Genomic DNA, 60,948 nt, shown 5'->3' on the forward strand with positions numbered 1-60,948 from the left:
GTCTCCATTTGTTCCAGAACTGATGCCTAAAAGAGAAGGCACTTTCACGGTCTGCTGAGGGGGAGAGGGGGAGGATAAAAGCAAAACAACACCCCGCCCTTGGTGACCAAGAACTGATCCTTTAGCTGTTGAAACTCTTTCTGAAGAGCCTCAGTTGCTGTTAGAACAAATACTAATTGTTCTCAGCTAGGGGCTGGCTATATATAGCCTGAACAGGCCATTCTGCTGTGAAATATCAATCTGATAAAACTGGGAATGACTTCAGGTGCTCAGGGCTACTCAGGTCTCTAAGTTTTCCTAAGACTTACTGCCACCCCAGTAGGAGCAGACACCCCTCTGCTGAGACAGCATGTCTGGCCACATGTGCCCTCCTGAACTGCTGCAACACAACTGAGAGTAGGTTTGCACAAGCTGTGGCTGAAGGCACTGAGGTTTTCGGTGCTGTACATAACACTTTGCCCTAGACACGTCTCTGCTCACAGAACCTCATAGTTTAAATACTGAAGACCAACAAACATCCCAGGGGGGATCTGCTCCAATGGGTAATTGCCCTTATTGTTAAAAATTAACAACAAAACAATAATCGTAGACAGCTGGGCCTTTCGTGACTTTTATAGCAACATTCCCACAGCTCCACAAGAGACCTTGTTTGGGATTCACAAATAAATTTTCACCCCAAATCAGGATAAATCTTTAGTCAACCATTTCAAATACCTTCCCAAGAGGGAATGGACACTTCCCATGTGGCTCACCATGGCATATCTTCCTGGCATGCACATCTCTGGCAGCAGGGCTGGGGGCTTCAATTCTTGTAGGAGCCAATCTCCAACAGTTCTTGTACCCCCAGAGCTGCTGCATCCCTCATTTTCTTTGTGTTTCAACTCACAGCATTTCCTGGCCTTGACACTGACAGAGACTTGTGAGCCTTTGGTCAACCCCTCCTTCCAAAAGATCATCTGGTAGCAGATGGCCCAAGGCAAAGGGAGGCTCAAGGGGAAGCCTAAGCATACAAAAAGCTGCAGCCAGTTCATCTTCAAGGAGGCAGGCAGGGGTGACCAGGAAATGGACTAAAACTGAGTAGAGAAACAACCCCAGCTCCTGCAAGCCAGGCTGATACCTAGGAGAAGATGGGAGGGCTGGAGGGAGGTTAGTCAGCTGTGATGGTCTGCATCCTACAAAGCCAAAAAAGCACCACTGGCTTGGAATGCTGCGAGTGCCAAACCTGAAATGGTCTTGAGACTGTTATTTGAAGGCAGACCTCAGCTGCATCCTGCTTGTCTCAGGCTTGGGTGTCTCCTTCTTCTACCACTCATAACAATTTGTATTTCTGTGTGCCAGGAAGTGCTAACCAAGACTGAGGGTGTGGGCTTGCAAAGCCTCCTGCAGCTCCCCTAGATGCTGTGGCTGATGTCTGACACTCCACAGCCTGACATGAAACCACAGCAGGGTGATGCAAACCATCACAAAGACCCTGTCAGGACCAGCAGGAACAGCCAGTGCTCAATTCCTGCCCTGAGAATCAGAAACTTCGTAGTCCAGACCAAGAAACATCCCTGGGGAATCTGCTCCACTGATTAATCAACATCACACTTAAAAATTAATAACAAAATAATAATAGTAGGCAGCTGTTCTTTTCCTGCCTTTTATAGTAACGTTCCCACAGCACAATGAGGGACATTGTTTTGGGTTCACGAACAGCTTCTGGGACATTTGCACATCTTTATCTCTTTTTCCATGGCTTACCTCTCACCTGCTTCACCAGCCTGCAATAAATCTAACTGTCTGGCAGAAAAGTACATGGGCTTGCATGGCAAGGTTTTGGTCCAACAGAGCCAATGTCAGCTGGCTCCAAGATGGACCCACGGCTGGCCAAGGCTGAGCCCATCCACAATGGTGGCAGCACCTCTGGGATAAGGGATTTAGGAAGGGAAAGGAAAGAAGTTACTGCACAACAGCAGTTGCTGCCAGAGAGAGGAATGAGAGGAACAGACACCCAGCTCAGTGAAGAAGGAGGGGCAGGAGGTGCTCCAGGCGCTGGAGCTGAGATTCCCCTGCAGCCCATGAGGAAGACCATGGTGAGGCAGTGGTGCCCCTGAGGCCATGGAGGAGGGAGGGAAATTCAGGAGTGGAGTGCCTGGGAAAGAAGTGAGGGGTGGGAGGAAGGTGTTTTAAGAGTTTGGTTTTCATTTTCTCATTACCCCACATTGATTTGATTGGCAATAAATTAAATTAATTTCCCCAAGTCAAGTTGAGCGGCTCTGGTGGGCACCTGGCGGCCAGCCAGAGTTGGACCACCACACAGACACATGAAGCAAGCTTGGTCCTAGCTTGGGTGAAGATTAGCATTCCTTCCCATTCTGGATATGGAAAGAGCTGCTCAAACCAGGCTCATAGCAACCTTTTAGACGTCGCACTCAGAGTTATGTAAAATATTTTTCCTGCTTTGGTAGCTGGCAAACTTTGTTTTATAAGACAAATGGAATTTATTAATGCAAAATATTTATCAAGTCTTTTTACTTTTTTCCCCAAGGGACTAGAGAGGTTGACCAGGAGTCTTTCATCTTTGTTGGCTTCTGAATGTTAAAAATGCAGCTGATTTAGAGTAAAACCACAAGTCAGAGTCTGTTTCATTTCTATGCAACCCCTTTTCCTGCAAGTGATGGCAAGTTTTCCCTTTGACAAAGGTACCACCTTCCTGCTGTGATGGCAGGGAGTGCTCCTGAAATGTATTCTCAAAGGCTTGGGTGAACTCCATGCTCCAGATGAACAGAGGTAACAGGCAGCATGCAGGATCCTCTGTGCTCAGCTTGCCCCAGTGGGAAAACAAGATATTCCATGCCTTCAAGGCCTCACAACATGGAGAAGGGTCCAGGTAAGGTGATAACACACCGAAGAAAGAAGTGAAGCAGTGGGAAAGGGCAGGAAACAAAGTAGCCTGATTACCATGTACAATCACTCTCTACCCTTTGAGAGCAAAACAGTAACACAACCAGCAGCTCTATCACCATTTCTTATGCCTCTGATTCTCCAAGTGAGCAATGGGAAATGACTTATCAGTGATTAAGGTATATATTGTAAAACCATCGTCTTCACCTGCTAAGCACTGGTGCAGTAATAATAGTCCAAACCAAAGTAATGGCCAGGCTGCAGATGGGCTCAGATAAAAAGCCTGTTTTTAGGGCTATGAATCTTCCATATCTCTTTGATTGTTACCGTCTTCTATCTTTTCCTTGGACTGTTTTGTTCTTTATTTTGACAGGTACCAGCATAGTCTTCACCTGAGGTCCCCAAGGAGCACGACAACATACACAGACAGCATTTCTGTCAGAGGTGGACCTACTTTGGAACAAGCATCTCCTGCTTGCTACAGGAACTTGCATTTCTTTGTTTCATATTCCTCATGCAAAAAGAAAAATACATCTTCAGCTGACTAAGGTTAAAAATTAATTGTTTAATGCCTAGATTATTTATTTGTTCCTCTTCTTTCCTTGCACGACTTGGGTCTGGTTTTCATTTAAGGATTTTTTTAATGCTCCCTTTACAGATTTGCCTTTTAATCTCAAATCTAATCCATCATAGTAATAGTAGGGACAGTTTCAAATGCATAGTAAGGACAGTTTCAAATGCAACCACTTGAATGGAAACAGACATGACTGATGGAGCCCAAGATCCTATCTTCGAGCAACCAACTTGCCCTCACAGCTGGGATACTGGAGACAATCCTTCCTTGCATCAGAACTCCTTCCTTCAAAGGTGAGGCCCAGTAGTGGGTGGCAACTTGGAAGAAGCATATTCAGTGAGAAAGGCAAGTGCCCTCTTGGCCCATCACTTAGCATCAAGTATTTTTACTTGGAGGAATCAGGTTCTCTCTGCACACTTGCAGAGAGCTGAAGCTGTTCCAGAATTGCCTGAAGGGCAGAGCAAAGCTGTGACTTGCAGGACATTTGTCTCAGGGTGGGGACAGACTGCAAAATAAAACTCTCCTCTTACAATGGGAGGTTTAATCAAAGAAATGGAGAAAGGTCACAGAGCAAATTCCTGAAACTAAACTCATGGGTTATAAATAAATATTCCTCAGTGTGAGCAGAGGTCCCTCCAATAACACGCACTGTTCATTCCAGGCTGCAGTGTGATGCATTCAGGCTCTCTGGCCCCACAACTCAATTCCTCTGGAGCACCTTCCCTGCATCCCACACGGAACTCTTTCCATGAAGAGGAGGTAGGACTGAGCACAGGCAGGGGAATCCAACACCCCAACCTGAACACAAAGGCTTGCTCCCAGGGTGTGTCCAACAGATGATTGAAGGCCAGGAGAGCAAGTCAGGGGCAAGGCTCTCCAAATGCTTATGCAAGATTGTCGGCAGTGAAGCCAAAGGGAGGTGTGTAACCTCACACTGATTGATGAATGCCGACTGTCCTAGGGTAAGGCTTCCTGTAGGGAGACATTGAGGTTTTCAGAGGTGCTGCTCTGGCTTCTCACTGCTTTCTTTGCTTTGTAAATTCCAGATGCCAGAGCAGAGCTGCTCTTTGCCTGGGGCAGAGGGAGAGAAGCAGCCCAGTCTGAAGCTCTAATCTCTGGGTCCTGCCCGGCTGCAGGCACCACCTCCAGGGCTGCTCCTGCGCCCGGATAAGCACTGGGGAGGAAACAAAAGGGGAGCATGACAGCCTCATTCACTTGCTAATAGGCTACTGGAAGAAAGACATCAAATCTACAATTACCATGCAAGGACACAGTCCAGCTTGCTAAGAACAGAGGAAAAGCAAGAATGGCAAAGGAGGAGAGGAAATGGATTAGGTTTTCCACAAGCACCCCGAAATCCACGCTTCCTACTCAACAGGAGCCCGGGAGGTTGAGCAGGGCTGTGACACCAAACTGTTGAACACGAATCAAGCACTATTTTTTGGCTCTGGTTAGAAAAATCCTTTCTTGCAGAGCTGCCATAGTTCATGTGCTTAGAGCAACAGTGTACAAAAAGAAGGGTTGGGGTTTTTTGGGAAGGAAGGTGGAAAAAAAAAAGAGCACAAACCCTGCACTGGGAAAGCCACACCGATGAGCTTGTTAACATTTGAAGAGACTGCTTGGCATGATTCCTTACACAGATTCCTGCCAAGAATTTGCAAGAGGAAAGTATATTTAGCAATCCAAGGCATGCCAAAGCCTTGACAAGAGAAAAAAAAAAACCTTTTTGAATATGTGGAATAGCAATTAGACATTTTCTAAGCAGCCATTTTCAAAATGCATCCAGGCATCTAATAAGGGCACCTGAGGCATATCCACAACTCCGCCACACTCCATGGCTCAAAAGACATCCGCTGAGATCAAATACTCGGAGGAAGGATGTGTTACCGATGGCAACTGCCCACTTCCAGAGCACTGGGGCCAGCTTCAAGCAGGCACCTCAATCAGTTGGAAATACACAATCTCATGCCACTGCAAATCATTTTGTAGCATCCTTTAAGGAACCATTTCTCCAAGGAAAGCTGGGAGCCCTGCTGCATAGCTGGGTAGCAGAGTGATGTCACTCACCCACTTCATCCATAGGAGCTGGGCCAGCTCTGCGATGCAATTTTTCCCCAAGTGGAGCTGCTGAAAATCCAGGTAGGATGAGCAGCAGGTGGAAGCTAGGATAATGCATAAAATCAGATGGTGACTTGCAGCCTATTAAAGTGGTGCTCACATCATTCTCTAAATCTGTCTGCTTCTCTTGTTGTCCAGTCTTCTGAGCTGCAGGCAAAGCCAGCAAGTAAACTTCATCCCTAAATCTCCTTTCTTTCTAGGGAGAGACCTAGAAGATAGTCCCAAGACAGGGTCAGTCTGCATCAGGAAGGTGACTAACCTGCATCAGTCACTCTTGTTTCTCACTCTTGTTTTTGAAATGCCATTGAAATCTCCTTGGGATGCAGCATGGAGGAAGGAGCTTAGGAAAGCCATGAGCAACCCTTGGTTGTGCTCAAGGAGGAAAGTAGCTGACCATACATGAACAAAACATTTGATGGTCATGAAAGTTAGAAATCACAATGGAATATGCTCCTTAAAACATGGTGCCCATTGCTTATAACTGCCAAGCTGCGGTTACAGTCAAATTCCTAAGACACCAAGCCAAAAGGGAGCACCTGCACACAGGCTGAGTTCACACCCCCCTTAAGTCAGGACATGCACAAAGGGCTGACCAACTAACCCCTGTGGCTGAGGTTTCTCATTCTGCAAGCCCTAAACCCTCAGTCTTTAATATGGGGCATAACACCAGTGGTGCCCCCAAGGCTTGGCATCATGATCCCCTCCAGACCAAACAGGGTGTTGGTCACCAAGAGGGGGCAGGAAGCACAAAGGGGGGTAAAGCCAAAGCAGTTAGTTTGTTTTGGAAACAAAGAAATACTTAACAGAAATCAGAATGAAGAAAGCTGCCCTGAGCTTGTTCAGTTTTTTATTTCCAAGTTCCTTTGGGCTCATGAAACACCTTTTGGTACCTGAAATGCCATGCTGATTACAGCTACCATCCCCTTAGGTTATATTCTTTATCCTGAAAGAAAAATCCCATGGGACTGACAGATTGCTCTGAGAAAGAGGTCCCCTTCTCACTTGCTCTTCAAAAGTAACCAAGATAAACTAACCTGCACAGCCACATCTACAGAACATTCAGTCAGATTGAAAGTCCCAGTTTCCATCAAACCCTTCTCCAATTCCCAGAGCTGTTGTAATCCAGATGGGTCTGGCATTGCCATAAGCTCACACCTTCCAGGACAGGTATCAGCTCTCTGCTGCTACAGCATCTAAGACAACTCTATCCAAGCTCCTGACTAAGGTTCAACAGCAAATGTACTGAAAGCAGTAAGCAATATTGTTTAGAATTCCTGTTTTCACCCTAGATTCCCAGAGGAAACACCAAAATTGGAGGATCGCCGGGCTGAATCACATAATTGTCAATACAAATTTCTCCTAGTATATACACAGCATTTGGACTGAGCACTGACACAAATTCAGCTTTGCTAGAGGTGACAAATGACTACAAAATCCTCATGTCCAACCTGCCCATTCCTATTTTAACCTCCTGATGTCTTCTGTCACAGACAATCGAAAAGAGTGCCATGTTGTGTTTTGTGGGGGAGCAGGAGCCGCTGAGCTGAGCAGCTGTGGCCGGAGCCCAGGCGCGCGGAGCCGCTGCCGGGCGGGATGCAGCGGAGCCGAGCCGGGGGATGCAGCGGAGCCGAGCCGGGGGATGCAGCGGAGCCGGGAGATGCAGCAGCCGCGCAGCAGAGCGGCAGTGGCGCCCGCTGGCCGCTCGCAGCATTGCCAGCGCATCCCTCCTGCCCGCCTCACTTCGGGATAGCACCGGCTGCCTCGAAGATTCACCCACACAAAACGCCTCTGCCGAGGAGCACGCCGGGGTACCACGGCACAAGAAGCCCAGGAGATCACGGGCACAGCCCATCCCACGGGATGCAGGTAGGACCGCACTATCCAGGTAAAAAAGATCGTCTCACATCCTTATCTTCTCTTTGTATTTCTACCCTGCCCAGCTTCCCTCCTTTGCAAATATAAATCCAAAGGGTAACTAATAACCTCCTCAGCAGGAATAGGAGTCATCGCAGATAAGATACCTGTGCAGCCATCCTGGGATATCAACACAGCGAAACATATCCTCTGCACCTGTTAATGAATAGCCATTCATACTTCAGAGCAGTTGAGAAAGCTTCATCAGAAACCTGTAGTCTGCATTAATGAAGAAAGCACAGAGGTGTGCAGAGTCATGTCTCACCACCTGGAAGTGTGACCCAAGCACACTGAAGCAAGAATAAAAAGCAATGTGCAGAACCACACTGTCCTGCCCATGACAGAAGCAACATTCCCTCAGGGCAGGGGCTGATCTCTCTGGTGATCAGTAATAGGACCCAAAGGAAGTTGTCAGGGGAGGTTTAAGCTGGATATTAGGGAAAAAAGTTCTTCACCCAGAGAGTGGTTGGGCACTGCAACTGGCTTCCCAGGGAAGTGGTTACACCACCAAGCCAGTTGGGATATGAGGATATGCAGATTGATATGAATGACACCAGATACCTGAATACATGAATTTACTTTAGTAAGGGAAATTTGAAGCAGTGCATTAAAAGGAAAAATGAAAAGTTTGGAAAACAAGTTCAGGGTGACTGAAGTCAAACTTGTGAGCCACGGACTTTTTGCAACTTGGAAAAAAGTTGCTACTTAGGCCCAGCTTTGAATTAATCTTTTGAAGATGTCAGGCTCATTAATGAATCATTATTGCTGTGGCTTATCACTCCCCAAATCCATGTAAAGCTTAATTTGGAGTAAGAATAAGAAACCCCTCTGCTACTTCCTTGCTATTTTCCTCCAGCAGAAAAATTTGTTTCTAAATTTTGTTAATAACCAAAGTTACTAACAAGACTTTTGTTTTCTGACCTGTATTGTTTAGGGATGCGAGATGCAGTCACCAAAAAACGCCCTGACAAAACCAAATTGGAACTCACGAGTCAGACCATAGAAGATGTTCCAGCATCTTGACAGTTTAAATTGATTATTTGGAGGCAATTATTAACTCAAACAGTAGCTTTTTCACCAAGACTGAATGTCCAAAGGACTGGCTTAACATGAAAATTTATTGTTGCAACTCAGTGTGGATTAGGCGACTCAAACATCCAGACATGAGAGCCTGCCAATAGACCAGGGAGCAAAGTGTTCAGGTGGGCCAACCCCGAGATCCGCACACACCAGAACACTCCACAGGCTGTGGTGCACAGCTATCTGTGGCTGGTGCTGAAGGATTAGCCAGCAGCAGAGCACGAGTTGCTTTTACCATTCCAGTCAAATTGCTCTTTTTCTCTCCATCTTGCAGCACACGGCCCAGTCCCTTGAGGAAATGGGAAAAGGCAGAGATGTTTTGTGTGTTCTCTCTTCCCTCTCCTTACATCTGCCCATCCCTCCACTCACAGAGCTCTACTCTATTCCTCGAGGCACAGGTGTGAAGGACATACCAAGATGAGCCAAGCTTCTTCAAGTTATTTAAGCTTTTCTCAGATTCACCTCAGTGCATTCAAGCAACAAAATGTGCAATTAACTAGAAAGCAAAGTGGTTTTTAATGGCTTCACCAGTAACCAGGGCCACTCAAACTACTGGATAGCACCACTAGTGTCTCCATAGTTACAACTATAAATACAGAGCAGTGCACTGGGTTTGCATGGCAAGGTTTGGCAGCGGGAGTGCTACAGGGGCAGCCTCTGGAAGAAGCTGCCAGAAGCTTCCCCCGTGTCTGACAAAACCAATGTCAGCCCACTAAAGCACAGACCCATCACTCGCCAAGGAGCCCATTGGCAGTGATGGTGGTGTCTGGGGTAACAGATTAAAGGAGAAAAAAACCCAAACAGCAATTGCAGGCAGAGAGGGGAGTGAGAGTATGAGAGGAACAGGTCTGCAGGTACCCAGGCCACTGCAGCAGAAACAGGAGATTCTCCAGGCACCTTTGAGAGACTGAAATTTTAAGGGTTAATGATGCAACAATCAGCCTTTCCAAAAGCAGCTGGTGAGGTGCAGGACTTTAAACCAACTTTTATTTAGCCACAAACTGGTTTTGAGCCAGATGAGGGAGAAGGGCATTAAGAAGCAGATCCTGCGAGATGGGAAAATGCTCTTTATCATGCAAATGTCCTCCCTTACACCACTGGCTGAGATGTAAAACCCCTCCTCCCTTTCTCCCCTCCCCTGGAAGGTAGTGGGACATTCACATGCACACATAAGCATGACAGCATTCATGCCTGGCTCAGCGAGGATGATGAGGCAGCTGTCATGGCTTGGTCGTAAACCATCAGACCTCCGAAGCACCCCCAGATCCATTTAGGCCTGGACTGCACATGACCCACAATGTTACATATGACAGTGGAAAACCCCACCTCCTTCAGGGGAGGAACCTGGGGCATTCCTACCATACTGAAGATACTAACCCAATGAACTTTTGTGTTTCAGGGGCTCCCCCACCTCCCACAGACAAAGAGCGTGACCATCACCTCGACTAAGGGACACTGAAGTCACCCACAATCAAGTCTTGTCACTGGATCCGTGGCTGGTGGTAGTTTTCATATTTTACTTTCTTTCCTTTTCCTATATCTTTTTCTCATTATTTGCTTATATATCTATTTTTTACACTTTTATGGTGCTTTCTATAGCTAACCAAAACAGCTACATACCTCCTTTCCACTGCAACCAAATTATTCTAAAATTAATCTGCCATCCCAGTCCTACAGCCCATGGAGGGCTCCATGCTGAAGCAGGGCTGTCCAAAAGAGGCTGTGACACTGCACTGAAGCAGGCCTGTGGCAGGAACTGTGCCCTGAAAAGAGGAGCCCAGGAGCCCATGCTGGAGCAGGTTTGCTGGCAGGACTTGGGATGCCATGAGGGACCCATGCTGGAGCAGAGGAACTGAGAGGAGCCCCCCCCGTGGAAGCTGGAGCAGAGGAGTCAGCATGTGACAGACTCAGCCCCCATTCCTCATCCCCCTGTGCAGCTGCTGGGGAGGGCAAGAAAATCAAGAGTAAATTTGAAGCTGGGAAGAAGGGAGGGTGATTGGAATTAACATTTTGTTTTATTTCCCATTATTCTACTCTGATACAACTGGTAATAAATTAAACTAGTTTCCCAGGTTGGGTTTGATTTGCCCGTGACAGTAGCTGGTGAGGCATCTCTCCCTGCCCTTATCTCAACCCACAGGCCTTTCATTCTGTTTTCTCTCCCTTGTTCAGTAGAGGAAGGCAGTGATGGGGCAGCTTTGGTGGGCACCTGGCACTCAACATACATAACAGACAGGACTTTTTGCAGAAAAGACAAAAATTATTCCACTCCATCATCACCCTTTTATTGATAAAAGGACAGATCTTGACAGTGGAGAAAAAAGGATGTTCCACAAGGAGAGCAGGAAGTAGCTTCTACTGGTCTTTCAGTTCCTTCAGTCTTCTGATGGCAGATTTGACTGTCACTGCAGAGGTGGTACTGGAGGGAGAAGCAGAGTCATTTGCATGTGGCAGAACAACTGTGCTGGTGTAGTTTATTTTTGAGAAAGCACTCATCATTTCAACTGTTATCATCTGACTGCGCTGTCAAAAAGGGTCTAACTCCACTTTGATTTTAATTTTTCCTCACAAAAAAAGCGTAGGCCTGGCTCCACAAAGCACATGGAACTTCAGAAGCTGCATCCCAACCCCAATCTCCCAGTCATGCACTGACCATGAGCACCAACGTGTGGGCTCAGGTCCCTCATGACTGCTACACACGCGTGGGGCAGGAGTGTCTTCTACAGAATTGTGGGGGAAGGAGCAACCAACGGGAGCAACTGCACCCTCACAATAAAGGTTATTATCATTCAATTTTTTTGCTTTTACAACCGAAGGAAAACATGAAAATACCTTTTCTGGGAAAAATCTGGCTTTGCCTATTGCAAAGAATAACAATCAAATTTTAACAGAACAGGCAACTTCCCCCATTACTATCTCAACACAGATCTACTTAATGATTAGTAGATCAAAAAAGGTCAAAAGCTGCAGTATGCCACAGCTATGTGAGAATAAATACTGATTGGAGCTTCTTCATTTCCTTACTTGTAAGTCCAGGCACCACCAGCAACTGTCTTCATGCAGGACCCGCAGTGCCAGATACCCACAGCCTTCCTCTTCATTTTGGTCTGGAACAGAAGAAAAAAGGAAAAAAATTAAGTCACTCTCCATCAGCTGAAAAAGCCAAACAAGAAACTTCAGGCAAGGCCTTCACAGCACTCCTATAAGCCAAGTTTAGACAAGAAAGAGACAGACAATCCTTTTACTCAAATTCTGCAGACACTTCTGAAACACTTTTCCATGCAGATATAAACTGGGCCATTTCTGAAGGCATCACCAAAACTTCAGCTTATTCTGAAGGAGAAAAATAGTAAGGAGCTACCTTGGTTATAACAACTGATATTAGTTTGGTGCTCATGTAACACCACTGTTCCCAGGACTCCCTGGGCAAGCCCAGCTTGCTCAACCCTGACCCACTTCCAACAGCATCTGAAGAGTGAGTGGTGGGTACAGAACTCCCTCCCTCAGGCAGGCATCCCTCACCCTGCAGAGGTGACAACTGGTGACAACAGGTTTGCCCACACCTATGCCTGATTTAGGCAGCTCTGCAGGCAAGACTATGAACATTCTCACTTCATATATGAAAGGCAGTAAGTTAAAAACAAACAAAAACCCAACAACAAAACAAAGCAAGTAAAAACCCCATGATGAAAATATTTTTACATTTCCAGACAGTTTAAAGATTCCTACTCTACAGATAGCAATAAAAATATCTGTGCAAAGCATAAGCTGATGGACCTTTCAAACTGTCAAAAATTAGATTTTACAGGAAATTTTAATTATGTATACACACAGTTAAGATTACTTCCTATTAGAAATTCTTCCCCATCCAGAGTTATACAGCACACAAAAGTAAGCAACTGCCATCAGAAGTTTAAAGTGGGAAAAGAAAGCTCTGTTCCTCTGCCAGGTATGCTGTAAAAAGTTACTGAAGGGCAAAAAAAAGTCCAAGTTAAGCCTTAATTATCAAGATAACAACTGTGACACTTTAATTCTGTCAGGTCTATTTTATTAATTATGTAAAATATATAACATGGCAACATTGCTCACTCTTTTGTATGATGAAATGTAGTAATTTTTTTTTTTCATTTAACTACTACTAAACATTCATGTGAAATGTCTATTCTCTTTTTCAAGGATTCTGACAGCAGCCCAAAGCTCACTGCACATTAATCCCTGTCTTGGAACTAGACACATTTCTCTTCAGTACAAAAATTACTGAAGCATCAAATCCCCTTTCTAGCATCAACAAGAATGTGATTTTTAAAGATTTTTTTGGGGGGGAAGGAGATCTCTCACCTTGCCGCAGAAGGAGCAGGTATACTTGGCATGCTGGCTGATTTCAATCTTCTTCACCATTTTCCTAAGGGATGCACCGTAACGGGTCCCATATTTACCCACGATCCCGACCTTCTTGGTGCGCTTAGCCTGTTGGGAGGCAAACCAGAATGAGCTTCAGCCCTACAGAGACAGCTTTCTCCTCGCTGCTCCCCTCTCCCAGCATGGCAGCAGAGCGCTGAGCGCCTACAGCCAGGCTGCAGCCTGGGAAAACTGAGTATGCACAGGGTCCGGCTGGAAGGGACCACCTGGTCCAGCCTGCCTGCCCAAGCAGGATGGGCCCGGAGCACCTGGCACAGGACTGCATATCCAGACGGTTCCCGAGCATCTCCACTGAGGGACACTCCACACCCTCTCTGCACAGCCCATCCAGGGCTCGATCACTGCACAGCAAAGTTCAACCCCGTGCTCAGGTGGGACTTGCTGCGCATGGGTGTCTGCCCGTTTGTGCTATGGCTTGGCATCACCGAGAGGAGCCTGCCTCCTGCCTCTTGACAGGAGAAGTAATAATATCCGTACGCTATTTTAACTATCTAATTATATATATTTATATAATGAGATCCCCTCTCAATCGCCTCTCCTGACGCTGAACAGGTCCAACTCCCTCAGCCTGTGCTCATGAGAGCTGTTCCAGTCCTCCAACCTCCTCGCTGCCCTCCCCTGGAGCATTGGCGATGAAACGCCACCAGGCTGGCGCTGCCGCAGCCCCGCAGCTCCTGCCGGGCACTCCGGGCCGCCGAGACTGAGCAGAGCCCCGTCCGTCCCGGGGCCGGCCGGCGGTGGCACGGAGCGGGGCAGCCCCTCTGTGCCCCGCGCCCCGGTTGCCATTCCCCTCACCCCGGCTGCCATTCCCCTCACGCAGGCCGCCTCCCTCCGGCCGCCCGAACCGAGCGAGCCGCTGTCGCAGCGCAGCGCGCAGCCGGCTCAGGGAGGCGGCGCATCCCCAGCCCCAGCTCCGCGCTGCCCCGGGCGCGCCCCGCGGGCTCAGCGCGGCGGTCTCGGGGCGGATGGCGGCGGATGGCGGCGGACGGCGGCGGACGGCGGGCGGCCGCCCGGCCTCACTCACCATCTTCCGCCGGCGCCGACGCGGAGAGGGAGCGGTAGTGCGCAGGCGCGGGCGGGCCGGCGCGGGCGGAAGTGACGCTCGGAGAGCCGGGCGGTGCCGGGCCCGCGCGGTCCGGTCTGGCCGCGGCCGCAGCGGGACAGAGCGCGGCCCGCAGGACGGACAGACAGCCGAGCGAGGCGGCTGCGCTGCTGCTCAGAGAGCGTGTGGGGGCTCCCTCACTGCAGACACTGCCATGGCCCTGCTCGAGCAGGGAGGCTGGAGCGGATGAGCAGCGCGGTCCCTTCCAGCCTGACCCATCCTGTGGAACCCGTGTAAGACCCAGGCGGTGCATGGGCACCAGCACCGCCGGAGCTCACATTCCTGGGTTTCCAGCGAGGGCAGTCGCAGCAGAAAAGGAAACTGGGCAGTTCCGTTCACTCACCTCGTTTTTAAAGAGGATAAGCAGCAGTTCCATTCACTCACCTCGTTTTTGAAAAGGATAAGCAGCAGGTCAAAACAGGGACAGAAAACGTGCCCAGAACTGCAGAAAAAGTAAATATAAAAATCAACGAGGATGAATTTTTATCCTAAAACATACCAACCTTAAACCATGAGGTTTCAAGAGTTTTGGCATCAGGTCAGGTCAAGGCAACTTCCTAATTTCCTCGGGGTTAGCCAGTGCTGAAACCACCAGCCCTGAAAGCCCTTATGTGCCGCTTCAGAGGCGATTCCCAGCCCCAAAACGCAGAGGGAAAAATACAGCAGTGCCACCGAGCTGCGATGCTTGTAAGGGGATTAGCAACTCATTAACCTCCATTAAGAAATGTAATCCAGTTAGCCTGAGAGCTTTTCCATGCGCAGAGGCAGCTGCGGTCCATCCCCTCCTGCCAGGAGAGGGCCGGAGCTTCCCAGTCCCCCGGTAACTGCTGCAGGTAATTTTCCTCCATACCCACCCTGGCTGCCTCAAGCAATGACAGCACTCTTCACCTATAGTCTGTTTAGTTAAGAGGGAATCAAGGAATCGAGTGTACCTAGCCACTGCGTAAATTTCCCTGGCTGGGGGCTGTACTTTTAAGAGATGCTCATGGACAGATGTCACGTCCCTTCTTGGCTCTTGCTCTGAGGATTTGAACACCGACATTTTTAATGCCCTCTGCCTTGCCAGGCTCCTCATTCCCTGCTCATCCCTGCAAGTTCTTCTGGGAGCTGGTGGGCCAGAGGAATGTTTGAGATGAGGGCTCAGCAAGGCTTTAGGCAATGGTATTTATATCTCCCTCAGCTGAATCAAAATTTCATTTGATATATCCTACGAATAAATCTGCCCTTTTCAGATCCTCGTCACAATGATGACTCACAGGATACAGCTTTGATACCAACGTATTAGAAAACAGAAAAAAGTAATTTCCTTTGGCTGCCTAGTGACGATATGGTTAAAAAAATATAAATTGTCAGCCAACACATTCAGAGAATCTACTGCTATTCTCTGCTCTGTATCTACAGAGTTCAGGTTTGCTGTGACAGTGCAGCACATGGTCATATCCATCATCCAGCAGGGTCACAGAGAGCTCTGGCAACAACCAAACCCAGCCACCCTGGGTGACAGCCATTCCCAGCACTGCCAAAGTAAACACACATTTATTTCCAAGGGACTGAGAAGATGAAGGACACAGACAGGCCAGCACAGCCAAGCCTTGACAGTCCACCCCCCTGAACTTTTCAGCTCATGAAGTGAGCCTGGGGTACACAGAACACTTAGTTGGAACTGCTCCAGTTTATTGTTGAGGTATTTTAGTCTGTTGTTGCTGTTTTAGCATCCTCCTTGAAAACACACCTTTCTCCAACACAGGTGGGAGCACGGATGCAGGTGTACAAGCAGGCAACCAGCCACAGCAAGATGCTCCAAGCTCCAGTGAGATGGGGTCCTTCCCTTTCCTTCACTGGTTTTAGAAAATGCCAAAAACATACAGCTCTATCATCTTCAGCTGGCAGGTGCAGGAGAACCAGGAGTGCTCCATGTTCCTGAGCTTGCTGTGGGTCTCGCTGGCATCCTGCACACTGCCTTGTAGAGTTCTTCAGCAAGCCTTGGAGATCCTGTCTGAGCCTGCTCCAGCTGCCCAGCCACCTCCTCACCATATAATGATGGACTAATGGTGCCATTGGGGTAAGGCCTGCAGTCTCTCCAGTCCCTTGAAGTAATCACTAACAGCACTTTCCTGCAAAGTTCTATTCCCCTTTTTCATGTAGAAAGGATAAAGTAGATCTCAGGTGTATTTGAAAAACCTCTGTATCTGGGCAGCAAACCAGCTGAGATTTTATATGTCCTAACAAAGGGAAGGTTCACCTGGCATTCCTCTAGCAGGGCTGGGATTTATCAAGATACAAACAAGATGGATCAAGTTAATAAGAAGCAGAATTCTCCAAGGGTACTTTCAGTGTATCTTAGGAAAGTACTGTTTTGAAACAGCTGCAGCTTTACAAATAAGAGACTTCTATAGGAGACAACAATATGGGGACTCAAATAATGCCTTTTGCATTTTTGTTTTTCAGTCAGCAGACAGCAACATTTCTCACCCACTTTGCAAGTAGAAAGATCACTCATCCTACAGATAGATTAAATACTCTGTGTTCAGGATGACAGACATTTTAAAATGTCAAAAAGCGTGTCTTCATCACCTGGCCAGCTGTTGAAGTAAGAGCAGTGATGGTTAATTCAGCCTCAAACCCAGAGATAAAGCATTTCCTCCAGCTGCCCAGCCACAACACCCCTTGCCACTGCTCACACCCCAAAGCACCATCTGCAGGCACGAATGAAATGCAGCACAATTGTACACACAGTCTGTGGGGCATTTCCGTGACCTCACCAGCTGAAAATGGAACAATCAAACCCTTAAATGCAGAAAAAAATACCTAATGTTACCAGGTTGATCTTACAGCACAAACATTTTTCTCCTTTGCCTTGAAAGAGAGGTATTTTTGTCAGTGTCTGGTACCTGCACAGAGGCAAGCACATCACCTCCACAGCACGTTAGCTACTGGCCTCCAGGAGCTAAATGTAAGCCTTCAGTTTGCCACCTTTTGTACAGAATTACAGTGTAAAACACAGCTAACTGGGATATGGAATGCTAAAATAGAGGAAGTACCAAAAGCTTGGTACACAACCTAGAACATTTTTTTTTTATTTAAACAGTTCTGTCCAAAACCAGCTTCTTACAAAACAAGAGCAAAAGTCTGCCTGTGTCCCTTTCTCATCATTCACCTGTAGAAATCAGTCAAGTCTTGAAGAAAACACCCACCCACCCATCTACCCCACCTCCCTGAGAAGTCAGGGTTAATCCCTGGCAGTCAGCACAAGCTTCCCCCTCCACTGATAGAAGCAGCACATGCAATGGAGCAGGTACTAATATTCAGCACGAGGCCAGAGATGAGTGTGCAGAGGCAGACATGTACCTAAAACAGGCAGTGCACATTTACTGGCACACAGCTACATTACTTAGCTCAAGGTGGTAACTTCCTCTTTTCCCTCCTCTTCCCCACCTCCACAAAACATCAAGATCTGTTTGAATCTTTTTTCCTCATGGCCAGAATACCCAGGAGCCAGTCTGTGAGTGACCCAAGTAATGGCCCAATTTGCCAGTGAACAAACTCCTAGAAATACAGACTTTTAGAAACAGAAAACATTGTTAAAAGCACTCTGCAGCTGCTGATGGATTCGTTTTCTCAAGAGTTCTGCCTTGGGGACAGACAACCATTATCTGCTTTTTAAACAAAACAACTGTGGAAGCTGACATGCTGAAACACAGCAGAATGATACTTGCCTATGTCCATTCAGTCATCAGCAAAACCAGGACTGCAAACCCTGCAGGCTGCCAGGTGTGTGCTGCACATCTGTCACACTTGTCAGACTGCCTTCTCATCCTTTTGAGATGAAACATGCCAGAGATACAGAACATTTCAAGTCTTTTATTTTCAAAAAATCAAAAAATAACATGTGATTGCTTTTGGTTTTTCTTTTTTAATAAAAAAAAATAATCTCTAAGCTGCTATTTTTAGCTGTCACCATTTACACTTCCTCAATACGCCGCTTTTTTTTGGGACTCACTGAACATGCCTCTGCTTCTCTGTCTTGCAAGGCACTGCCAGAATCAAACTCACAGCCAGCATCAGCTGCCTCCAAAAACAAGACATCATCAGCATCATCTCTGCTCTCAGAGAAGGTCTTCTGGAAAAGGTCAAAGATTGTCTTCTGCTTTGGATCTGTCTGAGGAAACAGAACAGAACAGGATCTGCATCCACAGTCATGTAAAACACAGTGAGCAAAATCAGAGGACACTCCCCTTACACAGTGCACATGTGTGCATAGATCATACCTCAGATGATACACACGCACATGTATCTCATACATTATACACTCAAAGACATATATATATGACATGGATGCTAACAGGTCTCCTTGCAAGTAGCAGGCTTGGAACTTCTCTGGAGAGTCCAAGCCAAGGCATGGATCCTGGGAGGAGCTGAACAATCTGGTCTGTGGCATTAAAGGCAGAACAGTGTAAGGTCACCTGTGCCAATCTAGATGTACACAGGCCAAAGCCCATTCAGCCTCTCCCAGGGACCACCAATATTCTTTCAGGTCAATTACCTTAGGATAGTAATTAGTTGACTCAGCTGTTTCAGAGAAATTGGTTTCTGAAAGACCAGCTTCACCCAGCACTTTGATCTTCTCCTGAATCATTGGCCTAGGAGTGATAAACAGATATTACTGAAAGGAAAAAATCAAGGACACTGCTTCATTTACTATGTGTAGATTAAAAAAACGATACAGCTGGGAATAAAGATGGCTTTTCTACCAAACTTTTTTGGTTCCTTAACCTGTCCTGCTGTTGGTTATCATCACTGTATGCTGTTTTAAGATATCAATCAATTAAATTAGTAACAATTAGAGGATTTTGGGCTATAAACATTTGGAGAACACATACATCCAATAGAGAAACTAGTTGACTGAGGCAACACCAATGGTGCATTTCAAGGATAACTCCCAGTGTACAGCAGGAGGAAGAATCCATCACTGGCCCAAGAGGCTGAGAGGTCCTGGCCACACCTGCACACTGGACACTAAAAGATGCCAAGGCCACAGCACAATTAATGCATTTACCAAACAGCCTTGTCCTCTTGTTCTTTTTCTTGTCTTTAAAAAGATGCCACTGTCCTTTCGAGAGCCATATTTCTTCCCCATTATGCACTAATGACTGCACAGACAGCATTTCACAAATAAAGGCACAATTACTGTCATTAACTTTCCGTGAAATTTGGGTGATGCATCAGTTTCCAGATCCTTGCATTGTAGGGTTATAATTACTTGCCATCATGATATTCTGGGAACTGCACAAGTTCACTTAGTTCATTCATTCCTTTAAACAAGGTAATAAAGATGTAATTTTGGATTTAAATGAAGCAGCTGGTGGATAATTTCTTGTCATCATTTGCAGGTCAGCTCTCTTGCAGCACTAAAGATTCCTCAGATCCTGCCCACCCCCAGATGTCAGATTCCCCAGCCCTAAGGACCAATGTCCACTGCTAACTCTCACTGAAGCCAAAAAGCCTCATATCATAACGATCCAGAGGTGGGTCAATAGCTTTTAAATCTATTTGAAGGGCTCACCGAAGAGGAAGAGGAAGGCAACAGTGCAGTCCTCCTCCACAGCTCCCTGTCCAAGCACACAGCAGCCAGACTGCTTCTCAGAACTGATCTACAATACACTGAACCATCTCCCATGTCTGCTGACTTCATTTCAGTCTCAGCACTTTACAGGACCTTCCCTAGCACAGGAACATTCTGGGCTGGTATCTAAGACAATTCTTCCTTCTTACACAGAGACTGTGAAGGTTTTAGATGCATCAACTCTCCCAGAATTTTTCTTGAGAGCCCTTTCTTTGTCAGGTAACTACTTTTATTCCTCCTGCTTGTCAGCCACTCAGTCATGTCCACTGCAGCCAGGCCATGTCACCAGCTTGCAGCAGCCCTGGCAGGCATTGATCCTCCCCTCACAGGCCATGGAAATCAGCACTAGCATTAACCCCTCACACCACACATGTAACAAACAGTGGAAACACCTGTCAGGAGAACCAAAGTGTCTTTCTCACTTCTTACCATAAGTAGTCATCTGCTGTGCCTTTAGCCACCAGGTAGTGAACATTAACAGAGCTGGTCTGTCCAATTCGGTGTGCCCGATCTTCTGCTTGGATCAAAATCTTAACATAAAAACATGACAAAAAATGAAAACTGCAACGTCTGAGAAACAGTGTAAGCATCAGAGAACAGAGGATCTCATTTCTTCTGCTTAGCAACTCTTTCTTATCTGGAGCCTGTTAAGACCTGTATTCTCAAACAGAGTAAGCCAAGAAGTAATCTGGTACACCAGGTTCCCAGAAAGCACTGAACAGTTTTCCCAGGTAGAGGGTCAGCACTGATGATGGACCCTTTCAGGTGTTGGCTGGGCAAACCATTAAGAGCTCTGTCAAATAAAGACAGAAGCATGTTTCCCTTTTGTGCCACCTTCCCCTGCCAGCAAGCTGTGTAAACCAGCCTCATGGGTTCCAGCCCAGGCACCTGTGGTTGCAGAGCCAGCAGATATCAGAAAGAGACAAACCCTAGACAAAGTTGCCTGCCCATTATATCTCTTAATCAGCAACATTTCTGCTCTCCAGGGAACATCCCACCCCTGTCCCCTTCAGCACACTCACCCCTGGGTTCCAGAAGAGCTCTGCAAACACCACCAGATCTGCAGCAGACAATGTCAGGCCCATGTTTGCAGCAGTGAGGGAAAGGACAGCCACAGCCTGCTTCTCTGAGAGCTGGAACTTCTGGCACAGAGCCTGCCGCTCAGCTGAGGATGTGGAGCCGTCGATGCGAATGTGCTCGACGTGCTGTGAAAAGGCAGAAGATGCTGTTTCGAGACCTGGTGTCCCCTTTCTTGTATACTCCTTCCATGTTTTAGTGGATCTCATGTCCAGTGATGCCACTGAGCAAAGTCACCAGTGCCACTGTGGCTTATAGTCTGGAATGTTATCTTAAATCATTCTTCACACTGCCCCAGCGTGACCCAGCATGCTTTAGGAGCATCAAAGGAAATCTCACATGAAAAGTTAGACAAACAAGAGAAGTCAAGAGAAATGATTGGCAGGTCTATCAACTCTCCCTACAGTATCTTACGTCAAAAATGTAAGAGCACCACAGAGGTAAAGGCAGGCAGAGATGGTGGGCTTGGGTAGTCTCATTCTCCCTCTGAGGAAAGCCTGGAGAACAACGGCCACACAGGGTAACACAAGAATTCACAAGCTCCAGGGCAGACAGTGGAATTAAAGAACATTAAATACATAAAAGCCATTCAGCTAATACAAAATGCATGCTGTGAGGCATTCACCCTGACAGCTCAGCTCCCTCGGTGAAGGGCACACTCAGAAGCACAGCAAGTAGAAATCATCTCTGTCACTAACTGTCCTGAACTATCTGACCAGCCATAAATCCAGGGGGCTGTTCACCAGCTTTGAAGCTGGAACAGTGATAAAGTTAAGACAAATCAGTCACTTACTTTCTTCTTCAGCTCTGCAACTACTGCATCCAGCATTATCTTGTGATGAGCAAACACCAGGAATTTGTTATTCCCACTTTCCAGTAACTCCAGGATGTACTCTCTACATGAAAAAGGAAAAACACCAAAACACTATAAAATTACATGCTGAGAGAATACAGACTTTGCTCACAACAAATTTTGAAGATATCGCCCCATCTATTCACAAACACCAGGAAACAGGCTAGCATAAAAAGCTGCAGTAAAGTGCAAGCAGCAAGTCAAGTCTTCTACAGATTAAAATACAGAAAGGAAAATTCCCTCAGTTTTTCCTCACCACAGGCAGACAGCTGCCTACATTATACTTGGGTGTCAAAGAAAATCAGTTTATTATATCCTACTTGGAACATGACATCCCAGGCCAATCGACTGAAGATCATCTGTACTTAATTACAATCTCACTCATCCATCTGTATTTCTAACTTCTGCGCAATCACAATACACTAAAGTAATCTGTATGCAGTTTCACTTCCTAGGTTTACTTCACAACAGGGATTGTTTTTATATCAGAAGAAAACACCTCTAAACACACTGATCAGAAGTGTGTTTCTTGCAAGGGTTCCCACTGACAATTTACTCCAGCTTAAATATCTAAATTTGTCAGCTATTTATAGGAGTTATCCACACGTATATAGGTTAATGGCCAATGAGAGGCAACAAGGCTTCTTTTAAGTGACTTAAATGAAAACATCTAGCTTTTCCCATAGACTAGCAGCACAGCTACAGAACCTATTTCTATGTAGTAATTTGTATTACAATCAGGTTAACTGGAGCCTGAAGAAAACCTAGAAGCCCATACAGATGATGTAATTTTTTCTTTGGAACAGCAAAGTTGTTGAGAAGATGAGGAATGCCAAGACCTTTGCTAAAGTCAACACATCTAGGTCAGCTGCAACTGTCACAAAAGACCAAGAAGGATTTCCAGCACTATATTAAGATGGCAGACAACTTTGCAAGGTTCATAATATTCAGATCCCCATTACATGACACTATTATTTTAACAAAGAAATCTGGGAGAGAAGCAGGACTGCTGTATTTTAAAACAAATATCAAAGCAAACATTCAGAGTAGTAAGCAGATGCCAACCACCACATCACAATTATTTTATATCTCATTCCCACATTCTATTTAACAAGTGACAAGTCATTTCAGTGGAAGCAATGGAAGATAAGTCATTAAGGCTAAGACATGGGAAGTGCTGATGATCACAGGACAGTATCATTAGTTACATGCAGCTTGTAGTAACTGATATTTTAAATGCTACTAAGCCCTAGGAAGAAATGGACCACTTCCTACTAGAGAGTCAAATAAACAACACTTTATGGTTTTATATGCAGTTCACACTTTTAACCGAAATAAAAACATGAAAGGCTTGTAACTGTTCACTAACAAAAGGAAGAAACTCTTCTACAGAAACGAATGCTGGGACTATGAAGTGTAGTTCTGTTCCAAGCAAGCAAATTTTGCAGCAAGGTCTGTGACTGTGAAATCACACAATGCACATCAGTTGGTCCTTACATTCAGAGAGCTGTGGAAAGTAAATAATTTTCATATTAATACCATATTACTTACTAGAAAGTTATGCTATGACCTAAAGCAACTCCTTTGCAGTCCCAGCAAAAAGGCTAAGGGCACAGAAAGAAATTACTTCTAGGGAAGAGAGAGTTAAAAGCACACCTGTGGTACAAAAATTATACTACTGAGGTCCCTCATGAGCCCTGTGGAAGAGCCAAGAACTTCAGTAGGAGCTGTGAGATTCCTAAAGCACACTACAACCAAAGCTAAGCCCATCTCATAAGTTTTTTGGTGCAGGATTCCTGCTGCAGCAGAACTTCAGCATTTGTTTTCTCAAATTCTGTTCATGCTTTTAAGTTTCATTATTTCCCTGCTCCTTAAAGTGAAAAAGGGTCCAGATCAGGGAATTTGATCCAAGTCCCAAACACAAAGTCATTTTAAATGGTTCAAATAACAGTTTAGATTTGTATCTGGAATGAAATTAGAGGACATATTCAGCCAAAGAACCCCAAGAGAAGAAAATGTTTAGCACATTGTAATTACAATCAAGTTTTTCTAGGCTGACTTGAGGCTATGCTTCATGTCCCTGCACTGTTATCTCTCAGGCACTGTCTCCCTGTTCTCAGCAGAAAAGCACATTTTACTGGGCAAGAATGAGGCAGTGACACGGAGCTTACACGACTGAGCGGATTTTAGCTTCTGCTGTTCTGCTGAAGTAGACAAGAAGAGCTTCCTTCTCCTGTTGTTTCTGTAGAAGGAAGAGATAAACAAATTTGAGTTTCAAAAATGTCTTTTCTCCTTGCTTACAGATATGGTATTTCTGCAGCTGCCAATAAACACTTTGCTAGGAAAAAATCAGCCTAAAAAAGCAATAGAGGCCTGGGGGGAGTCTCCTACTCGCCATTAGGTACAGCAGATACTCACACAGCCCTGACACCTCCCTCCCTACCTCCCACTCAACTCCCACCAGCTGGATGACAAGTGTATCACAAATGCAGTTGTAGTTGAGAAAGCGTGTCCCAACTAAAATGGCAAGGAAAAACCCCTTAAGTTCTTACAGAACTGTATTAGCAGCCTAGGAGCCTGCAACATGCATTTTCCACCCATACAAGGAAAACAAACAAGAAAAGCAAAAATAAACCCTTTGCATTTTTGGCTACTGCTTTGTTCACAACACAAATAAGTCTGTTTTTGTAGGCTGAACGAGATTACAAGGCTAGACAGGAGAGTAAGTAGCAAGGCAGGAGATATGAAAGACAATTAGAAATTACTAACAAGAGAGAAAAAAAGAGAGGAAATGGTATTTCACACAAAGGGACAAAGTAGACCACTTAGATCAAAAGCAAATCAAGCTGAGCTAGTTTTGACTGTGCTGTACACTCATTTAAAACCATGCCTTTGCATAAGGTGTGGCTCTGACCTTTGGAACTCAGGGTACTGCTTTTTCATGAAAAAGTTTTTTAAAATAAAAGTACCTGAAATAGCCATGGCTCACTGCAAAAACAAGTTTCTGACTTACACTTTCATATCCTTTGGCCATCTTCTTTGCTTCAGCTGCCAGGGCAGCTTTGGTCTTTGCACTAATGCCTTCAGGAGCCACCACAACCATTTTGCGTTGCTTTGCTGGAAGCTGGGAAAGCACATCTGACTTCAGACGTCGGATCATGATGGACTCTTCCAACAAAATTTTCAGTTCAGTTAAATTGGATGATCCAGAGTAGTCCCAGCCCCATGGCATCTGGGAAAGATCAAAGCAGTTATCAGTGTCAAACCTGTAAGAGATTGCTCTGCATACAATCCAAAAGCAGAATAAATTTCCAGGGAAATCTGGACAAGGCAAGAACTTGATGGTCCAGCAGGAGATTTGACAAAAATGGCAATAAGGTAGAAGCATACAAACTAATCCACTCAACATGAAAAGGTTACTTACAAGCTGCCCTTCTTCCTATCTACAAGAGCCCAGGGAGGTGCAGGGAAGAAGACTATGGAGAAAGGTGGCAGGAATCCCTTCTCCAGCCACGTGTCCTGATATTCACTCTCACACAGCAAGGTGTTGCTGCTCTCCACTTGCAGCTTTGAGAAGGCCAAAAGAATTCACTGCAGTTCTCTGCAGGCACATTTATCTCAGCTTTAAGCAGACACACAAAAATATTCTCTACCAGCATGAGGACAAACATCCTTAACCCAGATGCCTTCACAGAGCTGTTACACTTGTCTGACATGCTAGGTCAGAACTGCCTGTTCTCCACTGTGACCTGACTCCTGCTCTGCTTCCTGGCATACTCTGTTTCTGCCATTACTGTGTCTGGCTCAGACTCAAGCAAACCAGAAATAAACTGGGGCCCAAAAGACATTACTCTAAACATTGTCTCTTCAAAGCATCATCACTTCAAAGCTCCTCTGAACAAGCCATTCATTTAGTCCTCCTTGAATCACTCCCCTCTGAAGCTGGCCTATCCTCCAAGATCCTGTGTGCAGGCAATATACACCTGTTCAATTAATCTCAGCTCATCTCTTCTCCTACCAGCAACCCCACAGCCTATCTTTTTTTCTCTGAGAAAGAACAACTGTGCCATCAAAATTGGTACAGTCCCCGAAAGAAGCATCTTTCAAACAACTGTCTTTCAGAGAAGAGACCAATACAGTTTTAATGCTGAAGCGAGGGGAAAAAAAGAAACCTTTCTGCTGCAATTTCACAAACAAATATGGGGAATACAGCTACAGGAATACCAAAGACCAAGATGGGGAGAGAAGTGACATCTTTCTCATAGCTCTAGTTCTAAATAATATTGGCAATGTCCAAAAATACAACCTCTGGTCTTGGAATAACAATCCAAAGTAAGCCACTACATATACCCTCCTGAAATGCATATAATGGAGATGGGAGGAGCCTCAGCGCCTCGATCAGCTACATTGATAAAATAGACTTAACCTTAAATATCCATATTGATTTTGTCTTCCCCAAGAGAAAACTGCTACAACACATAAATAAATGGAAGTAAAAGAGAAAGATTCACTGCATCCTCCATCCTCTCCTAGAATGCATGAGACAAAAAAATAAATCATACTAGCCATAAGGTTAGTCATGCCACTGACTACTGACTGTATTAAGGGGTGGTGCTTGGATGAACAGGGATGAGAACATGCTGTGGGACAGGAAGAGGAGGAATCAAAAAGCTTATAGGCAAGTAAGACCTCTCTGGTATCCAAAAGTGAACATTCCTACTTCAGGCTGAGATAAAACAATCTGCAATCCTATTGCCATATTGTACTGATGTGAACCATTAACTGACTTCAGATTCTGGTACTTATGGCCATCATTAAACTCATCTGATTTAATCTATTCCTACATAATTATGGCACCATCTGATTAGCTACAGTTGGTTCATTAAAGCAGGAAACAATTCAAACCCTTAATACATAGCTAGTTTGAATTCTATAGAATTAAAACTTTGGCTCTGACAAGAGCCCAGTGGTGTAGGGCTAGAGTTAATAAGCCCACCTGGATCTCAGCCAACCCCTCAAAAAACCAACATGGGTATTACTGCTCTGCTTCCCTGAAAGTAAGAGTGCAACACAGATGCATCCCTCAGGTGCATGGAAAGCTAGCTCAAGTCTGCCTGGGTTTGTTAGCTTTAGGCATTCTGCATGAAAGCTGACATTGCTGAGCCATAGTCTTTATGCTCCCTTTCTCAGGCTCCATGGGCCCAGCAGAGCAGATGGACAGAACCAAGAAGGACCCCCCTGGTGCTGTGCCCAGCCTCCAAAGCCCACTGCCCCCACTGCTCAGTGCACTGGAAGGTGAGTAGGAAGGACCAACATGATTAGGCTGCTCAGCAAGGCTGCTGTGGGGCCTGGATATCCCTTGGGCTACCTCTTTCCACTTAAAAGCTCATGTTTTCCCACATTCCACTTCCATAACAAGCAACTATACATATGCTTTGTGTCCACACAGCCAAACTGATTTCAGAAGAGCAGCATCCTTATAAGGCAAAGCACAAGGCACACACAGAGCCCAGACACCATCTACTGTCATGTTAAAAAGCACACACAGGCAGAGTCCCCACAGCATGTTTAAGTTATGTTGCTTATGGTGCTGGAATGATCTGCAAACAAGGAAACATTCTAGCTCTGTGCTGCACCTAGCTAGTTATAAAGAGATAATTACTTTTGGAATTTATAGAACTTACTTTAGTACATCCTATTGTGGAAAAGAAAAGAGAGAAAAAAGAAGGACATTTATTTTGCCAAAATACACATCTGGCTTTGATCCATAATATTCCATAACACATGCTTCCAACTGTGATTTTCTTACCAAAGTGTTACAGCATCTTACATGAGTCAGTAAACTTATTACAGTGTTAGCAGAAGCTGCCAAACTCTTACAAATTCAGAGCATGTGCTCAGATAGAAATTACTTAATATTTGCCAACATCAGCCAATTTGAAAAATGAATTCACAGCATGTATTTTGGGAAACAGTCTTGGGACATCTTGTAAACAACGGGTGACATTTCACTTGCTGCATTTTTAAAAGTACAGATGCTGGGAGGTTGAATTAATACTTATAAACTTCTATAACTTTTGTAATCAGATCTGCCAGATATTTGCAATTTTCTGTCATAAAATCTTGAAACAGAAACCAGTCAGACTTTAGTTTTAAATTGAATGGATCAGGTTTGTCAATTTTTCTTTAATTTATAGTGCAATCGGATTTATTATTAATACCAAAACATTTTTACATAACACCCTTCATCCTTACACATCTTCAAAAGCCTTGCAAAGCCTCTCTGCTTCTGTGCAATTCTACCTCCACTCATAATGCTGCCAATTTTAGGACAGAAAGCAGAATTTATTTGAGTATTGACAGCAGAAGTACCACAAGAGTTCTTCAGAGAGGATGCAACTCCTAACACAGTCTCAGGTTAGAGCTACAGCAACAAATGTGAGGGATACTCTACAGTCATGAAGGAACCAACTACAACCACTTTTTAAATTTTTTCATTGCCAAGTGGATCTGTGGCAACCCATATTCAGCAGTCCCATCTTCTTCTCTAATACCATCTACATCTCTTCATTTCCAGCAGCCCCACTTCTCCAAACATCCAAATTCCTCCTAGGTTCATGCTATCATTTACTGACATTAACTGTAACAAAATGAGCCAGGTGAGCATGGAGAAGACCAACAATGTTTAACTATCTAGGAGAGGCAGGTCAAACATAGAATTAAAATTGTACTAGAAATCCTGACAAGGTTTTGAAGGGAAGCTGATATAGACTGTGACCTCCATGCTGACTTTCACTGAAGGACACACTATTATAACCTGGATCCTGTAAAACAATTTTATTTCTTTTATCCAAGGTCCATCTGCCTCATAATTGAAATGACAGCTACTTGTGCAGAACCTTACCCTTAACAGACTTATCAAACTCCAAACTTACTTAGACTCACATGCTGCAAATCAGCTTTCCTTTTTACTGCAGAAAACCAAGAAGATTAACATGTATTTCTTCATTTCCCTCTAGGAACCATTCTGAAAGGAATGGTCAGAAAGCAATCTTTCAGTTTTAAAGATAATGAAGCTTACCAGAAAATGTGGCCTCTCCCTCCATATGATTCCTACTCTGGATGGAGACCAGGACTGATGCTCTGTGATTCTGCATGCTAATGGCCTTTCTCTAATCAATGCCACCAGCACATGACTACCAAAGCCAATTAAGTGCTCCTCTCACTTGCACACTTGGACATACACAGAACAGCACTACCCTGGCTATGAAAGCAAGTGGGCATTCAGATCTAGGAAAAAGGGGATTCAATAATTTGATATGAGACTGCAGTAAGAATCTTGGTGGAAACTTGGTATATGTTAACTACCCCAAACACAAAAGAAAACAAACACAAAAGCCCTACAAATAGCTGTAACTATTTTTGTGGCATACACTGATGATGTTCAGCTCTTCAGTAAATATTTTTGAACACTGAAATGGTCATCTGGTGTTTCCAACCACTTTGCTGAACATTCTGAATTAGAGCTGTAGGGAGATTTGAGTCCCTCTTTTGTGTCTATGCAACCAGCACAGAAGATCCTAGAGCCTCTGTGTACAAGCTGCAGCAGCAACAACTCTTCTCTTAGCAGTGTGTGTTCCAACACACCAACAGACCTAGGGATGGCAAATCCAAGTACAGGTGAGTTGCCCATACCTTGGCATCAAGGCAGACATTTGCTATCATGGCTGCAAATGCTGGCTTTGTGCAAAGCCAAATTCTTCCAGTGGTTGGACTCAGTAACTCTGTGGAAACAACTGCTGAGCAGCTGGCAGAGGAGTTATTTTCAAAATATGCTGAGGATTGCATCCATTTTCTAAATTAGAAGAGGGTGGAATACAAAGATATAGTCTGTAAGTCTTCCATTTTTTACTTACCTGGAGGTATAAAATCCAAAATCCCAAGCAACGAAGTCCTTTATCAAACAGTGACTAAGACTAGGAAGTAGGTTTTTCTTTTTGCTCTTTTAAATTTTTTTAAAATCAATTAGCCCAAATCTACAGCTGCTTAAAGGCCCCCTTAGTTACTCTGCCCCTTTTAAAAACTTGCGGGGCAAGATCTGATAAGAATAGGCTCTTTTCACCAGTTATAGCCACATTTGCTTGGGGATTTTTTTACCCATTTTTATTTCCTTGGCTTTCAGGGCAAGAAACCCTACTGCCTTCTCAGTAGTCTTCATCTTCACAGGCCCACCACTGCAGCATCTACACTTCCTCAGCTTACGAACTTTCAAAATGTTATTCTGCAGAGAAACTTTCTCAAGAAAAGATGTAATATCGTGCAGAAAGAAGGAGGAAGAAAAAGCCTCCCCATTTTGCCACAAGCCAGTGCTGTGTGCAGAGTGCCACTTGGCCCTTTCCCAGGGCAGTACCTTCCTGGCGTCGCAGTAGCGCAGCCCGAAGGAGTGGAACAGCGGGAAGAAGCTGGGCTGCACGGCGGCGATCTGCGTGTACAGCTCCGCGGGCCGCGACATGGCCGGCGTTCCCGAGAGCAGGATCACTCTCTTGGCAGCCTGGGAAAACCAAGCAGGGCATCGTCACCATACAGCTCACAACACAGCAGAACTTAGGAAGTCACCACAGTCCTGAAAGAAAATCCCAGACACCCCATTCAAGTATCCTAAATGGAAGAGTGCTTCACCTATCGCTGCCTAAAGACATTCAAGCCCAGTACTTCAAACTTCCAGGGACACAGAGTTTCTTAATACCCATCCACATGCTCTAAGAGAAGGGTACATCCATTTTTACTACAGTACTTTCTGAATCACCATTTACCCACTAGCCACATCTTATGCCTGGCTCAGCTTCTCATTTGGCATCAGCTCACCCAGGAAAATGACACACTCTCGCAGGTACATCCCCACCTCCAAAATAAATTCTCTCATAATAAACCTGCCACAGCAAGCCACAAACAGACTGTCTTACTCACAAAAGCAGAAGAGATACAAAGAAGAATGATTTTTTTTCTCACTTTGTTCATTTTTTTAAAATTATACTAGCAAGGAGAAAAAAATGAAGCTGTCTGATGCAGGGCCAGAAGATCTGACAGCCAATGGTGAGTGTAGGCACATCTGGATGGATGCTAGAACTTGAGAGAATAAATACAAATCATGTAAGAAGATTGTAAAATGTGTTGTAGAGGAGACAGGAAGAGGACAGAAAGCCTGCATCCAAAGTAGGTGCTCCCAAGAAGAAGGAGCAAAAATTACACTATAGACATTAAAGTTTCCAAGATACACTTCTACCTTCATACCACCACTATTACCTAATTCTATTATTAGATAAAAGCTATGAATTTCTACTGCTGTAAATTCACATATTGTAGTTAAATTACACGTGCCTTGCAATTTCCTACATGGTTTAATGCAGGTTCATTAAAATAACAAAGAGATTGTTGAGTGACATCTGTACCAACAGCTCATTCACATTTAAATGAAAAAGAAAATTAAATTCTTTTATCATTTCACTGAGATCAACAAGTCATCCAGATCTATTCAGCTGTTTCATCCACTTACCAACCAAATCTGGTGGAAAAAAGAGTTCCGGAAATTAATTCAAGACTCTATCAGCTATTTATATATAGGTTGTGATCAAGGTGGGACTTGCCTTCTCCAATAATCCCTACTAAAACAGATCAGAGGGAAATGTGATCACCACCAGGATCAGACAATTCCCATGAACATTTAAAAAAGCAGAATAGTTACTGAACTAAGTAAGAGGAGAGGTCAAACCTTTGAGCATGTCAGAAGGTGAGAGTTTGCATGAGACAGAGGTGGTGATGCTACTCAAAAGAGGAAGGAGTCACAGAGACCAGAGATACCATATCCCATGAGGAAACTGATCAAGCAGAAATTAGTTCCTTTTTAAAAGTTAAGGTAACACTAGAGGACAACTGAACAGAACCTAGACAATATCTGACACCTAGCAGAAACCTTTGAGGAAGAAATCTGCTAAAAAGCAAGACAAGCAAGTCCCACAAGTGCAAGAAACCTCCAAATTAAACTTGTTCCTCATGGAACAACAGAAGGTAACTGCCAGAATAAGGGAAACATGAAGGCAAAGGAAAAGGAAACATGGGATGACAGACATCTCATGTAAGAAAACTCTGGATCAAGCTAAAGCAAGAACACATTCAAAGCAGACCATGGACATAATAAATGCAACATAAACCCAACAGTGTTGAAAGAATTTTTGCCATTCTCAAGGCTCTTGCTTCTCAGAGGGTGTTCCCTGGGAGCTGCACAAGAAAAGGTTGGAACACTAATTCCCCAGTAGTTAAAACAATTATTGAGGCTCCTTCCCCAGTCCCTAAATAGGTGTCAAAAGAGAGGATGATGAAGTTACAGGTTATTTGAATTCTAAACTTGTCCAGCTGCTGTTTTGCTGTGTGTAACTTATTTCTGAACAGACAGGGTATTCAACTACTCCAAGCTCTTACCAAGAGCTGTGACATGTCTTCTAATTAACCATTTAAAGCAAACTGAAAAGTAAAAAAAAAAAAAAAAAAAATAAAAACAACAACAAAACCAACCACCCAAACATACCCCAAAAGACACTAACTCTACAAGAGCTGTGAAGAACTTCAGAAATTAATTCCAGAAAATTTTATGGAACATAGGTGGTCTAACTCATTATCCCAGAGGTCCCTTTCAGTGTTAAAACCTGTGACAGATGGAGCTCAAGAAAGAACAGAAGGAAAAGAAAAACCCTAGGATGACAAATTTCCAAGTGTTGAAGGCTGACTTAAATTCTGGATGAAAGAAATGGCTTTGATTCTCATTTCTTTTTCTAGTGGCAACTCATTTTGAATAGATGCCAGTAAAGATTTGCTCCTGCAGAGAAGTCTCTACTGATCACTGCTTAATTCTTGTTTCCTGCTGAACCTTCTGTGCTGCCAAGAGTGAGCACGTAGCCTCTTTCTTCAAAGGTCTGTAACAATAATATGGAACAATGCCACAGAAAATAAGATTGCAGGGGCCAGAAAGGACTTTCTAGCAAAATCAGATCCTGTAATCAATTGATACATATTTCCACACAGATGAACTAACATTAGCTGCTCAGTTGCATTTAGGCATGAAGTTCACAGAACTGATGGAGACCTGGTCTGAAGTTCTCATTTACTAAGTAGCCTAAGACAAATGTAGCTTTGTAGCATTACAAAATACACCAGCAAGAATTAATTCCACAGCTGTGAAAACATTTACAAAAGTCACTTCTGAAAGTCAAAGAATAATTTATGAAATTATGGCACTTACTCTAGAGGTCAAGACCCAGCAACCAACGATTGAAAGGGGAGTAGGCGAGGCAGAGGGGTTATGTGACAGACAAATAATTGAACACACAAAGAGCCTCATTAACATACAGTGACTGTCTCTGTGTTAAATGGATTTCCCAGCAGGAGCTCTGCCATATGCTATCAGACTGACATACTTTTTTAAATAAGTGTGGCTAGTTCTGGCTGTACACTTACTCGTGTCCCCAGTTTTTGCTTACTGTGTGATTTTAAACTGCTTATCTTAAGAACAGCTTATCCTGCAAAATGAAAAATCTGAGAAGGACCATAATAAAATAATCACCTGATGAAATAGAAGATGTGGTAAAGGGGAAGAGTAGCAGCTGCTTTCATGAGTTTGTTTCTCTATTTGGGCAAGAGATCGGGCTCCGCATTTCTTAAGATGAAATTATTCCAAAAAAATATAAATACTTTTCCCTATTGTTAACTGACATCTAGACAGACAATGTGTGTCAAACAGCAGTGATAAGCTATGACTGAAGCAAATTAAACTGCCTTCCTATTCCAAGAAGGAAAAAAAAATTTAGAAGGTAAGAGCAGATCTGAAGATGAAGTCCTGAGGGCCCACAGCTTCTTCAGTTTCAAGATGAACCTCCTTCACTCAGCAGGTGACAATAAGGAAAGGTTTACTTATCTAATCCATACAGATTTGTAGCACCTAAAGACAGCTGCTGTTTATTTCCCAACAGAAATAGAAATTTTTGTGTTCCCTCCTCACCTTCTACCTCAGCATGGACCTGTTTCTCTGCACTATTTTTAAGGTGCTCTATGGCAGCAAGCATAAAAGGTTTAGATTCCAGCCACACAGTGTATTTGGACTCCCATAACAAAACCAAAGACCTTTAACCCTGCAAACATCAGAATGTGTATCAGACTATTAAATGGAACAGCAGCTCAATGGGAAGAGTGAAATTAGTAATATTATCCATGTGTTGGAGAGCAGTACTCATAGAGACCACAAAGAGTATAAGAACATTTAATGCCACTGGAATTTTTGATTAGACAGTACCTTTTATTTATCAGTTTCCAGTGCAGTTCTTCACTACTTACTGTAATGCTTCAAAAAAACTCATCAATTTTCCACTGGGACCTTCCCTAGTTTCCATGCTTTGCAGTTCCATGCAATTGCAGAAGAATAAAGACCATGCAGCACCTTGGCTAGTCAAAATAAGTAGAATCCTTTCCACTCTGGTCCCCAAGAGATCCTACTACAGATCAGTGAAAAACTTTTGTTTTGTTTGTTTCTTCTCCATCCACATCCCTGAGGCTTTGCTGGTTTAAGGATATTGGTAGTATGTATACTGCCTCTCCTATGTTTGTCTCTGAGCCAGTCTAATCTTAGAAGAAAAAAACCAAAATGCTTTCAAGAAGTGTAACACTATTGACACTTTCTGCCTCTGAGGGATGCGGATCCAGGGCACAGGGAAAAGCCAGTATTGTCAGTTCGCCTAGGAGAACTTAGTCCCAAACACGAGACTACAGAAAACAGCAAGATGACAAGTAGGTCCTATTACCAATTGACACAGCTTTGAGTTAGGGGGAAGGACATGCCAGGCCTAACGAGGCCTTTTGGTGACTCAACTACAGCCCAACAGTATGAAGCTATTCTCACTTTGATGTGCATGGAAACAAGACACAAAGATCACTTTGAACACAGCAACCTCTAGCCCCTGAGTACGTGAGAGCTGCTGCAGCTGGGGACAAATTTCAGGCAGCTGCTGGCACAGACCTGCTGGTGTGAAAGCTGGCTGACTTTGAAAGCAGCATTTCTGCCACATGACCAAACATCAAAGGACTGTTTTCCACTACAGCTTTCAATCCATTTTTCTCCATAATTCTGCTGGGATGCATACACACTGTGTGCAAACTCTACCACCTCCTTTTACTTAGGCAGACAGAGCAAGTCTGCACACCCACAAGTTTGCACATCCACTGGAACATGAAGGGAGTAAGATATATGGCCTGAACATCTTGCTGCTGCTATTTCACTCTATCTTACTGTTCCTCTCAAAGTTCTGTCCACTAACAGTAAATTTGGCATGTCTATATATTTACTCTAAACTAATGACAACCTGGGGTAAGCCATGAGGCAGTGAGCACAGCCACTGCATACATCCAGCCATTACAAAATTTCTTCCTCTGTCTCAAGCAAAACTTTTCTCAATCTCTGTCAGGGTAGCAGCTAAGCATGTCAGAAAAGATACTGAGTGCTGCACACACAAAATTTGCAGCTTTTGTTAATATTAAAAAGATGTCTAAAAATCCCCAATGGGCAAACTTAGGTGACATGTTTAATACATGGCTTTGGTTGACAATTCCATACCACACTTGCTCTGCAATATATACAAGAGAGCAGGAAAAGATTAACTATGACTGACTGGCTAAAAACACCATTTTGAAAACCTGTCAATATCAGACATAAAAACTAAAATAAGGCTTTAAATGCTGTAACAATGAGCTAAAGATTTGAGAGGTGGAGATTCAGTTTGGCTATCTAACAAGACAAATTAGAAACTAATATCCAAGGTATGTCATCTTTATTATCAATGTACCAATTTAATGCAATTATTGTGCAGTTCTCTATAAACATTTGCAACAACTTATGTATTTCATTTATTATTCAAATGGAGAAGTCGAAAGTGCAGATTCTATCAAGATAAAAAAATTAATTAAGTATGGATAGAACTGACAAACATTTCTGTCTCCAAAACGTTTTAACTTAGATCTGTCCAGTGTCCTTATGGACTCATAAATCTTTGCAGCATGTAAGGGCCAAGGATCACATTTCTTAAGTACGTTTCTTTTTTTTTTTGTCCCTAAAAGTCAGCTCAAGCTTTTATGCTTTAGGACATTGAGATCCTCATAGGAAATACCAGCACCTATGGCAATTTCAGCTAGTTTAAAGTGGTATTATGCTAACAGTTAGAAGTGGCAATGTTCAGAAGGTAGACAAACAAAGCCTACATTAGCTCCAGGGCCTCTGGTTACACCACTGGCACAGCTGCACGCTGTAACCTTAAGGTAGGGACTGGGGTACTAGGAGCAGTTTACCTCTTGAAGACTTGCTTACAGTTACACCTTTTTCTGTTCTCTTCTAAGAGCCCTACTGCTGCTCTGACCTTTTTAACATAAAGAAGGCAAGAATAAGAATATTATCCTCAACAGCATGCCTAGCCACACCTTTTATTCAGTAATTTTGAGGTATCATGTAAAAGAATGAAAATACTCCCATTTCTATCCCACTGGCTACTTACTATAGGTATCACATAGTATCGTTGCTAGATTCAGTATTTAAGTGATGAAAGCTCCTGATGTTTTGGGAGTTCTTTCAAATATAAAAATATTGGCGTGATGTCTTGTGCCAGGAGTGACCACAGCATCACTCACCAGGAGCTGAAGACACACCTGCTAAAGGGGATGGTTTTAGACCAAAATGCCTATGTTGGAAAGCAAGGAGAGAAAAATGGCTATTATAGCAAGTACTTCAGAAATTTTACTCAGCAACCAGGCAAACAGAATTTACCTGAACATCTAACACAAAATATCTGGTACTGTATGCTCATTGCAGGTGAGATAATGCACCATGTTTCATATGAATATGAAACTCTTAATGCTTTCAGAAGACTGAAATACAGTTTCAGAAGCATCAGCTCTCAATTCTTTAAGACCAGTGATGTGACAGCATAAAACTGTAAATTCTCAGGAAGTGCATACAGGCAATTAACCTCTGCTTAACAGCTACCATCTTTCACTCTCGTATCTTGCAGCCTGAAAATAATTTTGACAAGCTGATCCTTACAAAGCTTCAAGTAGCAAAGGATGAGGCTGTTTTTTGAGCATTTTGCTCAAATGAGGGCGAATTTGTTATTTCCCACGATTTTCAGTCATACACCCTAATTACTGTATTTCAAACTGCTCACAGAATTGGACCTCCCACTTGAGCTTCCAAGCATTAAAAGCCTGCAGTGATTTGAAAACCAAGAGAAGACACGAGTCAGGCCTTCAAGGAGAACAACCAAGTTATTCAAGGACAACCATCTTCAGCAAGCCATTAAGAATCTTGTATATCAAAGGTAGTTGCTGTAAAGCCATCACAGATCAAATCTGCTCTTTATACAGTGCTGGTTGATTGCTGAAGAGGAACTGCATCTACCTTCTTCCAATATACAGACTCTGCAGTGTCTAGAAACTACCCCTAACTATAATCTGTATCGGTTAGAGGCTACCAGGGTGAGTTTGAGTCTTTGATCCCAGGACAACAGGCAAACATCAGAATTTACATTTCTCCTGGTATCTTAGAATTGACTACTGCGTCCCTTCTGTGGGCCACTTGTGCCACTAACCTCACATTCTGCCATTTCCCAGTAGCTCTGTACATGTAACCAGCAGGAATGCTCCTACGCCCCAGCCACACAAGTACACTGGCAGCCTGCAGTAACAGTCAAGAACCCTAAAACCAGGGAAGGGCCCTAGGCAATGCCATTCTGACATACAGCAGCAATCTGTGTGCCAAGAAGTAACTGATAATGATTATTTTCATTTAACAAGCTATTTTGACACCACGATATTCTGTCTACTCTCCCTGAATGCATCCAGTAAGTTCTGACATTCCCTTCTCCCTGTCATCCCAGAACTCATCAGTGCCAGAACCACAATTATATCGAACTTTTGAAGTTGTTTTGTTAGGTTCTACCATCTAATATTTGTATGGAAACAAGTGGTAAAGCCAAATTTCAGTCTTGGATCTACACTATGACCTGGATTTCCCCTTACACACCAAAAGAATTCAGCTGCTGGTTCCTAAACCTGGTAAATGGAGCTACACTGCCCTGGGAGCCCGAGGTTAGCAATCAGAGCTTTGGCACCCAGCATACACACCTTGAGTAGAGGCATGGCAGCTCGGCAGCGTGCAGTTTTTGTGTTCTTCAGGAAATGAGATTCATCCTGAAACAAAACAAGCATGAAAGCAAAGTGAGCTCAGATCCATAGTCAAAATGCAGGTCACAGAACAAATTCCCAATATTCTCAGCTATCTAGCATTACAGGCCTTTCATTCAGGATATTTCAGGCATTGGAATAGTCACATCAAATTCTAAACAAAAAGACAGGATGCAGAGTAGCAGGCTTCCTGCACTCAAACCTGCAGCTGCAATCAAATGGAACAAAATCAAACCTTGCAGGCATGAATCATAAATGAACACCAAAAAAAAGTGAGCAGAGGGGGCTGGAGAAGAAGGAGAAACAGGAATATTATTTCCATAACTGATACTCATTTGCCCCTATGTATCTTTTAAATGCAGCAAACATAGGAGACCTATACAGTGCCAGTTCCCTTAATAAGGGGTTAATGCAAATGATAAGGAAAAAAGAAATCTAATTAAGATCCAACTGTTCTGCTGATAGGGCTCACCAGGTGGGTAATAGTCTCCTACTTCAGACATCACCCTCAAATGGGCTTCACTTCTACTGCTATAGTAAGGCAAAATTTAAGGCACAAAAAGCAGTTGGCACCCTCCAAGGGTATATTCTCATCTTTCCATGTGTGTAGAAACAAGCATGCAAAGACAATGTAATGGCTTAGCCTCTCAGGCACAGCCTTCTCCCTCCCAAATAACAAATAAGCTACATTAATTTTTCCAGCCACCAAAAGAAGATGGAAGAAAAAGCAGGAAAGCTCAGCATGCAGAAGGACTACCCTCATCTGTAAAAACCTACCAAGGGTCCAAATTTGAACCTATAAACACACAGAGAGAACTTCTGCCAGTTCAGGGCTGGTTAAAAGTTCCAAGGCCTTGAGCCTATAAAAATAAAAATCTGCATTTCCACCTTGACAGAATGTTTAGTCAGTGTGTGTAGGAGACAAAATATAAAAATGAAAAAGATTAGTTCCCCCATGAGTAGCTTGGTCTCCAAAGAACTCCATCTATTACCACATTCCCATCTGATGCTGAGAAACAGAAAGATTAATATATACCAATTGTCATGATCTTTGGGCAGGTGTGTGTGTGCTGAAAACCAGACTGAGAACATCAAATACTGATAGTAAGCTACATATACACTTTTGCTCTCTATTGATCCAAGCTGGATTTGAAACACTAGATGTTTTGAATTTTTAGTAACTGAAATCCAGAAAAATGCCATTTACTGTGGCTCTATAAAAAGATAAAAACTGGAATTTGAAGTAATTTACAAAAGAAATTATACAAATGATCAAAGAAGGCTTAATGCAGATTGTCAGTGGAACACAAGCTAAGGGAGATTTTTTTGATGCTTTACCCACATACTTGATGTTGAAAGGTTATCTGGTTTACTGGATAAACACTAACACTACCCTGAAGTCCAAGACTTAAGAAGATACAATTCCATGACTACTGTATTGACACACCACATTAAACACTTTTCTCTCCAGCAGGGGACATGACCAAGCACAATGAAATCAGAGAGGCACCATAACCAGTAAAAGTGAAAACACAGCCTTAGGAATCACAAAGGAATTAAACTCTACTAGTTATTTCAAAAGGCTTCAGAGAAACCTCATGCTTGTACTCATGAAGACAGCTGTGATCACAGCCACAATTACAAGATACTTTCGGTCCTAAATAAGGCCCACTTCACACTTCTTTGCTGTACAAAGGCTACCCCATTTGCAGCATACAATTAACTTGAAGATTTTAATGTACCACTTACAACAATAACTACTTGGAATGTGCTCTTAAGTTGCTTGTCCATCCTGCTGAGGAGATCAAAACTGATGATGTTGATCAAGCTTCCTGTTAGGTTGTCTTTCCCACTCACTATGACATTGGTGCTTCCTGGACTCAAGGATGGAAGCCATCTGTGGAATGCCTGGAGGAAGAGGAAAGAAATTCATTGCATTCTGGTGCTTATCTTCTTTGTCAAGATCCCAAAGCACTATGCAGAACATCCTCATGAATATTTAGAACATGGACCCACCCCATCCACCATTAGACGTCACTTTGGAGCACAGTAAGGGTAAGCAGCCCTCCCATGGCAACCTCCCTGGTACTGGGAACATCAAGAACAGAACTCAGGCTACAAGGCAGCATCTACTTTATATAGCAAGGAAAGCTCAAACCCTGTTCCTTCTTACTGGAAAAAAAACCCCAAAAACAAACAAACAAAAGAAAAACAACCAACCCCAGTAATACGCCAAAAAACCAAACAAAAATCTGATCTTTAGTGGAAATGTGCATAACTTCTTGAGAAAGGTACCTGCTATGCTCAGAGGCAGAGAATACTGTGACCACTGCTTACAGGGAAATTTAATTTTCCCACTCAACAGGAAACCTACAGTTGTGAAACACAGACTTCTAAGCAGTAAACATCTGACTATAGCAATGTTTACTCCACGGTGAGGGTGGAGATGAACATCATCATCCAGATGAACAAAACCCTTCCACTACCACCTCTTCTTAAAAAGTCCACCAAAAAAACCCCAAAACCAAAAAAACGAAAACCAAAATGAAAAGATCAAGTTGACAACACACCAGCTGCTCTATGACAGCAGCTGAAATTCATGTGGTAATTGTCATTCAATCAACCTCTTGAAATGCTCCACACACCAGAGCAAGATATCCTCCCCCAAACCCATCTGTTAGCCAGACCACCCACCATTTCCCTTGTAATTCTGTCCCCAGTGACACCAAGCTCTCAGCAACATTTGAGATCTGCTGATGTTGCTCTGCAGAAAACTGTCTGGGCCCATCAGGATCTGGTCCCTACAGAAATGTAACCAAATGGTGATGAGAAATGGCATCTCTGTCTCCAGGAGCTTTGCCTGTTGAAATCCCCCAACCACAATCATTCCTCTCCACTGTTCAGCAATCTCATGCAGCAGCAGGAGCAGTTAAAAGTGAGCTTCTCACATTTCTCAGTATGTGAGAAAGTAACAATGAACTATCCTTCTCCACTCACTGAAAGCACCACCAAATGAGCAAATGTGCAGGCAAGGTTAGATACTACCCAAAAAAGTATGTGCTTGACACCACATCAGAATTTAAGACAAAGGTGGCAGCAAAAGGAAAGTACCTGGAAACTCCTACTGTACAGCCCTCTCCTCTTATAAAGGACATGAGACTAATTTACACCATAAAATTGATCCTGAATTTTTTATGGGGTGCTGACCTTAGTCCATAAGAAGTGCTATGAAACCACGCTGTTAATTATTTAAGTTTCAGTGCTGAACTCTAATGCACGCAGGTGCAACACTTCAGACCCAGGAGTACCTTGTACCTTCCCATGGCACCTTGACTATAAAGTCACCCAGTGGTCTGAGCACAGAAAGTCAAAATACAACACTGATATTGCTAAGATGAAGAAAATTTCTGCTGATTTGGTTCCAGAGACACCACAAAAGCTTGTACCATTACAGTACAACACATCTGTACAAGAATGAACTGAGTAGATTACAGACTATAATAAATTTCACCTTCCGAATTTCTGTGACATATTTTTCTTACGTCCACATCCATCACATACTCAAAAATCAACCAGATCTCTAAAGCAAGTGTCCTAACAAAACATCTCTCACAGGAGCCTCCTGGGCAGCTGGGAGTAGGGTAAGGAAGAAATCAATTACTCAAATGTAGAAAAAAACAAAACAACCAGACAAAAATGCCTCATATTTCTTAAATCTCCTGAAGCAGAACGTAGAAGTTGATTTGCAGTTGCCCAATACTTAAGGAAACCTAGGCCCAAATTGTTCCTGGTAGATATCCCACAGAAGTGATGGATTCAGGTTAGGTGCTGTCCCACAGGTCTATAGACCTTGAGATTTCAAGTATGATGAGCATCACTCCCTTTCTCAGTAAACAACCTTATCTTCTTTTCACCCTGCATTTTGTTGCACTACTGGATAATAAAACTCACACCAAGATGCAATGCCACATTCCAGGAAAAGCTAAACTCCCACCTCCTCCTTCTCTGGAAAGAATTCACTGACCTAAAAGCTCTGGCTCACCTTTTTCTCCCACAGTGAACATTTCACTAGCCTATGGCAACCCAACAGCCTCAGTGTACAAACTACAGCAGTGATTTATTTCAAGACACATTTCTCAGCCATACAAGCTTTCTTGGGCTTTGACCAACATTAATAAGGGACTCAGAGGAGTCAGCAGCATACACTGGACAGGCCAAAAGACATATTATGAGAGACAATGATGATGATAATGGGGCTTTTTGAACAGAACGGAGAATCCCAGCATCTGGGACTCAGTTCCAGCCAAGGAACTGGCAAATACTGCTATGATGGGCTCAAATACCAGACAATTGCTTGAATGTAACTATTATCTTTGACACTGATGACCAAAATGCCCACTTGGAACCAACTGACTTGCAGGAAAGAAGTTAACACAGGGTCAGAGGACACACTTTCTCTAGCTGTCCCTTCTCCCAACAGATCAGCTGGACTACAAAAGGAAAATCAGCCAATAAAAAAAAAAATAAGGCATACACCATACAGTCAGTGCCAAGCATTTTCCCACCATCATCAAGTTTCTAAATCAGTACATTTTTTTGGTTTTTTGCCTTAATACATTTAGAAGTTTAACTTTGGCAAAGCACAGTACAGTCTAACCATCCCACAGGCTCTTCACTGACCCCCTGCACATGGCCAAGCCCACAGTACCTCTGCCCATGTAAACCTCACAGAAGAAGGAGTGACCACCAGCAAGGGCCACTCCTGCTGGTAATAGGCAGCAATGCAGATGGCCTGGATGGTCTTGCCCAGGCCCATGTCATCCGCCAGCAGCAAACGTCCCTTTCTGGAAATTGCAAAACTGGGGAAAACAGAGAGGGAAAGAAGAGTCAAGAAATGGGTTATATCTGACAACCAAGATGAGCACAAGTCATGAGCAAGCCTCTGATGTGGATCACCTGGAAGTGATCTAGGTTCTTCAGTAAACCTGGATTTTCTCCCTTAGTCTTCGTACAAGTGAGAAGCTCCCACAAATCTCTCAAAGCTTGGAAACTCCTTAACAGAGTGGTTCAGCTCAGTTCTTAAGAGATTTTGATTTCATATGAGAAGTAGTCTCAAGACCTTACAATTATTTAAAGCACATTTTTTCCATTATATTACTCACATTGTGTTCCAGAGTTCATTCTAGCTAAGAAATTATTACTAAAAACAATAGTAATTTAAGACCATTAAGCACAGACTGTCCTGGACTGCATATTGAAATCAACAACTATTGATCATATATGATGGGGACAGGGACATTTAAACTTTTATCTGTACATATAATTAGTAATTTTAAATGTTTTAGGGCTTGGATCCCATTTTCTGGTCCCTTCCCATGCATATTTAATATTCAAAAAACAACAACAACAGAAGAGATGCACTTGGGAAAAAAAAAATTACCTTACAAAATAAAAAATCATATGACAAATATGTACATACTGAATCACAAGAGGGAGACCAGAGATGTATCATTTGATCAATTTTTTAGGCTAGCAAAATACTACTTTCCACCTGACTCATGATGAATTCTATCTAGAAATAAAACAGAAGTCACCTAAAAAATAATAATTATTTAAAAAATCCCAAACAAACCATCCTATACCAAACAATCAAAAGCCCAAAGTGGCAGAGTATACTAGACCCAGATTCTAGAGAAATGCAGAGCCCTCCATGGACAAGAAGACAACCTTGGCACCAATAAAAATGACGCAATTCCAGACAAGGACTAGTGCTTAACAGCATGCAAAAAGGACATACTTCACACCTTCCCGCTGAAAGGGCATGAGGCTCGTCACAATTCTGGAGTCCACTCCTGAAAGGTCAGCATCAGGAATGTCTGTCAGTGATGGAGATCTCTGGAGCTGAGCAGCAAAGGTCTTAATTACTGCTTCAGGCAGTGGCTCCACTTCTACAGACACGAGGCTCAGTAACTCTTGCACTGCAAAGAACAGAGCGGTTCATTATCTGAAGGGACAACACACACACAACTTCCATTATGGATCTCAGGACACAACCCTCAACCTTGTCAAAACTATCATCTCCTATCCTGAAACAGCTCACAGAAATCACGGCCTCATGCACAGGTGTTAGCCTGGCCTCTTCCCTAAAGTCTATTTCAGAACCCCATGATGAATCACATCTCCTCCTCTCTTATTTAGACTTGATTATAAAAAACTGCAACTCTGATGCCATCATTCAGAGACGATTGCTACTAATACAGCTGAAGCTGGATTATTCATGCTGAGGGCAGCTTAGGGCACACTTTACTCAGAAATGAAGTACAGATTTGAACAAAAGAGCTCCTGAAGCCTAAAAAGCAGGGGCATCTTTATCTTGACCTTGGGATTCTGTACCTCTGAGGTGCCCACCATGCCAAAACCACCAGAAGTGACCCAAGACAGTTACCTGAAGAATATAATTAATCTTCCATTTTGAAAACTCTCTTCTCCTCCCGTTCCCTGAATTCACACAGTTGCATTCTGCCTCCACTTTAGCACATTGGGTAAGAAAACAGGAAGCACCTCAAGACTCAGAGAAACAGCTCTTGTACACCAGCAGCAGCACTCCAGCAGCCATCCTTCAGGACCTACAGCCCCTCCCTGCTCAGCTGGTGGCCACTAATCTTCTCCTGGACAGAAGCAGCTCACAGGCAGCCACTTCAGTTCCTCAGTACTAGTGCTCCCTCACCCATGAAGCCTCACAGCTTTATTTTCCCAGTTTGACTAAAGGGATCCCCAGCATCCATTATGCCAAGACCTCAGAGCCTTCATCTTTTCATCCCACACATCATAACAATTAGAGCATCTAGCCAATTGTCCTCTTGGATGACCTTATTTTAGTCACTTCCAGCAGCCTCTCTATCCCATCCCCCCAAAAATAAGAGTGTTTCTTTTTAATCCAACAGTTAATTTCTAAGCAAATTAACACCAGTTTTAAATACGCAGTGAGCTGTAAACAGGAGAATTTTTTAAATAAATTTTGTCCAGTGACTATGAAATCAAAGACACTTCTACACTAGAAACACAAATGCAGGTGCACAAATTTTTATTGCAGGAAGCAACTTCTTTTTTTTTTCTTTGGTACTTGGTTTGTATATGAAGTCCAGAAGACCAAAAAAAAAAAAAAAACCTGCTTGGAAAAACAACTAAAATAAGAACTCACTATACCAGCAGTAAATGCACCAGAATTCAATTAGGTATTTTTGTTTCAGTCATCTCCAAGAGGAAAACAGCAGGATGGACCCCTGCCATATAAAGGGGGAAAGCAATTCCAAGAAATATACATATGAAAAGATTTCCATTTGTGGTTGGGCAATGACCAAACTTTTAAAACTCTCTGGTTTAATTTATACTTCTTCAATAGCAGGAACTCTCTCCATCCAAAGAACAGCACAAGCTTGTTATTACACTCACAAACCGAGCTGTGTGTTAGCATAATTGCTACAATTTGCTCACTGATAATTCTGTTGCTATTGTTCTGTACATGAGCTGGGAGAGTGATTAAGATGTATCTGCCACCAGCATGATTCATCCAACAGACAGTTTTTAGTGAAGTGACCTTTATATAAAGATGACTGAGCAACTAGGCAAAGAGACATTAACCTCTACAAACAGTTCCCAGCTAACAGATCTCTCTGCTGGAAATGGCATCCAGCCTAAACTCTCTTTTTTTAATTTTGATGTAGGCAAATGAACAGGCAACAAAGCAAATGCTGCTCCTCTAAAAGGCACGTGCTGGAATCCTCAAATGCCCTCACAAATTACATTCTGCAAGATCCATGGAATTATTTTCCTTTCCTCAAATCTGTGGGATTCTGAATACCTCATGTAATGTGTACAACTCCCAGCCAGCATGACTGATCCTATGACAGACTAGGAGGTGATGTGTCTGCTCACACTGCCTGGCACATGCTACAGGATCAGGCCCTTTGCATGTACAAAAGGCCTTTTGACAAAATTGTGAGCAATCATCAGTGCTCACCAAAATCAGGAATGTCAACATCCCAACCTGCTGTTTCATAACAGTCTCCTCCAAGACACACTCACTTGTTTTCAAGACCTGGCCTTCCTACACAGCCCCACCACATGGCTTTCAGCCCTACAACCATTACTAATGTTATTAAGGCATGTATCATAGAAGCAGGCACTTAATTATTAAACACACTCTGGTATCCCATGGAAGCAGGAGCCCATGCTGGAGAACAAGTACTCTGAGAAACAGCATTCCACCTCTGAAACACTCACACTTGCTAAGGATGTGCAGAGAGCACCTGGCTTATTATTCTTCTGAAACTTACCCCAACCAAATTTCACAGCCACAAACCCTCACATGAGCACTGAAGGAAACACAGCATGCTGACTGGGATGATAAATAATAGTTACAATCTATAGGACTTGTGTAATGCTATTCATCTCAAAGCACTCTATAACCTCAATTAAACATAAAAACCTGAGAAGCAGATGTGCTAGAAGCATGCTGCAGAGATTGGATGATTCTGCAAAGTTGCATCTATTAGGAAAAAAAATACCAAAACACAGTTCTACATTTCAGTTTGGCAAGTCACAGATTCAGCAGGATTATACAGATACATAAAGGCAAAAGGCAATAGACAGAAACTGATGCACAGGAAGTTCTCCTTCACTGGAGAAACACAGCTACTCACTTAGTTTGGGGTAATCCTCCAGCAGGAAGTTCCACTTTCTGGTATTCATATCTGCAATAGTTACAACAAACACTGCCGTAAGTCTCTTAAAAAAAGATTGAATTCTCTGTCCATAAGAACATGTCTATCTGCCTATATCCTCTGCATTTCAAAACTGCTTTAGAACAACTATTACCTTGATCAAAATAAATTCTCCTCTGCTGTCATGTTAAGCAGTTAGTTTGGAGAGGATTTAAAAGTATGACCACACATCTAGAAATGGTGGTTTCACCAGAGCAAGCCAAGATCAGCTCTCCTAATGAACCCATCTGCTCAAGGATTTTGGCAATCACTTATCCTTCACTGCAAGAAGGGATGAAGAATGTGTGCAAAGTTTCTGCTTGTGAACGAACAAACTCTGACTTCAGTCAGTAAAACAATCACTTTCAGTTGTGCCTTTGCACCCTAGAGTCAAAGTGCTCAGGAGGGTACAGGAGGAAACTCATCAATATCCAAAATGGAACACCAATGCCAGACCTATCTGGCAGGCTTATCCCTGGGTAGCATCTCTGTGCAACATCCAGGGAAAGAAGACTGAATTCAGAGTCAGGTGAAGGCACAATGAGGAGGTGGAGCCCTGCCCAAAGAACTAGAGCTCCAAAATTTCTTCTCCATGCTGTCACTGTGCATGTCATGTCATCACTGTGTCTCATTTCCCAAATTACAAGTGGAAAAAAAAATTATATTTACCACAGAAATCTGAATGCCAACATAAAAAGTGTTCTACAGTTACACTTGCCTTGAAAACATTGGTAAAACTCCTGGTAAACTAAATCTGCTCAGGCAGTTGCAGCCACTATACACCACAGTAAAGCAGAAGCAAGAGAACATCCAGTTGCATTTGTTAATAAAGACAAGAACTTTGCAAGGTCTCCATACTGCTGGTAAATTATCAGCACAACCCACCTCATTACCAGTATTTACAGTAAATGTCAATGTAATCATGCTGAGATCTGAACTATCACCTCAGCTAAGAGGCTGAGGACATGTTCTGCCATGGGATAAAGTGCTGGACATGGATACAACACTAAACTAGAACTACAAGATCTTTTAAAATCTTCACCAAAGCACATCTCTTGTGCTCTTTCAGAGGGATGAACTCTCACAACCTCTTATCTGTGAAGCAAGAGCAGCCCCAACACAGACATTATTACAAAGCAGACACAGCAGGAGACTCACCATAATTTCTGGAATCCATCTTTTTGAACACTGCAATCACTTCTGCGGAATACCCAATATCGACCTCAAATCGCAGGCGAGAGATGAGCACACACTTCCCTTTGACCAGGGCTGAGGGCTTCTGCCAGTTCTTACACATCTTCAAGAGGGATTTCACATCAACCCTACTGCCAACAAAATGAGAGCCTGATGCCAAGCCAACCACATTTTCTCCTTCCAGTGGTGCCAGAATTACTGATGAAAGTTGATTTGCTGCTTCCACTAGGGAGAATAGAGATATAGAAAAGAATTAATAACAAAGAACCCACACAAGTTTAAAAGGAATGATTCCCTGCTTTCATTCACAGGGATAAAGAATAGAGAAAGCAATGGCCTGGAGGAGGAGGCTGGTGGGATTTTCCACAGAGAATACAGCAGGGGCAAAGGGAACATGTGATAGTAAATGAACAAGGGCCTGTCCAGCACTGTGATTGCACTAAGCTCCCTCTCTGTCAGCAATTCTAAAATGTGGCTCCCTAGGCCAGGGCGAGCAATCTGCAGAAGCACATTTAGCAGTAAATTGCACCCAGCCTTACAGTGCTTTAACTCAGAAAATCACAGGCACAGGGGCATGGTGATCAATAGCATGTGTCTGAAAAGATGGGAAGGTGCTTCTGTAAACAACAAAGGAGGAAAATTTAAAAATATCTGCCTCCTGCCTCATGTCAATATCTGATAGACAATCCATCTAGGAGGAATGCTGTAGGAAGGAATCTAGTCCAAATTCCTAAATCTCTTTTGTTACAATTTAAGTTCATTACCCTTTATTCTGTGTCTTACAGTTAGACTTGCACTTCCACCCAGCCATCTGCACTCCTGTCTTACCCATCACCAGCAATCACTTCTGACACAATGCCAGGGCACGGAGAGTGGAGGGACACAGCATTTTACAGATGCTAGCCTGAGAACACAGCTATCCACAGAAATAAACATGCCACTAACCCCTGTGTTTCTCTGCCAATCCATACCCATGTGTTGCTTTTATTATTATAACTGAACTCTGATGGTTAAGAAATACTATTTCTTGTACTTTTTACCGAAGCAGTGAAGTTTGTGCCCAAGCCTCCACCTCACAGATACTACAGTAACACAAAGAGTCATGAACATTTCCAGAGTCCATTACACTCAAAAGCAGGGGACCATTAAGCACACTCCACCTCCAAGTACTTGTGGAAGGCAACTTCCCCTCTGGGAGATGTTTAGAATAAACCCAGGTGAATCCAGTCCTTTGAGCACTGAGCTGCACATGATGTTCCTCTCTGCTTCTTTTTAACTACTCCAGAAAACTGATACACAGCAAAAAAGTACAAACTTTAAATTCAGTGGTCAAGATGTGAAAATGGAGAAAAAAAATTCAGACAATTTCTTCCTAATCAATTAATAAATAAACCATTTGGGTATCATCCAACCTTATTTTAAAATAAGTGGCTTCCTGAATAAATCCAAGCATTTGAGATTTCTACTCCAAATAAAAAGTTTAAAAGTACCCACTGAAAATAATTTTTAAATTACAGGCATGGAAAAACACCAATTTACAACTTCTCCTCCTAATGCACCATACAAAAGATTTTAGATTCTACTGATTTAGCATTGCATAGTTAGAGGTCACCTCTACAAGTAAAACTGAAAGAAATTAGGGAGGAAAAAAGCCTATTTTACTCCTTTATTTCAACATTTGTTTCTAGGCTTGACTGCAAGTTTAATTTATAGTACAAAGGAAAAAAAAAGTGATACAGGATCACATTATTCAGAAAAATTAAATTACAAGTGGGACCTTTAAAAATAATTGGTTCACACTTTCAGTTTTACATTTTCAAGGCCCTTTTATGTTAGTTCCCTTTTCTCAGGCTATTTTCCCCAATTTCACAGGCCAATGTTGGTCACATACTGTCTTCACTTGTAAGCAGGAACTTTCCACAGAGTACTCAGGTATTTTATAGCTTTAAAGAAAAATGCTTGGTTTCTAAAAACCATTCTCTTCATTTGCAGGCTCCTTGGTACAGAGACTCTGCTCTCATCTGTACTTGATACACTTCAAGCAAGCCAACAGCATTTAAATTATAAATGTGTGGCAACCCACATGGGAAGCTAAAATACCAGCACTCAACTGTGGTTTTTTAAAGTGCTCAACACAGGCCTAATTCTGTTCCCACTGAAATCAATAGTGATTTATCACTCCAGTACAGTGTGCTTCTGAAGAGCCTACCTGAAGTGTTTGCCTCTATAATCTCTCAATCTTTCCAGAATAAGATGACAGGAGAGGAAAAAAAAGATGAACCCACCCTTGTTATACCAAAAAAAGGGCAAATTCATTTTAAGTCTCACTCAAAACTCTGGAGAACTACCCTTTATCCTTTTCTGACAGACAAAATGAACAATAAATGTGTTTATAGAAGAGCTATTTTAAAAGAAAATACATGAATGGACCCAGAAATTAAGCATTAGCCACTGGAACACACTCAGTTTTCAAAACAAATTCAAAACAAGTACCAGCACAGCAGATAATTTTCCTATGATCTTGTTGCTTGCTGAAAAATGCAATGGTAGAGAAAGGGCAACCTGTGCTTGGTATTTAGATTACATGAAAAATTAAATTATTTCTAATCAACTACAAAGTATCAGAAAAATGTTATGAGCTTGTTGCCTAAAAGATGGGCATTATCTTTAAGTAGCACTATGTTATTACTCAAGACACTAACAAAGCTAAACAATAACAATGGAAAGCAGAGGAAGGAGGGGGTGTTTTTATCATTCAACATTTACTTACAGACACTGCTGTAATCTTCCATGCTGAAATTCCATTTTTTCATAGCAGGATCTAAAGTAGGGCAAGAGTAATAGGGCAGAATATGAATCATTTGGGGCAGAAAAAAACTGGTGGCGTGAAATGTTTATGAGAGGTAAAAGTACTCAATCTACTCATGCAAATTTTTTGCCACACATCTGAAAAACACTTATGCCCATGTTTACAGCTACATGACACCAGAAAAAAACATGAGGAATATGAATACTAAGACAAGAATGCAGCAGCCATTCACAGGGATCAGCAACACCTGAGGGAAAACAAAAATAGAATAAAACAAATAAAGGTAATGATAAAATATTAGAAGAAAGACAAAAGGGAGAGATTCCAATGCTGTCTGTAACCCAGGAAACAGAATCGGCTCATAACTCTGAACTACAGCTGATGTGACCCATTTTCACATCCCAGTTTATGAATAACTTTGCTTCCTTCACTTCCAACAAACTGACCAGCTGCAGCCACTAAACTTCTCAGAGCACTGCTCATAAAGCAAGGCTTCAGACTTCTTTTCTAAATCCAAGCTCAAGCTATTTATGTCCAGAATGTCTATCCAATTTAATCAGTATTTACTTCTTTAATCCTCCATTAATGCCACATATTCCACCCCAGCAATAGGTACATTGTAAGAGCAAGTAGCAACTACAATAGCAGCAGATGCCAAAACTTCAACCCAATTTAAAACAGAGATAACAGCAAACAATTCTTACCATAGGCTTTGCTTGGTACCTTCTTAAACGCAGCAATAAGTTCAGCATTGTACCCTATTTCAACCTGGAATCGGTCTTCCCCATATTTCACACATTTTCCTTTTATAACATTATTTGCTTTCTTGTGAGAGGCAGCTTCAAAGGCAGAGCCCACATCAGCAGAGGTGGTCAGCTTCTGCATCCCACCACTGGCCGGAGAGACAAAACCTCCCCCTGTTCTTTCTGTCACTGTGTTTATGCTTTCCAGCATTTCCAAATCACTCAGGGGGGCACTACTTGGTGGTGAAACATATTTAATGGCAGATTTGTCCTGAGTTTGTAAATCTTTACTACCATCAGGGACAAAACCTCCCCCTGTTCTTTCTGCCACTGTGTTTATGCTTTCCAGCATTTCTAAATCGCTCAGGGGGGCACTACTTGGTGGTGAAACATATTTAATGGCAGATTTGTCCTGAGTTTGTAGATCTTTACTACCATCAGGGTGCCCATTATCAGTGAATCTTGGATGAGCTGGTCCTGTGGGGTTTTTGAACGCTGGGTTGCATTTGGGCTGCTGGAATGTTCCATGATCAACTGAAGTGTGTTGTCCATCTTCCTGACTAGCAGCATCCAAGAAATGTTTATGGGAATAACTCAGAGAATTTGGGAACATGGCAGGGAACTGCTTTAGGCCACTTGTTTGCTCCAAGTCCTCTGAACAACTCTTTTGCTGCTCTCTGTGTGAGCCAGCCATCTGTTGCTTTGCTGTGTAATGGTTATAGCTTTTCTGGAGACAGCTCCTCTGCTCCACAGGCACGTTTGGATTGTGTGGGGGCTGGCTGGTGAACCCGACATGATTGTTTTCCTCCTTGGAGCTTCCCGGCTTGCCCAGCCTGTGCCCCGTGTGCGGAGATGCAGCGATGCCCATGTGCCCAGCGCCCTGGGCTGCCAGCCGCTCTGCTCTCCTGGCCAAAGCCAGCCGCCGGTTCTCCTCAATCCTCCTCTTCTGCTCCTCTGTAAGGCCTGATGACATCTTCAACAATTCCAACAACAAATCTCTACCAAAACTACATTGGGAATTAATCACAGAGGCAACTGCTTTTTTAGAGGAAGAGAGGCTAGTCTGCAGGGAAAAAAAAAAAACAAAAACAGATTATTATTGTATTGATAACTTAGTGTTATTAGTGAATGAATATTACTGTAACTGATCCTACACGAATCTAGTAGTACAGTAAAGCTGTCACATCAATGCTGAGCCTTTATCAGGTGACAGACACTGATGAGGCCTTGCATGCCAGTCCTGCATAGATAAAACATATGGAAAAAGGAGAAAACTCCTATTCGAGTTCTCTTCTCTGCAATTCCCAGCAGAACTAATAAAACAGCAAAGCACGGGGACACCCTGCACTGCAAAGCCAGCCCTGCGAAGGCACATGGAGGCAAAGGATTACATCCCTTTGGTGTCAGTGTGTCTTACTTCGGGTACCTTTTAGCAAAGATGGGACGATGCCCATCTTCCCTGTTCACCTTCAGTTCCTGGTTATCTCACACAGCGTGGCAGATACATGCTGAACCCCACAGGACAGAGCCAACTCCTCCTGAGAAAGCTCCATTCGCAGGTCACGGACCTTCAAACAGCAGCGAGGAGCTGCCTCCCGTTACTTCTCCCAGCAGCCCGCCCCGCTCCATGCGCTCGCCGCCCGTCTCCTGCGGGATGCCCGCCCCTCCGCTCCTCAGCTTCCTGCGGGGGGTCGGGTTCACCCTCTGCCCCCTCCTCTCCCAGGAGCCGGGCAGGCTCCCGTCCAACTCCACGGAGGTCCCGACCTGTCCCTCGGGCCCCCCGCCACCTCCGCGGCCCCGGAGGTCAGGCTTTCTTCCCGCCCGCCGCGGAGGCTCCGCTGTCCGCTCACCGCCGGCGGGCGCGGCCCGGAGCGCCGTCGAGGGACTACAGCTCCCAGCAGGCCCTGCGCTGCCGCCCGGTGGCACCGAGCGACCGGGAGTGCACAGCATGCCGGGAGATAAGAGCGGCGAGCGGGGCGCTGGGAAATGAAGTTTTCCGGTCGTGGCGCCATCTCGGGGGCGTTGGAGTTGCGTGGAGGAAGCCGGGGCACCGGGGCCGCCCCCGCTCAGGCCCCGTACGGCCTGCGGGGACTCTGCTGCCGGTCCCGGGCGGAAGCCTTGCCCCAGCCAGCTCCCAGCGCTGTACGGGGGGCCGGATCCCCTCGCTGGCTGCCCCTGGTGTGTGGGTCTGGCTCTCCAATGTGTGCTGTTCCTGAACGGTGGCTGAGCGGGGAGTCAGCAGTGAGCTGATGTGTGAGATCGGGTGACGGCTCTTGTCAGCAGTGAGGAAGGAGTCTGCCCCCGGGGTTAGGAGCAGCAGCTGGCATTGGTGCAAGACTGCTTTGTCGTTTTTGAATATCGGTGGTAGGTTGGAAAAGACCTCTGAGATCATCGAGTCCAACCTATGACCAAACAGCACCATGTCAACCACACCATGGCACCGAGTGCCACATTCAGTCTTTCCCTAAACACCTCCAGGTGACTCCACCACCTCCCTGGACAGCTCGTTCCAATGTCTCATCACCCTTTCTGTGAAGAAATTCTTCATAATGTCCCACCTTAGCCTCCCCTGGTGCAGCTTGAGGCTGTGTCCTCTCATCCTGTCCCTGGCTGCCTGGGAGAAGAGCCCTACCCCCACTAGCTGCAATCTCCTTTCAGGTGCTTTCAGAGAGTGATAAGGTCTCCCCTGAGCCTCCTTTTCTCCAGGCTAAACACCCCCAGCTCCCCCAGCTGCTCCTCAGCTGCTCCCGACCCATCACAGCTCTGTTGCCCTTGTCTGGGCTTACTCCAGCACCTCAATGTCCTTCCTGAGCTGAGGGGCTCAGAAATGTCACAGCACTCAAGATGTGGCCTCACCAGTGCTGAGTACAGGGGGACAATCACTGCCCTGGCCCTGCTGGCCACTCTATTGCTGATCCAGGCCAGGTGCCATTGGCCTTCTTGGCCACTTGGGCACACACTGGCTCATCTTCCGCTGCTGTCAGCCAGCACCCCCAGGTCCTCTTCCACTGGGCAGCTTTTCAGCCACTCTGCCCCCATCCTGTAGCACTGCCTGGAGTGGTTGTGGGTGAAGTGCAGGACCTGGCACTCGGTCATGTTAAATGTCATACCCTAATCTCAGCCCATTCATCCAACCTGTCCAGCTTTCTCTGCAGAGTGACAGTCCAACCCAACTTGATGTCATCCACAAATTTGCTAATGGTACACTCAATCCTCTCATCCAGATTGCCAGGAAACAGGACTGGGCCCAACACTGACCCCTGGGGACACTACTAGTGACCAGACAGATGAGGGGATGTGCCTGGAGGCTGGAAGAAGACAGATGTCAGGGCTTTCTACAAAGAGGACACAGGAAACTCTGGGCCCATTAGTATAACTCCAGGCCCTTGGAAAGTAGTACAGTCTTCCAAGAAACTATCACAAAGCAAATTAAATAGGTGATTGGGAAAGCCAGTGCAGATTTATTAGTGGGAAATCATGGCAGATTAACCTAAACACCTTCTACAGCCAAATGACATTTTCTGTCTATATGGGAAGAGTAGTGGAAGTAGTTAACCTGGACTTCAGCGCAATATTTGACTCTGGATGAGTTGACCAGAGAGGCTGAAGGGGGGGAATCTGTGAGATGGGGAGGGAATTGGCTCCCAGGCCAAAGCAGAAGGCAGCAATCAATGGGTTTTATGCAGGCTGGCACTGGCAGCCTGTCACAAGTGCAGTCCCTCAGGGAGCAACACTGGGTCCTACGCCGTTCAAGAAATTACACTGGAAGAGGTTTCATCTTGAAATGAGAAAGAATTTTTTTGCATTGAGAACAATCAATCATTGAAACAACCTCCTCAGGGACATAGTGGGGTCCCCATCACAGAAGGTTTTCAAGATCCAATTGGACAGGGTGATAGATAACCTCATCTTGGCTCCCTTTCCCACAAAGGGTTAGATCAGATGGTCTTTCAATGTGCTTTCCAACTTGGGCTGGTTTATGATTTTGTGAACATCTTCAAAATAAGGTGATTATTCATATTTGTATCAGTTAAAATAAAAATTAAAATAAAAGGGCCTCCCAGGGTTTTAATTATACATGGGGTTTGATTATACACATCAAGATGCCTTTCCTGAACAGTCACATTCCCCATGTGGGTGACCAGAGCAGTAACTGGGGAGAAAGCAGAGAAAAGACCCTGGGGAACACCATAACCCCCTCCCATCTCAGAATTTTACTACAATGCCCAGTGGCAGGCCCAGAGCTGCCATCCTTGTCCCCAGACACCATTTTCTCTCACCTGACAGGCCCTTTGGCTTGGGACACTGCAGCCAGCTGGCTGTTTCACAGTTTATTCATTCTTCTCTCTGCTAGTTAATTAGAAAAGGTTATCATTAAATTGCTTCCTGATTAAGCAGCAGTGACTGCCATTAGTCAGGAGCTTGTCAGCCCGAGAAAAACAAGGCAGGCAGGAAGAGTGAGGTGCAACTCAAAACACACCACAGGCCTGAGAGTGCTGTTCCTCACCTGGGAATCACACGCAGACGTGAGCACACCACATGCTCACAGGCACTGCCAAACACACCACTTTTCAAGAAAACCACAGGCTAAGGACATGTCCAGGTCCAGGGTTTTGCAGGGTTTTGCTTCTCTCAAGCAAAAAAATCAAACTTTTTCACATGTTTCAGGTCCTCTTGCTTCAGAGCATGTTTGCTAGGAAAGGATGCATAGCCCCATGGTCTCTGTCCAGATCTTCTGCCTTTGCCCTTTGTTCCCCTGCAAGCCAGCAGACTCCAAGTGGCTGCACAGCAGAGAGGGAAAAGAGCAGATGAGAGACCTTTCTTCTCTCTTTCTTGTCACACTTTTAACTGCCCAAAGCTAAACCAGATCCCAGTGTCACATATGGATGAGAGAGAGAGGGAAGGTGCAGAGCATAACCCTGCAACTGTTCCCAGCCACCTTCCCCCTGCCAGCAGCCATCCAGTTCCAGGTCCCTGGCGATGGCTCCTTATGCTTTGAGAGATCCTGTGGTGGAAAAAAACCAACAACTTGGGAAGAGTGAGAAAAGCCCCATCCAAGGACTGTCCCCAGCTCATGCAAATACTGAGAGGAGAGAACTGTTTGCAGAGAGCCCTTGAGCTGCACGGTCAGGCAGACACAGACAGACGTTGAAGCATTTGCTCCATATGGCACAAGTTCAGCGAGACACAGGGAACAGCCCGGCCATGCAGAGAACAGACCTACAAAATGAGAGGCCACTTGCAAGCAGTTTGCTGGTGCACTCCAGGTGTCCTTTCAGTCAGAACATGCTTCCAGCAGTGGCTTGGACTCACCCTCCACATACTGGGTCAGGGGCAGAGATGCAGAGTGAAAATCCTGGGAGGGATGGTACACCCCAGCTGTGCTGCACAGGGAATGGTTCACATCCTTCCAAAGAAATGCTCCCATTGGTGAAAAAAATTAAGGAAATGGGGTTCTCAGTGTTGTTCTTAGCAGGAGCTTTGTCTCATTTGGATCATGCTCTAAACCTCCTCTCATGGGCTGGGCTGGCTGACTGCTGGCTTCAAATGAGCCAGAACTGCCTGTATTGTACATCTTATATGAGCAGCAGCTAACATCTAATACGAGTCTCCCAAAACTCCAGAACCATTCTGGAATCTCATGGATTATCCTTTGAGGGGTCTTAGGCAGCTCTTTAGAGGTCCTACTACTGTCATATTGAAAATATTTGCCCCATTTCACCACTTTGCCAGCATACCCTGGTGGTTCTCCACATGAACAGAGCTCACTTCCTTCCTCCTGGATGTGTGGCCAGCCTGCACTCTCTGCTGGGGCTGGATTGCATGCAGGGCTGCTGTGTGTAGCAAAGCTAACCAACAGAGAATTGGAAATCAGCCCAGGCTAAGGATCCTGAGATATCCCAGCTTCTGTGAGGATTTTGGTAGCCCACACTGAGCTCAGAGACACCACAACCAATGCCCAATTGCACCAGTCTTTGACTAGCTGTGGAGAACTTGTAGTTTCACCTTCTAAAATAAATTAATCCCATGTTATCAGTTCGTACCCAGCTAAGACCAGTCAAGTGGTTGGACTGGGGACATACAGGTCAGCTATTAAGGGAAGGTTGTGGTGCAGGAGTGTCAGAGGAAGGCCTCTGGACTGTCAGAGCTTGTTCCAGATGGAGAAACCTCTATTTTGGGCTGCTAGGGTCTGACCTGAATACTCTTTACAAGACCTGTCCTCTGTAGGCTGTGGGGTTGTACTTCCTCTGCTCTGGTATGGGATCCTCAGGAAGTCAAAGCTGCCTAATGGGGAACTCGAGCCCTGGGCTTGGAGGGCCAGGGTGTGCTTGGGTTTGGGGACGTGCTGACCCTGCATCCCCTGTAATTCCTTGGGTTTGTTTTCTTAGACAGCTGTAAATACCCTCGACTTTCCCTCTGCCATTGAGGCACATCAAGGACCATGGCCTCTTGGCCCATTTGACAGCTCAGGCCCTTTCCTTGAGCATCTTTGTAGGACCAAAGACAAAATTTGGAGTTTGCTGAATCCTGCTGTCCTTGAAACTCTGATGAAAGGGCACCTGCAGAGGCTTTTCTGTGAGTTTTTCTAGCACGAGAAGGTTGCTCCCCTCCTCTGACTGCCAGCTCAATGAAGACCACTTCTTTTTCTCTCTCTTTGGCTGCCCGGTGCAAGAAAAATTAGTCCCCTTCCATTCTTTTGAAGCAGCCTCTTTTATCTACACAGCTTGTTCTTCCCTGGCATGCTGAAGCCTTCCTGCTCTTGTTTATAGTACAACCCCTCCAACAGATTGCAGGGTCTCTTTTCTGCCTTCTGTCCTTCTTGGCTGGATTCCCCTCCATAGCTCCAGTCCAGAGCAATGGTCTGCACAGCACATGGCCCCCGCTTCGCTGCCAGGCCACTGCCTCACAGAGCTGCTGCAAAGTTGACTCTACTCCGGATCCTTTGTGTGAGACAGCCCAGGTGTGGGGGGCAGCTCATTGGCACCCAGAACAAAAATTTAAAAGACAAAAGCCCCATATCCTATATTGAAATTCAAACAGTGTTTCCAAAGCTTCTGTGTCACCAGCATTTAACACAATATGAGCTGTGATCCAGCTGGGGTGAGGGCACTGGCAATGTCCACTCTCCAGTATCTTATGCTTAAGACTGGAGCAGAGCACACCACTGGTTGGGATTCTTTGTTCAGATGCTCAGCAGAACTTTATCTTTGTGAAACACAGTTGAACTGGCAGAAGGGTCCAAAGTTAGAAGGGAAGGCTTGCGTGCACACAGAGAAAATTTAACTGCATAAGCTTATTTCTTTAGGAAATGAGGTTAAACAAACTAAAGTCGCATTCCTAGTTCTATTCTGGAGTTTAAATTATTGGCCTGGTTTTCAAGCTCAGAACAAGCAGCTAATCCTATGGCCTTGTATTTATATGAAGCCAAGTATTGAGATTCTGTTTGTTAAAGCTAGCCACAGTTGTCTGCTCTTTCTCCTCCTGATGCATAAGAGACCCAGAGTTAGGGAGATATCCTTTAAGCAGTAGAATCAGAGGTCACTGGTGTGATATTACACCAATGTAACATTAATGGTCCTTTGCTCTTTCACAGGAGCAGTATCTTTCCTTGAAGGATCTCAAAGCATACTCCCGACCAAAAGGAGTCGGCAGAGCACCTCTGGAGTTCTGTGAGATGCAAGGTCTGATGCCAAGGGGTCTTTCAAGAGAGGGACCCAGACCTGTGGCATGCTCAAGACTTTCCTAAAAGCCCTGAGCTTACAGTGGGTTCAAATACAATTGTTTGCCATCCTCTACTGTGGCTTAGATGGGAGCAATGTGAGACTGCTGCTTGAATTAGGAATGTGGACTCAGCAGAGGACTCTCTTCTACCCCAGTCTTCACTCAACCAATGATGCAGGAAGGTTGCTCTCATTTTAAAAACTGTGAGTGCAGTTCTTGGAAAGTAAGCCAGAATCTGGCCTTGACAAACAGCACACTTAAGCACATGCTCAACTTGAAGTGTGTGCTTAAGCTTGTTAAGCCTGCTTCTTCAATAAAGATTTTTCTTTGTGTTGGGAGTCTCATCTGCTAAAGAAGGTGGAGGTCACAAGGTGATTTGTTTATTATATTTTGTGTAGCAGCCTGATCTAGAAAACACTTGCTGTCAGCTGCAGTATTTTGCTACCAGCTTGCCTCAGTGATATCCACTGGGCTCCATGGGATAGCAATTATTCCACAACAGGGAGTGCTCTTGAAGTGTCAGGGCAGTGTGCTTGCAAGGTACTGCTGCAATCTGCCCATACATCTCTTATTATAAACAGCAAGGGTCATAGGCAATGGGAATGCATGTGCTTTGTTTAGAGAGGGCATTTCCCTTTTCTGATCATAGCAAAAATCATAATAGCCAGATCCTGAGAAACAGCCATAAAGGTTCTGTTTAAAAGATTGTGACTACAGAAAGCAGATGCTCATCAAGTTAAATAAGGAATTTAATTAGCCAGCATTTTATCTTGTTTTCAGCAACATGATGACAAATCGCATCTTAATAAAATAACATTAGGGAGCAGCACAATTCCAGTGCTTCAGGAAATGAAAGCAGTGTAAGTTATAGGCCTGTTCCCACCAAAGAAGTCATTCCCATTCAGAAATCTGACAGGCTGTTAAGATGGATAGTGTTTTAGCAAAATGGTCCTCTGGCATCTAGAAAGATTTACACCACTTTTGGCTTTAAAAGGCTTAATACAGGGTGGTGAGAGAGAAGGAGTGGCATGAATAGCTTGATGGACTGGTAATGCAATTAATACTTCTTTATTCCTGTGGTGGCACAGGTATGCAGGATTCTTCACAAGTGAGTAGAGCAAAGTTGTACTTTTCTCAGTGGGGCTATAAATAAACATAAATGTTAGACATTGTATGACAAGTAACAAATTTAGTGTTTGTCATGTCAAAATTCAACTACAAGCTCTCATTTGATGTTTTGTGTAACATACCAATTCTTACCTAACACTGAGAAAGGTTTATTAAGGATCCACAGAAAGTTTGCTCATGACCTGGTTTGAGAATCACAAAAGTTTGTCTAAGCTCAGCTTCTGGGACCCAAGAAACTACTGCTGTTTGGAATATTTATGTCCAGTAAAAAGGATTACAAAGCATAAGAATGACAACAATAACAGATGAAGAGAATTAGCTTAATTTTACAAGAATAAAGGAACTACTTCTCCCATTCAGTAGGGCTGTCCACTGAATCCTTCCTTTTGTCTGTACCAGGGATCAGACCCAGGTTTTAGGTGACAGATCATGTGGTTATAACATAGCTGTCTACTATAAAATGCACATTTTGATCCTAGATTATATATTGAGGCAATACATTTCCCTCGCTGATCATCTGTTTTAATGACAGTTATTTCTGATGGTCTATTTGACATTTTCCATCTTTCATATTCAGAAGTTGCTCCATATAGCAGATATTCATATTGCACCACAGAAAGGAGGAAAGTGCAAGAGTTGTCTGATTGGATCTCTTTGTCATGCGAGGGTGCACAC

General features: G+C 44.0%; 2 protein-coding genes across 5 annotated transcripts; both read right to left on the reverse strand.

Moving 5' to 3' along the window:
- Window positions 1-10,832: 10,832 nt before the first annotated feature.
- Window positions 10,833-14,076, reverse strand: RPL37A (ribosomal protein L37a). Its single transcript, XM_030952244.1, has 4 exons — window positions 14,016-14,076; window positions 12,911-13,039; window positions 11,597-11,679; window positions 10,833-10,991 (listed from the first exon to the last, which is right to left on the reverse strand). The coding sequence occupies exons 1-4, from the start codon at window positions 14,016-14,018 to the stop codon at window positions 10,928-10,930; spliced, it is 279 nt and encodes a 92-aa protein (XP_030808104.1). The 5' UTR covers window positions 14,019-14,076; the 3' UTR covers window positions 10,833-10,927.
- Window positions 14,077-17,957: 3,881 nt separating this feature from the next.
- Window positions 17,958-53,321, reverse strand: SMARCAL1 (SWI/SNF related, matrix associated, actin dependent regulator of chromatin, subfamily a like 1). Of its 4 annotated transcripts, none has more exons than XM_030952815.1 (17): window positions 53,274-53,321; window positions 51,385-52,486; window positions 50,642-50,692; window positions 47,836-48,096; window positions 46,618-46,668; window positions 43,713-43,893; window positions 42,624-42,774; window positions 39,665-39,823; window positions 37,856-37,921; window positions 30,057-30,197; window positions 24,660-24,878; window positions 23,818-23,888; window positions 21,587-21,689; window positions 20,739-20,921; window positions 20,146-20,246; window positions 18,637-18,733; window positions 17,958-18,252 (listed from the first exon to the last, which is right to left on the reverse strand). In XM_030952815.1, exons 2-17 carry the CDS (start codon window positions 52,394-52,396, stop codon window positions 18,055-18,057), a joined length of 3,045 nt encoding a protein of 1,014 aa, XP_030808675.1. In that variant the 5' UTR covers window positions 52,397-52,486; window positions 53,274-53,321; the 3' UTR covers window positions 17,958-18,054. The 4 variants fall into 4 exon arrangements, with proteins under 4 accessions (XP_030808675.1, XP_030808672.1, XP_030808674.1 ...); XM_030952812.1 differs by having other exon boundaries at window positions 53,188-53,299; XM_030952814.1 differs by lacking the exon at window positions 53,274-53,321 and adding an exon at window positions 52,992-53,150.
- Window positions 53,322-60,948: the final 7,627 nt, after the last annotated feature.

Source organism: Camarhynchus parvulus, chromosome 7 (genome assembly GCF_901933205.1).
Source record: "Camarhynchus parvulus chromosome 7, STF_HiC, whole genome shotgun sequence".
NCBI classification, from domain to species: Eukaryota; Metazoa; Chordata; class Aves; order Passeriformes; family Thraupidae; genus Camarhynchus; species Camarhynchus parvulus.

Bases quoted from the DNA above. Each gene is read 5' to 3' on its own strand.
- RPL37A (XM_030952244.1), bottom strand. The intron at 11,680-12,910 runs GTGAGAGATCTC...CTTCTGTTCCAG, and splicing joins CCTGCTCCTTCTGCGGCAAG to ACCAAAATGAAGAGGAAGGC. The intron at 10,992-11,596 runs GTAAGGAAATGA...TTCTCCCTCCAG, and splicing joins GGTGGTGCCTGGACTTACAA to TACCACCTCTGCAGTGACAG.
- SMARCAL1 (XM_030952815.1), bottom strand. From the start codon at position 52,396: ATGTCATCAGGCCTTACAGAGGAGCAGAAGAGGAGGATTGAGGAGAAC. The intron at 50,693-51,384 runs GTAAGAATTGTT...GCCCTACTTTAG, and splicing joins GGTACCAAGCAAAGCCTATG to ATCCTGCTATGAAAAAATGG. The intron at 42,775-43,712 runs GTATGTCCTTTT...TGTTTTCCCCAG, and splicing joins TTTCAGCGGGAAGGTGTGAA to TTTTGCAATTTCCAGAAAGG.